The 72,089-nt window shown below is 43.6% G+C and overlaps 1 protein-coding gene and 1 long non-coding RNA gene across 2 annotated transcripts; one reads left to right on the top strand and one right to left on the bottom strand.

Annotated features, from left to right (window-relative positions):
- Nucleotides 1–38,325: 38,325 nt before the first annotated feature.
- Nucleotides 38,326–60,638, bottom strand: LOC308256092. Its single transcript, XR_013961407.1, has 3 exons — nt 60,483–60,638; nt 55,737–55,814; nt 38,326–40,481 (listed from the first exon to the last, which is right to left on the bottom strand). It is a non-coding gene; the product is annotated as an uncharacterized lncRNA (long non-coding RNA).
- On the top strand, nt 60,345–67,681 carry LGALSL (galectin like). Its single transcript, XM_080684092.1, has 5 exons — nt 60,345–60,848; nt 61,633–61,704; nt 61,855–61,943; nt 62,597–62,774; nt 64,650–67,681. Exons 1-5 carry the CDS (start codon nt 60,813–60,815, stop codon nt 64,791–64,793), a joined length of 519 nt encoding a protein of 172 aa, XP_080540218.1. The 5' UTR covers nt 60,345–60,812; the 3' UTR covers nt 64,794–67,681.
- The last annotated feature ends 4,408 nt before the right edge of the window (nt 67,682–72,089 follow it).

The raw sequence follows: 72,089 nt of genomic DNA, 5'->3' as shown, positions 1-72,089 counted from the left end.
CCTGGAAAATGATGTGTCAGGGTTTTTTAGCTCCAGAAGTGGACACTTCTATTGACCTTGGGGAAGGGTACTCCTTGGTTGGGGACTATCACCACCAGAATGGGCTTTTCAAATATTGAGAACCAGTTGCAGGAGATGAGGGGAATGGCTTCATGGGAGACTTGGGGACCTGGCTATGGGCAGCTGTTTCTTGAACCCAAAGGAACAACCTTGGCACTGGTAAGAGGAGATACTAGGGCTTCCCTGAGGGTGTGCAGAGTCCCAGGCAATTATTTTTGGGGGGCCTATGTCAATAGAAACTGTACGATTTTAAGACGCATTACTAAATGTGTGGGTCTGCGTCGGATTTAGCCTTAAAGATTTAGAATAGTGGGTAGAAAACAGGGACTTGTGTACATGTTTCTTGTCGATCAATAAACCTGTGCACTTGAAGATCCCTTATAAAGTCCAACCACCGTAAGGGTAGCAATGCTGCTGCTCCTCACAGTTCCGTGGTGCTTTGGAACCCTTAGTAATTAAACAGTAGCATTGTTGCACCCACTGGCTTTTTACTATCGCACTGAAGGTTTTTTAAATAAAGTTTAAAAAAAATAAACAGCCCTAACCGGTTTGGCTCAGTGGATAGAGCATTGGCCTGTGGACTGAAAGGTCTCAGGTTCAATTCCGGTCAAGGGCATGTACCTTGGTTGTGGGCACATCCCCAGTAGGGGGTGTGCAGAAGGCAGCTGATCGATGTTTCTCTCTCATCGATGTTTCTAACTCTCTATCCCTCTCCCTTCCTCTCTGTAAAAAAATCAATAAAATATATTTTTTAAAAATAAATAAAATAAATAGACAGTATAGATCTTACCACTATTCTCTACTACTGTTACTTAACACTGGCTATACCATTACTCATGCCCCTGCATCACCCATCATGCCACCTGCTGCCAATCCCTCTCTCAAAGGTTGTTCTTGGCATCCTTGATGATGACCACAAATGGGTGTCTTTGTCGGTGTGTGCAGGAAAATGTAAACAGTAATTTCTTCTCTAGTCATGTTAAATTTATTGGTAGGGATTTTATAGCTGAAGCATAGAAAAAACATCTTCTGATCTTGTCTCCTCTTAAACTCATTAGGCTGTAATCACTGTGTTTCTAGAATGTGATTTTCTTCAGGAGAAGGCCCTCCTGATTGCAGACACCACCAACCAGCAGGGAGGATGAGTGAGGGACCCAGAGGCAAATCCAGATCGGTCTCATTCATGCAAAGTCAGTCCCTTATCCCACAAGGCTTAAGACCCACCTCCGGAGAGAAATGGGTCTAGAAAGGCCATTAGCATTGCAGAGCAACCTAGAAAGGCCACCCAGGGGTTCTGATTGTGGCCTGGAGCCTGCCATAGAGGTGTGGTAACAGTGATGAGGAGGGTTAGGATACAGGACGTCTATGCCACTCCTGCAGCACTTGGGTGCTATGCCCTGGGAGTGGCACCTTGGTTTGTGCACCCTTGATGCAGTATCCACATTGAGGGAGATGCAACTAAGGTAACTCAGAAAGCAGTAAACTAGGCGCAGTCACAGTTGCCTCACAAATGACTGCCAAATAAACCTGTCCAGATCCGTCATGTCAGCTCATCCTGAGGAGTAACTCTGTTCCTGGAACAATGGCCCTTCTGTAATTAACCAAGTTCACAAAATGAACTGGACTCCAACCATCTGCCACGTTCCAATACAATGAACCAACCAAAGGCTTAGCTCAAAGTTTAGGTTAGACCTGTAAATACAAGGGGATAATGCAAAATGTAACTGCCTTGAATGTCTCCAACTTACTCATCCACAGAGTGGATATGGGTGATGTATCCCTCACAGGAAGAAGAGGGGAGATGACAAGGCTGGGGTTCTCAATGTGGGCCCATCGACTGGTTTACTGAGGCCCCGCTTGCAGAGTTGGACAAAACGGAGGTGTGGCTATTCACAGAGTTGGAATTTCAAAGTGAATCCTCCCTCCCAGCCATCCCTTTCTCTCCACTTCCAAAACTAAGGCTAGGTCCACCTATCCAGCTCCTCTAAAGAGATCCACAGAGCGTCACCTACAGTTTCCCATCAGCCGCAGTCCCACTTTCCTTTTTGAATCCTCACTTAGTTTCATAGGAAGTTCTGTGCCTTTTGCTTTTGGCCACTGAACTCAGAGATACACTTGCCACCCAAATACCCTGGATGTATAAGACTTTGTTGTCTGGATGATCTATTCTGGTTGGTCCTTTGCCTCCTCCCAACGCACTGTATATTTCCTGTAAGCCACATCTAATCCTTTGTGGAATGAGGTGGGGTATGAATAAATTAAAAAGTCATAAAGCCTGACCTTGAAGCTAAATTAAAACAACCCACATCTCTTCTGTAACCCCACCCAGCAGGGGTGGCTGATACAATGGCTCTTTCTTCCTGTAGAAAGAGTGGGCAAACAGGAGCCTCTGGAGGTGCTGCTATCTAACCTTCTCACCAGTCCTCTGAATCGTCATTCATTCATTCATTCATTCAATAAGTATCTATTGAGCACCTAATATATGTCAGGTGCTGGGGGAAATAAGCAAGGTACCTGCTTTTATGGAATCCACATGTAGTAGGGGAGGCAGAGAGAAGCAAGTAAGCAAAAAAACAACCACCACCACAAAACACAACCAAAACCAGGAAATCACATAATTTTATATAGCTTTCTATAGAGCAAAATAAATGAGGGTAGGGTGATTTTTTTTGTTTTAGCTAGGATGGTCAGGGAAGGTCTCAGGGAAGGGGGATATTCAAACAAAACATTAGTCAAGGGAAGGAAGTGAGCCAGAGGATGTTCTGGTGGAAGGGTTTTTCAAAGGGAACAAGCATGCAAAGGCCCTCTAAGGAGAATGAGCTCGATCCATTCTGGGAATTGTAAGAAAGTTCAGGGAATGGCTGGAGCATCGAAAGAAAGGGGGGCAGTGGTCTGAGAAGAGAAGCCAGGTCATGTAGGGCCTCGTGCTGCAGTAAAGCATGGCAGGGATTTATTCTGAGTATAATGGGAAGCTGATGAAACCTTTTAAGCAATAGAGTGGGGTGAACTGATTTACAATGTAAAAGATCTCTCTGGCTGCTGCACCCTGAATAGACTGAAGTGGAGCCAGATAAAAACAGGGTGATAAGTCAGGAAGCCCCTGCAATGCTGTGGGGTGGGTTGGACCACACTGTTAGTAGAGGCAGTCAGACTTTACTAAGGAAGAAAAATACCGTTAATTAAACTACGGCATGCGATGGATTGCATGATGCATTCTGAATTCATAGATATTATCATATATCTTAGAATCGACGAAGTATGGTATTTGATAAGTAGAACCCAAAAGCCTTGCTAATGGATCGGGTGTAGAGGAGTGAGGGGGGGAAAAGGAACCAACGATGATTCCTAGATGTTTGGCCTGAGCAAACAAGTGAATGATAGTGCTATTAACTCAGGAGGGGAAGGTATGGGAGGGAGAGCACTGGGGCAGTGGGAACGTGTTGGGGGGAGATAAGGGTTTTTTGTTGTTGTTGTTTGTTTTTGGCTGTGTTATGTTTGAGCTTACTATTAGACAGCCAGGAAAGTGGGAGGCAGGCTTAATCTGGAGTTTGGGAGAGTTAAGGGCTGGGTTTATAAATTTGGGAATCCTCAGCATTGAAATGATGTTTGTAGCCATGAAATAATACAATTGCTCTTTCCCCCTTTTCTGGCACCCCACCCAGAGACCCTCTTACCCCACCGTGTTGCAGGAAGCAAAGGGCAAGAACAGGAACATCTTATGTCATATTGCACCCTAAAGAGAGTTGGTGACATCTTCCTTGAATTAGGAGTGGTTTCATTTGGCCCACAGTGAGGTCATTTTGCTCAGGAACTGGCAACATCAGCCCTGGCTTGGCTCTGTACCAGGATCTGCTGTAGTCCAGGTGGTGCTCATTACCAGTAGGCACCTCCAGGGTGCACTGGGAGCTCCAAATGAGCTCAACACTGGAGTATAAGGCCATGTGTCAGGGAGATAGATTCCTCAATTCACTGTAATCTGGTCTTCATAAGCTCTTATAGTAGTCACACCACCAGCATCACTATCACCACCTTCACCAACACTACCACCATCACCACTACCATAATCATCACCATCACCAATACCACCATCACTACCACTATCACCACCACTTCATGTTGCACCAAAAGCTTCCATAATAATTATACTAGTATATATTTATATGTATATATATATATATATATATATATATATATATATATATATGTGTGTGTGTGTGTGTGTGTGTATGGTACCCATTGTATGGCAGACACTGCTCTTAGCACTTTCCACATAATAGCTTATTTATGTTTTACATATAATATATAAATTTATTGTAGAGGGCCCCCTGGGAAGGCACATGGGCATTCTTTAATTATTGTCAGCTGAACCCAGTGGTGGTGGCAAAGCCACGCCCTGTGAACACGCCTTGCCAAAAGGGCAAGGGTGTTGTCAGCTTGACCTTCATTTCAGCCCATGGTGTGGGGAAGTGGGTTTTGGTATCTAAATCCAGCCTAGCACCAAGAATGCTCAGGGCCTACTCAAGAATGCAAATAATCTCCTTTGTCTTGACTTTTGGTGAAACTTCCTGGTATTTGGGGGTATAAAATAAACATGCTGCATTGGCTCTGGGTCACTGTCTCTCCATCAGAAGAGGGCAGCGGTCCACCCAGCCCCAGCTTTTCTTTCTATCTCTGTGTCTTATCTCTTTCTTTTATTTCTCAATCCCCAGCCGCCTCTACTCAGGAATTGGACCCGCTCTCTAGCCGCGCTGGATGCGGAAAAGAGAGAAAATAGTTACAATTTATATGTAACATATAAATTTAATTTATATGTAAATGTAAAGTCTCCCATTTTTACGTAATAGCCCATTTAAGCCTCAGCAATGATTACGAGATAGTACTATCATCATCATCCCCATTTTATAAGTAAAGAAATGGAGACATGGAATGGATGAATAATTTATCCAAGGTTAATTAGCTAGTAAGTGGTAGAACCAGAATTTAAACCCAGGTGGTCTGGCCCAAAGTCCACATGCTTAACTACTACTTTCTGTGGCCATGTTCCTGCAATGCGTCCTACCCCTTATGCCAGGGTTGATGGGGGCAATGCCTGGTCAGATGTTAAAGGGTGGGTCATGCCCTCCCTACTCCTTTCCCCCATACTTTTGGCTAGGACATAGGTATGGTGGTGAGCCATTTTGGAGAAAACAGATGAAGGCAATATCTGAAATTCAGCAAAGCAACAAAATAGAAGGAACCTGGGTCCCTGACAGGAGGGAGCCCCTCTATCAGTCCTGGACTGCTTAGAGGAGAAAGACATCAACTTCTGCTTGGTGTAAGCCTTTATTATCTGGGGTCTTAATGAAAAAGCTGAATCAATACCTGTAATGATACAGTGGGCAAAGTCAATCTGGAGAGCAGAGGCTTGCCAGCAGCACAGCCACCTGCCCCCACCTCAGACGCTGCTGCCTGTAGCTTGGACATGCCAAGGAGCCAATCTCTGTGAGGTTGGAGCTTTCTGAAGACTAGTGCACAGGCTGAACAAACCAGACTCACAGGCTGGAGGTGAGGAGGGACCCATCTCCAAGACAACTAGGTAGCAATGTTTTTATTTATGTAGAACCATAAATGCCCCAGTCGTTTTTATGAGCACATAGCAGAAAATTATCAAACCAGAGCAAGGCTTCCTAAGCAAAGAGCTGACACTCCACAAAGAGACCTCATCTCACAAAACAGGGCGTGTGTATATTTGGAGAAAGTAAGATTATGGGAGAAACTAGTTAGGCAATCTAATCTGATCTGAACTCTGGGAAAGAGAAAGAGTGAGGAAGCCAAACTGAGTTGAAAGTTTTGATCATGGTGGTTTGGGAGTTACAAAGAAGGATTCAAAGTGCTTTTTTCAAATCACTTTTTTATTGAAAAATCAATATAATAGTGGAAGACTTTTTTAAGCCCCTATAACTTCACTAATCTTTAACAACTTAAAAAAAAAAATTTAGATAGCCATCCCTTCTAGTCTTTGTATTCATAATCAGTTTATCTACACATTTATTCAATTTTTTTTCACTTCTAATTATACTTCCCCATATTTCTACATACCCATTGCAGTTGCTGGGAAAGTTATTTGCCTCACAAAGCCTCAGTTTTCTCATCTTTAAAATGGGCCATTAATACCAAGAGGAGTCGTTATGAAGATTCATTGTAGTAAAGAGTTTTGAATGCTTAACAGAGTGCCTGCCACATAGTTACTGTACCCCAGAGGCATCCCTTCTCCTCAGAGAGTTAGTTGAAGTTTCCCCAAAAGTTCAATTCAAGGACCCTGAGAGTTCAAAACATCTCCTACAATCCTGTGAGTTCCTAACAATGATTTCCTTAAGCTTCTCTCTGCCTCCACACTCATTAGGTACTTCTCATCTGTTCACATCAAACCAGTAAAGGATTAACTTAAATGAAGTCTTGGCTACATAAATAATCATTTGGTGGAATACTAGACAACAATAAAAAAGAACAAACCATTGCTCACACAACAACATGGATGGAGCTCACGGTCCTAATGTTGAGTGGAAGACATTAGACACAAAATGGTACAAACTCTATGATCTCCTTACATGAAGTTCTCAAACAGGCAAAACTAATCTGTGGTGATAGGTGTCAGAATAGTAGTTACCTTAGGGGGAGATGACTGGGAAGGGGAACAAGAGCAGCTTTGGGGTTCAGGCAATGTCCTATATCTTGATCTGTGAGATGGTTACACAGGTGTGCTTACTTTGAAAAAATATACCATATAGTTTATCTCTGGTTTGTGAAGTTTATTATGCATTCTACTTTAATTTGAAAGTCTATTTATAAAGTGAGGATTTGAGCTGTCATAGAAGAAAATTCCAACACAGGATGCTTGGCTTGCCCTGACCACTCCAGCCCCACTCCACTCTCTGCCATCTCCTCTGCAGTGTCCAAACACGGTCTTCCCCTTTCTCAGGCTGAACATCACAGAGGGTCCAAGGAGAACTCAGAGTCCACTCTTCTGTGTTATGTTAAGGAATCTCTCATCCCCACCCAAATTCTTTTCTCATTCCCATCATTGTAATTATCTCCTTTATGTGAGTATATATTTTTTATTTTGGATGAATTTTCAGGAGTGAGAGTACATTTTCATGACTTTTCATTCACATGACCACTTAGCTTTCTTAAGGTGGCTATACCCAGTCATAACACTCAAGACTTTTTATACACACCCAACAATTAGTTCTTTCTGGTATGTGGACCAGGAGAAAAGACCACTCCTGAGGGCATTGGCCTGCCTACGCTTAAAGTGTGAACCTGCAGGGAAAAATCTCCCCAAAGTGCTAATACTTCTCAAGAACATGAGATGGCATGTCATTTATGCATTCCACAAACCCTAAGTGTCTCCCCAGGCCTGGCACTGTGCTGTGTGCTAGGATGAGTGTTGTGATGGTGTGGAACCTACATGAGGATCTCCACTTTCTGGTAGTGTGATCCACGGTTGAAGGGTCCACTTGTGGTCGTGTTGGCTTACACAGACATGAGAAAACCCTTAGTTTCCCTGTGTACCATTGTTAGAGGAGACCAACCAGACTCAAGAAGAAGTCTAGAATCAGAAACATCCATGAAGGAGACTTTTCAAGCACAGCTAGAGCTTAATCCCACTAGACAACTCTGAAGTCTAGTAGGACAGTCATCTCAAAGTTGTCCCACCTGAGTAGCTGTGGTGGAGGGGTGTTCTGTGGCCTGGGAAATGGGGGGTATTAATTCTATGGAGAGGAGAAACCAAGATGGCGGCATAGGTAAGCACCTAAACTGCTGCCTCGCACAACAATTTCAAAACTACAACTAAAAGACAGAACGGACACCATCCAGAACCACAGGAAAGCTGGCTGAGTGGAAATTCTACAACTAGAAGGAAAGAGAAAAGCTCACAGAGAATTGGAGGTACGGCAAAGGGTCTTTGTGCACTCAGAGAGGAAGGGCGGCTGAGAGCCTGGCTGACTTTCTCTGGCGGGAGGGGGAAGAAAGCCCCGACTGCACTGAACCCCAGTTCCGACTGCACTGAACCCCAGTTCCGGGTGAAACCCTGTGGACTCAGGCTCATACAGGGGGAGTCTGGACTGTCAGGTAGAGAGAAAGGCACCCGGAGACTCTGAGACCCTGGGGAGACCCGGGGGAGACCCGGGGAAGCCCTGGCAGGCAGGGGTCTGGAGGCACGCGCCAGTGTGCACAAGGACTGCGAAGGTTGCCACAGGCTTTCCCTAGCAGAAGAGAGTCAGAAGCTCCTGACTGCACTGAACCCCAGTTCTGACTGCACTGAACCCCAGTTCCAGGCGAGCCCCTGGGGACCCATGCTCTTGCAGGGGGAATCTGGACTCTCGGGTGGAGACTCGGGAGCCGGGGAAGGCAGAGGTCTGGAGGCGCGGGCAAGGCTGACGGGAAGCCAAGACTGTCTGCTCCGCCCTGAGACTTCACCCCATCCAAGCTGAGCACAGAGGCTTTTGCAATTTGGCAAGTCTAATCCTATAAGGCTGTCTCCAGCACCAAACCTCTCCCAGCGTAGACACAGCTGACTGGCCTGGAGGTCAATTCTTCCCAGTGATACCAACAATAATCAAGACTTAACTACAACAAGGCTGTACACACAGTCCACAAAGGGGTGCACCAAGAGTATCCACCTCAGGTTAACTGGGGAGGCCGACCCACTGGGCCATATAGGAAACCTAGCACACAAAGCGACCCTACCAACTCAGGGAAGCAGTGAAAATGTGGCATCAAAGAAACAGATCACAAATGAAAGAAATGGAGGAAAACAAACAACTGGATATAGAATTCAAAACCACGGTTATAAGGCTTTTCAAGAATATCCTAGAAAAGGCCGATAAATATAATGAGACCCTCGAAGATATGAAAAAGGACCAACTAGAAATTAAACATACACTGACTGAAATAAAAAATATTATACAGAGACCCAACAACAGACTAGAGGAACACAAGAATCAAGTCAAAGAATTGAAATACAAAGAAGCAAAAAACACTCAACCGAAAAAGCAAAAAGAAAAAAAAAATCCAAAAAGTTGAAGATAGTGTAAGAAGCCTCTGGGACAACTTCAAGTGTACCAACATCAGAATTATGGGGGTGCCAGAAGAAGAGAGAGAACAAGATACTGAAAACCTATTTGAAGAAATAATGACTGAAAACTTCCCCCACCTGGTGAAAGAAATAGACTTACAAGTCCAGGAAGCGCACAGAACCCCAAACAAAAGGAATCCAAAGAGGACCACACCAAGACACATCATAATTAAAATGCCAAGAGCAAAAGACAAAGAGAGAATATTAAAAGCAGCAAGAGAAAAACAGTTAATTACCTACAACGGAGCACCCATACGAGTGTTAGTTGATTTCTCAACAGAAACTATGCAGGCCAGATAGGGGTGGCAAGAAATTTTCAAAGTGATGAATAGCAAGAACCTACAACCAAGATTACTCTACCCAGCAAAGCTATCATTCAGAATTGAAGGGCAGATAAAGAGCTTCACAGATAAGAAAAAGCTAAAGGAGTTCATCACCACCAAACCAGTATTATATGAAATGCTGCAAGGTATTCTTAAAGAAGAGGAAGAAGAAAAAAGTAAAGATAAAAATTATGAACAACAAATACATATCTATCAACAAGTGAACCTAAACATCAAGTGAATTAAAAACCTGAGGAACAGAATAAACTGGTGAATATAATAGAATCAGGGGCATAGAAAGGGAGTGGATTGATAATTCTCAGGGGGAAAGGGGTATGGTGGGGGGGTTCAGGAAGAGACTTGACAAAAATCATACACCTATGGATGAGAACAGTGGGGGGAAGTAGGGCAGAAGATGGGGTGGGGAATCAGGTGGAGGAGAGCTATGGGGGGAAAAAGGAGAAACAATTGTAATAATCTGAATAAAGATTTATTTTAAAAAAAATTCTATGGAACTTCTGGCTTGTAATAGGTTAAGCATCTCAGTCCATTCTAGCTGCTATAATAGAATACACAGACTGAGCAGCTTATAAACAACAGAAACTTATTTCTCACAGTTCTGGAAGCTGGGAAATCCACAATCAAGTCACCAGCAGATTTAGTGTCTGGTAAGGACATGATTCCTGTTTTACAGATGGCTATCTTCTCACTGTGGAAGGGGTGTGGAAGTTCTCTGGGATCTCTTTTATAAGGGCACTAATCGCATTCATGAGGACTCCCCCCTTATGACCTAATCACCTCCCCAGAGCGCCACCTCCCTATACCAACACACTAGGGATTTTCAAAATATGAATTTTGGGGGACACAGATATTCAATCAATAGCAGTAGGTTTCTGTTTAATTTTATGAAAGACTGGAGGCCCGGTGCACGAATTCATGCACGGGTGGGGTCCTTCGGCCTGGCCAGCGATTGAGGCCTATCAGGGGGCCGGCCAGCGGGGGGGAGGGACTGGGAGAGGTTGGCCTGCCCTCCCCTCATCGGGACCTGGGGGGAGGGACTGCAGGAGGTTGGCTGGCCAGCCCCCTGATGATCAGGGCTGATGGTGGTGCAGCAGGCAGGAGGAGGAGGAGGGGCCACGGGAGGTTGGCTGTGGAAGCACACTGCCCCCTCGTGGTCAGTGTGCATGATAGTGACTGGTCAACTGGTCATTCCGGTTGCTTAGGCTTTTATATATAGAAATTATTAAATGGTTTTTCAATGTACAATTTTTACAACCAGTGATGTAAGAAAAATCACATTGCTCCACATCCTCACCAACATTGGGGACTTTTAATTTTAGCCATTTGAGTGGGTTTGATATGGTATCACATTGTGATTTTAATGTGTCTTTCCCTGATGACTAGTATTATTGAGCACCTTTTCATGTACTCATTTGCCATTCATATATCTTCTTTGATAAATTGTCTGTTTAAATATTTTGCCCATCTTTTAAAAATTGGGTTGTTTATCTTTGTTATTGATCTGTGAGAATTCTCCATATATTCTGAATATAAATCTTCTGTCAGATACATGCATTGTGAATATTTTTCCTAGTCTGTAGCTTGCCTATTTATTTTCTTAATGGTTCCCTTTAATAAGCAGAAGATTTAAATTTTATGAAGTCTAATTTATCTTTCTTTTTTCTTTTATAACTATTGTTTTCCATGTCCCATCTAAGAAAATTTTGCTTAAACTCAGGAAGATATTCTTTTAAGTTTTCTTTTGAAGCTCAATTAGAATTTTGGCTTCTACATAAACATCTAGGTTCCATCTTAAATTAAAATGTATGAGTGGTATGAAGTAGTGATTGAGATTCATTTTATCCAGTTTAGTTTATCCAGTTATTTCCAGAACCATTTGTTGAAAAGATTTTTCTTCCCCCATTGAAAATCCATAATGCCTTTGTTAAAAATCAATAAAATGTATATGCATGGCTGTATCCCTGTACTCTCTGTTCTGTTCAATTGATCTACTTGTGTAACCTTACCTAAATAACACTTTATCATGATTACAGTAGCTTCATAATAAGTATTGATATCAGGTGGTGTGAGTCCTCCAGCTTTGTTTTTTTTTATCTCCACCATTCAGCTCCGCAGGCCTTCTGGGGGCTTACAGCCACCATCCCAGAGCTCAGGGCAGGGATGGCGCTTTCTTTCCCCCTTTGCACACCCTGGTTTCCAGAGTGGTGTTTATAGAAGTCCATCAAGAGAATGAGCTGGGCCCAGCTGAGCCGTCCTCTGATGTACCAGAGCTCATAGCAGGTGCTGACCTTTACCCTGTACTTCCCTCTCAGAGGTGAGACTATTGTTCTTGATTGTTTCTTAAGGGTTGAGTGCCCAGGGTGTAAGGATTGGTTTGGAATGGCTTCTCAGATTTATTCTAATGTGCTAATACCCACATTCCCATCTCATTTTAATACTCCTGCCAGCCCTGCCCGATGTCATGGGCTTACCTGTGTCACAGATGCCCTGGGAGGAAGGGGCTGAAAGGCTGACCTGGACAAACATGAGCTTCACAGTTAACCTTCAAAAGCTAGACCTTCAGTTCCAGAAAGACTCATTTAATAGAATTCCTGGCCAAAAAAAAAAAAAAAGAAGCAGTAGAAGAAAAGTTATAGAAGATCAAGCTTAAGGTTAGTCCTCTGTGGATCTAATGAAGCCTATTTGAAGAAAACCAGCCTGCTGTTTCATTTGGCCTTGATGAAGTCAGTGACCTTTGTCCAGAGGCTGTGTTCAGGGCACACTAGTATGCCTGCCCACCTGTGACACATTTCAGCCACGTGTTTACAATGAAACTTATCCCAAGGATCTCACCTCCAGTTAGCTGCCCCTCCCTGACTTTCGAAATTCTGAGTTTGCAAGGCTTCCCTACACAGGATGGTGATGAAGATGAAACTCTTCCCTAGAATGTCCCTTTTCAGAGGTGCCTAATGATCTCATGTCAGAGACATAGACAAAGTGTGAGAACAGAAAGTGCTTTCTCTGGGATCATGCCATCTCCAGCAATGCCATCTGGTTATTTTTCAGGCTGGGATATCTCTACAAAGCCTGCCAGGTCCGTTCTCAACACAGAGACTGGGCATTTGGTCTGTCACCTTCCAAGCAGCGAGGGCAGAATATACAGGGAGCCTGCAGGCTAGAGGCCCCCCTGAAGCCAGGCAGCCTGCATGGGTCTTAGAGAGTTTAGGGACAAACATCAATCCTGAGTCTGGTGCCTTGTTTCTGATGCGTTATGTTGCTAGTCCCCATATCAACTCCTCAATGACTTCTCCACTGCCTCCCGCCTGCTTTCCTCTCTTTGTAGTGCAAGAATTGAGGCATTGGAGCTAAGACTGGAAACTAGAAAGAGGTCCAAGTGAAGAATTAAATGCCTACTCATGGCCTGTGGCATATGTTTGTCAAGGGAAAGGAGGAGGGAATCATGATAACTAGAAAAGTCAAGGGAGCCCTCCTTGCAAATGCCTCCTACAGATTCTGATAATGCATTTATAAACCAAGCCAAATGCTACAAAGAGACATGTTCCAAATGTAATGGGTTCAATGAGCTGGGGTAACATCGATGTCATACTTGCTTGAGTTGTTTCCATCATCTTCCCAGAATGTGCCCAGAGCAATAACCATTACAACAACTTCATCGAAACAGGAGTGCCCTGGAGTGCTCCACCCTCCACTTTAAAGGTTAGGCTTTGTGTATTAGCATACTAGTACATTCCAAACACTAAAACTCCCTCCTTGTGTATAAGATGTTTAGGCTCCAACATAATTGGTTTTCATTTAAATGCCCAAATATGATTATATAATCTTGATTCAATTAACAGGTCTGACTTGATTCAAGCTTTGCTCAAGAATGAGCCAAATAGTCATCTAAATAATAATTAGAACAAGACAAACCAGTCTTGCTGGTCTCCAGTATTGGGGATTGAAGGAACTTCTAAGTCATCAGATAGACTTGATGGATCTAGAGGCCCAACTCCCAAGACTGTGCTCACTCATCTTTGAGCTACAAGGCTGTGGGTCTGGGGTTCACTCACAGTGGCCAAAGGGGGCTCTGATAATTGCTTCCTCTTTCCAACTTAGCAATGATAATATGGAGTCCAGGTGAGGTGGTGTTGCTGGCTCAGGTTTGGTTTGTTCCATGAGCTGAAAGCAGAGCCAGGACTTAGGTTCAGCACAAAGAACTGTGAGTTCATCTGATTTAACCTTCTACCCAGTTGACGAACCCATGACTGTCATCACACCACTGCTTGGCCTCTGTCCACACCAGAAGCCCACTACCTCCACAAGTATTAGATGGATCCAACTGTAATAAACTCTTCATTGTTTTTATTCTAAAACCCTTTTCTGTAACTTTCATCCAAAGACCCTTTTGTCCTTAGGCCTCCCAATGTCATTTTTTAATTTCCTCATCTCCACTCCTTCAAAATAAATTCTAGTTCTCAAAACGTTTGCTGTGCTGAGGTATGTTAACCATCAGCTTAGACTCATGGATTCTTATGAAACCAAATCACGGGCTTTGCCTTGACTTTTGAATGCTTCAGCTGCCCCCGCCCCCATTGAACACCACCACAACCCCAGACCTGGCAGGATCAGAGGAATTAAGGAAGCCAGCACATTGTTGTGCGAAGTCATTCTGAAGACAAGAACAAAATTGGAGAGAAAAATGAAATACTTAGAGCTTTTGTCAATATAGTGACACAGGTTGGTGAGAGAATCTGAATTTTTTTACCTGACTAGATTTTTGTATCAAACTGACAGTGTCATTTATGGTTCAGAATGATATTGTGTGATTTTCATAATAGACCTGGATCCCACTGAGGACCAGTTTGCAGAAGGGGAAGCCAGATAGCCCAGTATCTTGATTAGACATGAACAGGTTAGAATTAATCACATTTTACACAATGCATGGTACTGGGATGCTATGCTATAGGGAGCTATGTACCTGCCTGTCTGCCCCTAGACTGTGAGGTCCTTGGAGGCAGGAAGCATGTCCCCTTCTTCACTGTGTCTTCAGAGTTGGCACAGGTGGATTCTCAGCAAATGTTTGTTAGATAAATTGATTCACAAAAAGGTTTTCACTTACTGATTTTTTATCAATTTAGAAAAATTAATTAGGGGTGTATTCTGACTTTAACCACAAACTGTGCATCTCAGCACACCTGTATTCATTCATAAGTGAACACATCCTCTACTGAAAATCTCAATGTCTAGATCAGGAAAAAATTTACAATACAAGAGAATTACTTTTAAAAAGGATTGGGCCCTAGCCGGTTTGGCTCAGTGGATAGAGCGTCAGCCTGCAGACTAAAGGGTCCCAGGTTTGATTCTGGCAAAGGGCACATGCCCAGGTTGTAGGCTCTACACCCCCCATCCACCTAGTAGGGGGCATGCAGAAGGCAGCCAATCAATGATTCTCTCTCATCATTGATGTTTCTATCTCTCTCTCCCTTCCTCTCTGAAATCAATAATATATATATATGATTGGCCACATAGCTCTTCTAAACAATAAACTCCCCTTCATTTAAAATAATCCAACTTATAAAGCTGTCATCAGCAATTCTTGGGAGTATGTACCACAAGTGACATCCCATGTAGAGGGATCAACTGTGACACAATTTTGACCTTTGCCACACTTCTGCTGGCTTAAGTGCCATTAAATCAAAGGGCCTGGAGGAAAAGTACCAAAGAAGGACTTTCAGCAGCTTGAGGTAAGCTCCTTTGCATGTTCCTGAGCTCCGGGCAGGCAAAGCCTGAAGAGTGTGCCGCATGAAGGCCCAGGGTACCTGACCTTGAGAATATATCAACCACAATATTGTAAATTCAGCAGTCTCTAGAGTCAAGGGAAGGAGATCTACATTTAAATGCTGTTACTTAATCAGAACAGCCACCCTGTGAGGTGTTTTTCAGATAATAAAGCTGATAGAGAGGTTAATGTCTCCTGAAGTCACACAGAGATGAGGAGTTAGCTTCAAATACAGGCCCGCCCATGTCCATGTGGGGAGGACCCAAGTTTCCAGGGAAGAGGGCCGTGGTCCTGACACACACACACACACACACACACACACACACACACACACACACACACACCGCACCAATTCTGTCTTTGAAGGTGTCAGATAGAGACCCTGGCTTCCAGATATCCAACTTGGGATTCAGCTTAGTCTGACCCTATATGCTAAAAAGAGGAAAGTCTATCACAAGTCCCTCAACACCTACAAAGAGGAAAGTGTCATTGCAGGAATACGGATGTCCTCAGGTGGTATCTTTTATGAACTTTGCCTAGAGTTATGTGGAATCAGTGTTGACCCACAGATGGCTGGGATGGTTCTGCCCTGTAGGAATGAGTGGAGTTAAAATAAAGTAGGCTAATCAGTTTAGTTTCCCTATGTCTACCTCAGCCAGAGGAAGCTTTGTGTTAGATGGTTCTGGTTGTATTAGCCCCCAATTAATAATCACCTTGTCTCTTTATAAGATACTAGAGCCTGGTGCATGAAATTCGTGCACGGGGGGGTGTGTCCCTCAGCCCAGCCTGCACCCTCTCCAATCTGGGAGCCCTCGAGGGATGTCCAACTGCCTATTTGGGCCTGATCCAGGTAGGGTGTGATGGTCAATTAGCATATTCCCTCTTTATTAGATAGGATTAATTACATCCTACCTGGATCGGGCCTAAACAAGCAGTCGGACATCCCTCTCACAATCCAGGACTGCTGGCTCCGAACTGCTCACCTGCCTGCCTTCCTGATTGCCCCTAACCGCTTCTGCCTGCCAGCCTGATCACCCACTAACCACTCCCCTGCCAGCCTGATTGATGCCTAACTGCTCCCCTGCCAGCCTGTTTGCCCCTAACTGCCCTCCCCTGCAGGCCTGGTCACCCCTAACTGCCCTCCCCTGCAGGCCTGGTCACCCCCAACTGCTCTCCCCTGCAGGCCTGGGTTCCACCCAACTGCCCTTTTCTGCAGGCCTGGGTTGCCCCCAACTGCCCTTCCCTGCAGACCTGGTCCCTCCCAACTGCCCTCCCCTGCTGGCCATCTTGTGGCAGCCATCTTGTGTCCCCATGGGGGCAGTCATCTTTGACCACATGGGGGCAGCCATCTTGTGTGTTGGAGTGACAGTCAATTTGCATATTATTCTTTGATTAGATAGGATAGAGGCCTGGTGCATGGGTGGGGGCCGGCTGGTTTGCCCTGAAGGGTGTCCCAGATCAGGGTGGGGGTTCCCTTGGGGCATGGGGCAGCCTGGGTGAGGGGCCTGAGGTGGTTTGCAGGCTGGCCACGCCCCCCGGTGACCCAAGTGGAGGAGGCCCTGGTATCTGGGATTTATTTATCTTCTATAATTGAAACTTTGTAGCCTTGAGCGGAGCTAAGCCTCCTGCTCACTCCATGGCCACAGCCATTTTTGTTGGGATTTATTTATCTTCTATAATTGAAACTTTATAGCCTTGAGTAGAGACCAAGGCAGGCCAGGGCTGGGGAAGCTTGGCTTCCTCCATCGCCGGGGGCAACTCAAGCCTCCTGCTCTCTCCAGCTCCATGGCTGCCGCCATTTTTGTTGGGATTTATTTATCTTCTATAATTGAAACTTTGTAGCCTTAAGCGGAGGCCAAGGCAGGCCAGGGCAGGCGGAAAGCCAAGCCTCCTGCTCTCTCCGTGGCCGCAGCCATCTTGGTTGGGTTAATTTGCATATTTGCTCCTGATTGGCTGGTGGGCATGGCTTGTTGGTGTAGTGGAGGTATGGTCAATTTGCATATTGCTCTGTTATTAGATAGGATATAAATATCTAATCACTATTATATATAACTAGAGGCCTGGTGCATGAAAATTCATGCACTGGAGGGGGCGTCCCTCAGCCTGGCCTGCCCCCTCTCACAGTCCGGGAGCCCTCAGGGGTAGGAGGCGACCCGGCAATCAGGGGAAGGCGATGCTTCCATCACACCTCTGCTGCTGCCACTGTGGGCAGCGCAAGCCTAGGCCGAGCCTGGTTACCTGAGCCTCAAGCGGCCCTGGGCAGCTGGGCAGCTGCCATCTGAGGCTTGCTGGCACCTCGGGCTGGCCCTGGGTAGCTTTGGGGCTGAGAGGACTGGGAGACTCCAGAGGCAGGTGCCCGCCTACCACCCCGGCAGTGCTGAGGGGACTGGGCACCGCCATCTTGTGGCTGTGGGCACCGCCATCTTTGTGAGGGTGTGACAGTCAATTAGCATATTCCCTCTTTATTAGATAGGATTAATTACATATATGTCTAATTCACCTTCTAACATATATAAATGTCTAATCATTATGCTGTATACCAGGAAGTAATATAATATTGTCTGTCAATTATAATTTTAAAAATAATTTTTCTTAAAAAACAGGGGGGGCGGGGAATCTCATCTGCAGAATCATGACCCTTTACCTCTGGCCCCACCCCATCTCTTCCCCACCCTATATCCACCCACACATTGCCCTCACTGTACCTACTCTTTATCCTCAAACAACCATACTCTTTGATACCTTTGAAACTTTGTTGTTTCTCCTATCTAAAATAGCTCTCTCCCAGTCCTCTCTTAGCTGTCTACACCCAGCTCAGATGTCACCTTCTTGTTGCAGCTTGCCAAAACATGTTAGGCAAAATTAATTACTCCTTCATTCAGATTCCCGTAGCACTTTGTACATCACTCTATATTGCTTGTCACATTATATGAGAGTATTTATTCACGTATCTCACTGGTTGGACGATGCACTCTATGGAGGGGAGGGTTTGTTTTTTATTCTTACTTACATCCCCAGGGCCTGGAACAAAGGAGGGCTTCGTGAACATTGTTGGACAGTGGCAGCAGCAGCAAAGGTTTTTTTTGTTTGTTTGTTTTGCTTTGCTTTGCTTTGCCACGGGTCCTGGGAAGTTCCTTGTGGCCAGGAGCACAGGACAAGCTCCTGAATGACAGGACCTCTTCTCCCTCCCTTACCACATTCTCTGGTGGGACTCAGCTCGGACCCTGGAGAGGACAGTCCCCCAGCTCTCGTACAAGGAGGGCATTCAGGGGCCAGAGTTTGGTTGGGGGCTCAAAGTGTCTTTTGAAGGACATCAAAGTTACTTTTCAAAACCATGATGATAGCTCCCTAGGAGAGGGGCGTAGACACAGAGATGGAGTCACCATTTATGATCAGGGTAACTTTGAACAAGTTAATTCATCTTTCTGAGGTTGAATACCCTCATCTATACAAATGAGAAAATATGCAGACCTTGTTGCTGTGAAGATTAATAATTACTATTTACCGAATTTATTGGAGCTCTAAGGGCTCTACAAACACCACCCAGTGAGAAAGCCACAGAGACAGAATCAGAACTTGAACCACTACTCTATATGGAAAAGACATGGAAAACTGCAAAAGAGTACACAAATGTTAGGTATAGTCATTTACTCTTAGTTCATTTAGAACTGAAAACCTTTGTCCTGTTAGGAACTAAAACTGGTGGGCAAAGACATTTTTCCTGGGCCATGCACGGTAAATAACTATTACAGGAAATTCACAGGTGGGTGGTGGCAGGGAGAGCTAGTTGTCCACCAACAAATTGTGCTTCACTTTCCATAGGCTGGAGTGGCTGTCCAGACAGGATTCCATCTCCTGGCTCCTCTTGCATGTGGGTGGGGCCATGCAGGAGCTTATCCTACAGAGTGTGATCAGAAATGACGTGTCATTTGCAGGTCAAGATGATTAGAGAAGGGTGTGGATAGCGAAAAGGTAGATACAACCCAAGCATTTACTGACAGATAAATGGATAAACAAAATACTGTCTACACATACAATGAAATATTATTCAGCCTTAAAAATAAATTAAATTCTCACAAATACTACAACATGGATGAACCTTGAAGACATTATACAAAGTGAAATGAGTCAATTGCAAAAAACAAATATTCCACCTATATGAGGTAGCTGGAGTAGCCAAATTCATAGAGACAGAAAGCAGAATGGTGGTTGCCAGGGGCTGGGTAGGGGGTAGTGGGGAGTTAGTGTTTAATGGGTACAGAGTTTCAGTTTGGGAAAATGAAAGTTCTGGAGATGGATGGTGGTGAGGGTTGCACAATGTAAATGTGCTTGGTGTCACTGAACTGTACACTTAAAAGCTATTAAAATGGTCAATTTTATGTATATTTTACCACAATAAAGAAGAAGAAGAAAGGAGGAGGAGGAGGATGAGGAGGACGAGAAGGAGGAGGAAGAGGAGGAGGAGGAGGAGGAGTGACTTCTCTACATCTGCCAGTTAGATGCAGAGAATTTCCAGGTCCAGAGACTGAAACAGCCACACAGTGGAAGTAGCCACATGACAAAAAGCCACTTGCTGACTAGGAATCTGGCATTGGGCTCTTCTGTGAGTGATAAGTAAACTTCTAATGTGTAAAACCATTTAAATCGGAGTTTAATTTGTTACAGCAGTTAGTGGAACTCTAACACAACCTGCAGCCAATGCTGATGGTTGATGTCACAGGATGTTAACCCTGCAACATGGTCCCCTGAGAATGGCATGAGGGACAGTTCCAGAGCTTGGCTTGGTTTGGGGCTGAGGAGACGTTGGCACTAAGGGCCCACCTTCAAGTTCAGCAGTTCTCAAAGACTGAGTTCGAATCCTTGGCTGTGAGATGGATCCCAAGGACTCTGTTACTGAGGAAACCCAAAGGAGTTTATCTCCTTGAAGACACCTCACCCATTCAGTGATAAGAATTGGATATATATATATATATATATATATATATATATATATATGAACTGGATATAGAAATGCAGAGAGAGAAGGGAACTGTGGCCCTCAGACACCCAAGGGCAGACATGGGAACCTGTCCCCACATGCTCTTCTCAGCACCCCTGGGCCCAGGGGAAGCGACTTCCTGTGGCTCCAGTTGGGCAGCAGCCTTAGCTGAGCATAGCATTGAAGGGGGCAGGGATTGTCCTGTCTTGTGCTCAAGGGACAATTGCCAGTGGGACCTGCACCAGGGCTAATGGCTCTGCCACTAACCCCAGGATTAGCAACAAGAGGAGTTCCAGCCTGAGGGGAGCAACCAGGACAGGCTCTGGGGCTCAAATGGAGTCATGGAATTACAAACTGGCAGCAACTACAATAGTGGGAGCTGGTTGTTCAGACTCTGGCCCCTCTGACTTTAGCAGCAACCCAAGACCCCTGCATTTGGCAGTGACTGAGGAGCTCCCTAACCTCAAGGCATGCCTCTGAGGTGGCTCCAGGTTTCAGATAAGCATCCAGATAAGAACACCTCTGGATTTCTTTGGTTCATCACAGGACAGTGACCTTGGGAAAGAGAGAAGGCCTTCCTTGTCCTTGCAATAGAGGGGCTGAAGCTGGAGCCAAACTAATGGAACTGATAAAAGAGGTACAACCTCATCTCATTCTTAATTTTGCAGAGAATTTATTGTTTTAATGAATTAGAGCAGTGGTCGATAACCGGTGGTCCACCGACCACTGGTGATCCGTGAGGTCAGAAAGGTTGGCGACCGCTGAATTAGAGCAATTCCAGGTTACTTTATAATGACAATACTCTTATGTGCATTTCTCCTGTGCTCCTAAGCTGGAGAGGAAGCAATGGAGTTAGACCTAGGGAGCCAGGAATTGCACACAAATTTGACAATTGTGTCAAAATGTGGGAAGACCCATAGGAGTGAGTCATGCAGGTGATGGTAATGTGAGTTGCATTGCAATAAAGATTGAGAATGATTGATCTTTATAGATTCCCACCCCCTATCCTACTCCTGGATTCAATGTCAATGTTTATTAAATGCACGATTGCCTCTCTCTTCCTCATTAAAATCTCCAGGACTCTCCGGCAGTGGTCATCACACTGCTGTTCGCTCTTACCTCCCCTTAGCTTGCCCTGGGCATTCACTGTGTGATGTGACACCAGGCTCTGGGGCATTCAGAGATAACAGCACAACATTCAAAGAAAAGAAAACGTGCAGATCCTGACTTTCTTTGCATTCCCTGTGTCTTGGCGTCTCTTGGAGTCAGTTCTCCATCTTCCTCTAAGGTGCCTGTCTCCTTCTCCAACTCTGGGCTAATGTTTGCATTTTCCTTCACAAGGCCAAGGTGGAGTGTAAGCACCCTCCCTATTGCCTGAACCCTATTTAAAGAAAGTTGTTTTGGCTTCCCTGGCATTTTTCACACCTCTGCTGCAATCTCAGCCTAGGCCTTGTGCAAGAGCCAGCTGATAAGCATCTGAAGCCAGCCTTGGAAATAGTGCCAAGGCCCCAGGGCCAGTGCTGAGCTCTAGCCCCTCCAGCTGCCTGACCTGAGCAGGGCCCAGTGGGGAGTGGAAAACCTTAGGAAAGGGGGACCTGTCCCTCACCAATCAGAAGCTGACTCAGAGCTGCCAATCTGGAATCCCAGTTTCCACAATATCTCAATGCTCTCTTAGCCACTTACTGTCAGGATGACCCGCCTCCTGCCTGGCTGTCAGTGCTCACCTTTATTGGAAGCGCTCACTGGGTCATAGGAGTATTTTCCCATTCCCTTCAGCACCTGAGTGGGTTGGTGGTTGTGGTGACTTGAGGTCATTTAGAGACCTGCCTGCTCAATCTCCTCTGTCCCTCCTGCCCTCTTGCTGCCACTGGGAATGGGCAGAGCTATTCCTAACACACGAGTTGAGCAACACTACAGGGAAGCTATGCTAGAATGTGTATACCCAAGCTGAGATCACCGTGCCTTGCAAAACACAAGTCCACTTCCATGGAAGGGCTAATGTGCCCAGGTGTCTGCATATTCCTGGCGGGGCAGGTGAGAGTGGACTCGTGTTCTTGGGATCACCTCTGGCTCCTAGTTCCCGCTTCCATTGGATTCTTTCAGTTTGAGTTACTTTGCCATCTGTGTGTGCTGTCCCAGGTCTGCACTCAGATGTGGAACTCAGGGCCTTGTCTTGAATTCCATCAAAACCAAACTCCCATGTAAGACCTTTGTGTATGCCGCAGACTGCCCAGGCTGCACAGGCCGAGGGGATTTACACTGTGGCAATGCAAATAACTTCATATGGAATTTTTTATCTTTAACGATCTTCTTTGAGGCTACCCTGATGTCCAGAGATTTCTCACTGGCCAGACCACTGGACATTACTAACAAAGCTTATGTTTCTCAAAAAAGTGGTTTATGGACCACCTTTACTAGAATCACCAGTGTAGAATGGGACAGAGGGTCTGTTGGAGGGCTGTGTGTGTGTGTGTGTGTGTGTGTGAGAGAGAGAGAGAGAGAGAGAGACAGAGAGACAGAGAGAGAGAGACAGAGAGAGAGAGAGAGGTGTAGTTTGTTTGTTTGGATTTTGTTTTTGTTAAAATTTTGTTTGTAAGTGAACCTTTATTTTTGAGCGTGCTCCCCCATGATATTTAGTGTCCACTCACTAGAGTAACCTCTTAGACCACATCCACAAAATCCAAAGAGTTGAAAGGAACAGTGAATGCCATAAAATTCAGGGGTTTTCAAGCATTTTGCTTGTATTACCCTCAAAAAATGTTTGAAATATTATGCACTCCCCTCAAACATTTTTGTGTTGATGTCTAAAAATTTTCATCTTAAGTTTATATTTTCCATCTTAAGTCTAAACAGCTGCAAGAGACTAAATTTCATTGTAACTTTAAAATATTTTAACAGTTTAAACATAGAATTCAAGTATTATAGCAATTGATATCCTCCATCTATCTTTTTAAAATACCATGAATGTGCTGTTCTTTAACCATTGCAAATATCACATTACTCCTTTTTCTCTGTGACTTTGAATTTTCATTTTCCTCCTCTATATGTTTATCTTAAAACTAGAGGCCTGGTGCATGAAATTCGTGCACGGGGGTGTGTCCCTCAGCCCAGCCTGCACCCTCTCCAATCTGGGACCCCGAGAGGGATGTCCAATCGCCCATTTAGGCCCAATCCTGGTATGATCGGGCCTAAACGGGCAGTCAGACATCCCTCTCACAATCCAGGACTGCTGGCTCCCAACTGCTTGCCTGCCTGCCTTCCTGATTGCCCCTAAATGCTTCTGCCTGCCAGCCTGATCACCCCCTAACCACTCCCCTGCCAACCTGATTGATGCCTAACTGCTCCCCTGCCAGCCTGTTTGCCCCTAACTGCCCTCCCCTGCAGGCCTGGTCACCCCTAACTGCCCTCCCCTGCAGGCCTGGTCACCCCCAACTGCTCTCCCCTGCAGACCTGGGTCCCCCCCAACTGCCCTTCCCTGCAGGCTTGATCGCCCCCAACTTCCCTCCCTTGCAGTCCTGGTCCCTCCCAACTGCCCTCCCCTGCTGGCCATCTTGTGGTGACCATCTTGTGTTCACATGGGGGCAGGATCTTTGACCACATAGGGGCAGCCATCTTGTGTGTTGGAGTGATAGTCAATTTGCATATTACTCTTTTATTAGATAGGATAGAGGCCTGGTGCATGGGTGGGGGCCGGCTGGTTTGCCCTGAAGGGTGTCCCGGATCAGGGTGGGGGTTCCCTTGGGGCATGGGGTGGCCTAGGCAAGGGGCCTGTGGTGGTTTGCAGGCCAGCCACACCCCCCCGACGAGCCAAGCAGAGGCCCTGGTATCTGGGATTTATTTATCTTCTATAATTGAAACTTTGCAGCCTTGAGTGGAGGCCTGGGGCGGCCAGGGTGTGTGGAAAGCTTGGCTTCCTCCATTAGCAGGGAAACCCAAGCCTCCTGCTCTCTCCATGGCCACAGCCATCTTGGTTGGGTTAATTTGCATACTCGCTCCTGATTGGCTGGTGGGTGTGGCTTGTGGGTGTAGCAGAGTGCTGGTTAATTTGCATATTACTCTTTTATTAGATAGGATAATATAATTTATGATGAAAATGTTTTATTGTTTTATTATAGTTCTTTAAAAAGTGTATATGCATCAGCCTGGCCAATGTGGCTCAGTGGTTGAGCATCAACCTGTGAACCAGGAGGTCATGGTTAGCTTCCCCATCAGGGCACATGCCCGGATTGCAGGCTTGATTTCCAATCAATGATTCTCTCTCATGCTGAAATCAATAAAAATGTAGTTTTTAAAAAGTGCATACACATTCAATTTTCCTTCCATTTCTGTGGCCATAAAGCTCTAAAGCTGTGCTGTCTAATACTATAGACACATGTGAGTATTTAAAATTTTTAATTAAATAAACTTTAAAATTCAGTTTCTCATTCATGCTAGCCACATTTCAAGTTCTTAATGGCCACATGTGGCTTACAGACCATATTGACAGACAAATAGAAAACATGTCCAACATTGTATAAAGTCCTATTTTACAGCATGAGTTTATAGTATGAAAAGACTTTCATCTGTAACTAGTTGTTATTATAATTAGTAGTAACACACAATTCATCAAAATAACATAGATATATCAGCACATTTATTGAACCATTTGATAAGATTATAATCCAAAAAGTAACATTTTCTTGGAAATGCCTTTCCGCATTATATAATTGGTTCCTTTTTTTTTTTTTTGTATGTATGGCTATTACTTTCTCTAGGTTCAGCACCAATTCTACCTTTAATTTTCATTTTAAAAAGTATGTGCTAAGAAAACTTGCTCAAAATGAAGGGGGTTTATTGTAGTGATATTATTTGACTCTTTGAACAAAAGTCACACATGATGACAAGGTTATTAGTGATTTATCATCAGATATTAAAAGTTCATTAGTTTCTCCTGCACTTTTGCTAAAATGATAAGATACTATCTGACTTGCAAAAGGATTTGCAGTCCAATCTTTAGAGTAATTTACTTTCTTGACTAGAACCAAGAACTTTGAACTCTCTCTATGGAGTCTGGAGATTTTTACAAAAAAACAAGATGACAGAATGGGCCACATCTTTCTTCTGAAAAACACAGGAAAGGGGCATTTATTAAAGAGGAAAGGAGAACAGCCCACTCAGGTGAGTGTTCCAGGGAGACCGGTTTTCGTAAAGAGGACATCTGGCTGTGAGCATCTAGAAATTGATTTCTTTAGAATTTCTGCATTACAACCCTTTAGAGCATCTTCATGGATCCTGGGAATATGCTTATCTCCGTTTAAAGACCGCTGCTCAAAGAATTCCAAATGTTTCTCAATTCAGCTCTCACCTTTTTCTCTCTTGGCCACTCCATATTTTTAATACAAATACATGCATTTGTTCAGCATATTTAAGGGCCTATTCTTTTCCCCCCTTTCTTTTCTTTCTTTCCTTCCAATAATTTATACCTAATGTATATATTTAAATAAGGTACACACATAGATAATATATAATAAACATACATTTATTTATCTATAAATATATAGTATATAATAAGTAAGCAAATACCTGAGAACCCACCACTCAACTTGGGAAGTAGAACAATATCAAATGACCCTAGTTAGTTTCCCTCCTTCTATCCTTCTAGGGACATGATCAGGTTGTACTCCCTCACTCCCTTGAAGTTACACACGGCCATGTGACTTGCTCTGGCCAATAGAATGGGGTAAGCAGAAGCAAAAAAGTGCCGCTTCTGGGCGGCCTTTAAGAACCAGTGTATGATTTGCCATGTTCCCTCCCCTCTCACACCTACTAGAGACATACCAACTGACGGAGGCCCTGTTAGCTTGCCCACAGCACACCTTTGCTGTATTTGAGCCATTGTGACTTCAGGTGTTGTTTGTTCCTGGAGCATAATTAGCCCATCATAACTGAAACAAATATCTCTGCCTCTTCATTATAGCCCTCAGCAATGTTCTCCTTCCCCTCTCCCCTAGAGACAACCACTATCCTTGCTCTTCTTTAAGGTTTTACCACATATTTCTACCCCTAAATAATATATTTAATGTGTTTTTGAACGCTATAAATATGAAATCACATTTTATTATTTTTATAAAATATTGTTTGTGAGATTCATTGATAACTGTGAGTACACCACAATTTATCCGTTCTACTATTTATAAACATTTAAGTTGGGGTTTTCTTGATTATAAATAATACCACTGTGAACATGTTTGTACACATCTGTTGGGAAAGAAGCATGAGGTCTTCTTCGGAGTAGCAGTTCCCGAAGTGTGGTCTGAGGACATCTGGGCGCCTCTGACACCCTCTCAGGGGAATCTGTTAAGCCAAAACTATTTTTGTAATAATTCTAAGATGCTATTTGCCTTTTTCTCTCGAGAGTGAACAGTGGAGTTTTCCAGCAGGTACATAACATGCGATATCACAAGACACTGGTACAGAAGCAGGTATGAGAATCCTGTTGTCTCCTATGAAGCCAGATTTGCAAAACTATAACATGATGCCACCCTTCCCACTAAGCAGTTTTGCTTTGGAACATATAGCTATTTTTTCGTAAACATATTATTTATGTTAGTATGTATTGTTGCTTTTAAATGAATTAATAATTTTTTGAATTCTTTGTTTTAAGTTCTACTATGGTAAATATAACTCACCTAAGCAAAAGTTATTTGAAGTCCTCAATAATGTTTCAGAGTAGAAAGGGGTCCTCCAGCTCTACTGGACTGAAAAGGAGCTTCCACGGAGAAAAAAAATGTTTCCCACTTTTTTTTCTTCCCTGTCTTGGAAGAAAGAATCTAGAAGGCCTGTTCTCGCCTCAGAAACACAAAGAGGTAGAGCTTATTTTTACTTTCCATTATTCAAAGCATTCTCAGGCAGAGACCACAAGTAGCTTCTAATATTCCTTCTCTGAAAACAGACACACGCACCTGGGAATAATTGCACTCACAGGAAGTAGACCATGTGCACAACAGCCTGGGGGAATAAAAACCGTCCTGATTTTCAGAAACATGTTTACTTCAGAGCAGGGTTTTTAACCAAGAAAAATGCTTCTGGGTTGTGTCCACTCCCTTGATGCCCTTGTCCCTCCTCCTTTCCCACAAATCTCCCACTTCCGTCACAAGTTGGCAGGAACTTGACGTGCCTCAGCCCTGGGAGGCCTGCCAGAGTCCTCCCACTTTCCTGAGAGGTTCTCTTCTATTTCTAAGCAGAGCTGTTTAAAAACGGATGCCACATGGAGCCCTGGCTCCTTGACCTCCGATCCCCCCTCTCTAAATCCCTGGCCCCATGGAGTAGCCCTCCCCCCCTCACTGTTCCTGACTACGGAGCCAGACAGTGTAACCACAGCCAACTTCCTCTGTGGGGTGGGTAGGCGCAGGCTTTGGGCCAATGCGGGGGAAGCTTCCAGAGGAAATTTCACTGGGCCATCAATGAGACTTCCAAAAGACCATTCAGCCACCTCTGACCTCAGCTCCTTCCATTACCTTCACCCCCTGCCTCAATGTCCTGGAATCCTTAGGCCAGAATAGACCAGCTCCTCTAGTCATAGGCCCTCACTGAAACCAAGGCCAGATTTAAACCATCCCAGATTACAGGGAGATATCCTTGTTGATCAAGCAACCAAAGGAGTGTCTACAGCTTCCATTCATTCAGTTCTAACACACTGCTCCTGGAGCAGAAGGTGTTCATTCATTCATACCTCCATCGTTCATTCATGTTCTATTCAACAAGGTAACTACGACGTACCAGCTACTGTTCACAGTACTGTGCCCTCGTGAATCCTATGTACCGATGGATGTTAGGAATTTAATACAAGGAAAGAAGGACTAGAAAGTCATTCAAAATATGATAATAAAGAGAGTAATTAAAAGGCTTCTCAGTTCCAGAAAATGACAATAGCTTCCGGCCCAGGTGCATCACCAGGCCTGAAGCCCGGATCTGGCAATCAGGAAGGCCAGGAAAACAGACAAGAATTCGATGGCTAATGGGAGTGAGACTTTGGAAATGTGGCTTTGGATTTTCCCCCAACACCTGTGTGGAAGCGGGTGAGCCATCTGAAGCTTCAGAGGGGTGGGCCCGGGGCCCAGCAGCATAGACCTCTCTGCTGATGTCTTTAGAGCAGCTGGCGGTCAGAGGGCCTCCCTCAGGCTCAGGGAGGGGCCCTTGGCCTACTTGCCTGGTGCTGCTATTCTGGTTTTTGTAGGATCTGTGACACTATTATACCCTCAGGCCACCGATAATGACAGTGAGGGAGACCCAAAAAAAACAACCACTGCCTTCCTGAAGAGCTGAATTGATGTCCATGTCTCTGCAAATCAAATTCCGTTTCCCACAGTGAACTAGTGGGCGGGCAGCTTGTTCCCTACTCCTGACTATTGTTCTTGGGCAATGTCTCCAACATTTTGCTTTCAATTTCTCTGCTTCCAGCTTATCTGTCACATGGATAGTGATCTATAAATACACAGTTATTCATTCATTCAAAAACATACACTGGGTAGCAACCAGGTGTCAGACCCTGTTCAGGGCACTGGGAATAAACTTTTAGGGAGAGGTATAGGTCCTGCCCTGAGGGTTATAATGGAAGAGACAGGCATCACCTGGAACAGCACACACTGAGAACTGCTCTCAGGAGGGACCGTTGTGCTGAGTGGTCTGGGAGCAGATGGGAGGGCACTTCTGACTTCACTGTGGGGCGCCCTTGAAAGTTCATTGAGTGCTGGTTGCGCTGTGCTAGGTGCTGGGATCACAAAGGGTTTAGCTCAGAAGGGACATTGAGCTCATTCAAGATGAATGAATAGATGTTTTCAAGGCACGCACCTGGTAGAAGGGGGATGGGGGAGTTCTGTAGTCATAGTGAACAGCCTGAGAGGAGGGAAAGAGCAAGGTTCATGGCAGGGCCAGCGAGTGGTTCCCATGGTCTGAGCCTGAGGGAGGGGTGGAGGTGGCCTGATTGGAGGCAGCAGGGACAAAGGGTGGAGAGGCCAGAGGGTGTGGAGGCCGTGCCAAGGAGAGTTTGGCCTTTATCCTATAGTAGGCAAGGAGCTATGGAAGATTTTCATAGCTGGGTATGACATAATTGGATCTGAGACATAAACTCACACACAAATATATATTTATATATTAACACATTATATATACATATAAATATCAATCACTTAAAATATCTAAATATTCTAAATATATACCACTTTTAACACACACATATATACATTTCACCCATATAAACCTAGGTAAGTCAGTCACTATGCTTTTCTTCCTCTGTTCCCTCCCCCCTAGCCAACAGAAGCCTGCACATTGCCCAGGAGAATTATGATTCTCTTCACAGAAATATAACGAGAAAAACACAATTAACATTCAGTAGGTTTTTTTCTTTCTTCTAAATGGTGCTCTAGCAAATCAATAAGCAAGATTCTTGAAAAGTGAATTTGGAAGCAAACAGAAGAGAGGGAAAGACTACAGATGAACCCCACACCTGGACCACTGCCATGGTCATAGCACTTCACCATAAAGGGATGTTCCCAAACCTTTCAAAACACTCAGCACCCTCAGGGGAATAATCTCAGGCTCATGATTCCCACAATCGACCCAGGACTCTGTCCCAGCATCAGAGCAGAGGTGATCCACTGTAAAGCCAATGAAGCTTTAAGATCCAGGGACTCTCTTTGCACTGGCAGCTATATGGCTCTCAAAGGGCCCTAGCAATGGGTTCACATGGCCATATAGCTTTGTAAAATTGACAATATGTGTGTATACAGTATATCTATGTAGTATGATATATGATATTATATAATATCTACACTAATAAAAGAGAAACATGCAAATTAACCATCACTCTGCTACACCCACAAGCCATGCCCACCAGCCAATCAGGAGCAAGTATGCAAATTAACCCAACCAAGATGGCAGCCAGCCACAGAGCTGGAGCAAGCAGGAGGCTTGGGTTGCCCCCAGCAATGGAGGAAGCCAAGCTTCCTGCCCGCCCTGGCCGGCCTTGGCCTCCTCTCAAGGCTACAAAGTTTTAATTATAGAAGATAAATAAATCCTAGATACTTGCTTCCAGCCAACCCTAGCCTCCGCTCAAGGAGGCGCTGAAAAAAAAAAAGAAAAAGGAAAAAAGGAGGGGCTGGGACCTTGGGTTGCCCGGGGGGAGGGGGGTGATCAGGCCAGGATGGGGTGGCAGGGGCCGTTGGGGGTAAGCAGACCAGCAGGGGGGCCAGTTGGGGGTGAGCAGGCTGGCAGGGGGGGGGGCAGGTGTGGGTGAGCAGGCCGGCATGCAGAGTGGTTAGGGGCAATCAGGCAGGTAGTCAGGCAGGTCAGTGGCTGGAGCCAGTAGTCCCAGATTGTGAGAGGGATGTCCGACTGCCATCCTTCAAGGGGCCCCAGATTGGAGAGGGTGCAGGCTGAGCTGAAGAACACCCCCATCCCCCATGCACAAATTTCATGTACTGGGCCACTAGTATAATATATAATATGAGTGGATGTATATATTATGTACAAGTCACTAAGTCTACCTGTAACATATATTATACAACATATATTATATATAATAAAATATATATAATAATAAAAATGTAATATGCTAATTAGACCGAACGATCTTCTGGATGACCACGTCATGACACCCCCTGGTGCCAGGCCAGCCAAGGCAGGTGAGATTTGATTGGTCGGGGGCCCGGCCATTGCCCCATGATCACCCAGCAGTGGGAGGCCCAGGCCACCAGCCCGTGGGGCAGTCAATCGGCGGGCTCCATGATCATCCCAAAGAGGGAGGCCCAGGCCACCAACTGGCGTGCTATAGCAGGTGGACAGGGCCTCCCTCTGCAAGGGAAGCCTGGGTCCCAGGTGCCAGAGGGAAGCCAGTGCTGGCAGCTGGGGAAGGAAGGCCTACTCTTGCACAAATTTCATGCATCGGGCCTCTAGTACATATATAAATATAATGTATATACAGTTTATCCTTCAACAACATGGATTTGAACTGTGTGGATCCACTTATACATGGAATGTTTTTTCCTTTTTATTGAATTTATGGGATTGACATTGGTTAACAAAATTATACAGGTTTCAGGTGCACAATTCCACAACAATTCATCTGTACACTGTATTGTGTGTTCACCTCTGCAAGTCAAGTCTCCTTCCATCACCATTTATCCCCCAATACCCTCCTCCACTGCCCCTCACCACCCCTCTCTACATAAATTATTTTCAATCAACAATTTGGAAAAACTCACAGGCAAACCATATAGCCAAGAAATACTGAAAATTTAAGAAAAAGTTAGGTATATCATGAATGCATAAAATATATGTAGATATTAGTCTATTTTATCATTTTCTCCTGTAAAATAGTCACAAATCTATTATAAAAAAGTTAAAATTTATCAAAACTTACAGACAAAACCACTTACAGGTCATACATGGCTCCATTTTCAGTCAAGAGAAATATAAACCAAAGTAAAGATGCAGTATTAAATCAAAACTGCATAAAATTAACTGTAGCACATACTCTACTACTGTAATACTTTCATCGCCACCCCCTGTTGCTATTGCTATGAGCTCAAGTGTTGCGAGTATCCACTTAAAATGTCATGTGAAGCTCATCATCTCCACGTGAGCAGTTTGTCTCTCCAGTAAGTTGCCTGTCATGGTAAAAAGCGATCTCTTGTGGTTCTCATGTATTTCTCATTGTGCTTAGTTTAATACCATAAACCTTGAATCGCACCATGAGACCCATACAAAGTGCCACTGGTTATGCTGGAAGGGCTCCCAAGAAGCAGAGAAAAGTCATGACATGACAAGGAAAAGTTGAATTGCTTGCTATGTACCAAAGATTGAGGCCTGCGGGTGCGGTTGCCAGCCATTCCCAGGTAAATGAATCCATGATAAGGACCACTGTAAAAAAGAAAAGGAAATTTGTGAAGCCATCGCTGCAGCTACGCCTGCAGGCATGACAATCTTGCACGTTTTGCTAAATACCTTTTTTTCACATACTGAAAATGCAGCTTTTATGTTGGGGCAGGATTCCCATAAGAAAGGTGTGTCTATAGATCCCAATATGATTTGAGAAAAAGCAAAGTCATTATATGACAAAGTAGCAGGAAGGTAAGGGATCAAAAGCTGGAGAATTTAATGCCAGCAAAGATGGTTGAATACTTTTAGAAAGAGGTTTTGCTCTAAAAAAATATCAAGATAAGCAGCTTCTGCTGACCAAGAGACAGCAGACGAGTTCCCAGACGCCATTAAAAAAAATCACTGTAGTCCTAGCTGGTTTGGCTCAGTAGATAGAGCATCAGCCTGCAGACTGAAGGGTCCCTGGTTCGATTCCAGTCAAGGGCATATGCCCAGGTTGTGGGCTCATCCCCAGTGGGGGTGTGCAGGAGGCAGCCGATCAATGATTCTCTCTCTGCCTCTCCTTTCCTCTCTGAAATCAATAAAAATATATTTTAAAAAAGGAAAAAGAAAATCATAGAAAAGAATGGATATCTTCCTGAACAAGTTTTTAATGCAGACAAAAGTTCCCCATTCTGAGGGGAAAATGCCACAAAGAATATTAATTAGTACAGAAGAGAAGCAAACACCAGGATTTAAGGCAGGAAGGGATAGGCTAACTCTACTTTTTGCTCAAATGCAGTGGGGTTTATGATCAGAATGGCTCTCATCTCTATAAAGCTGCTAACTAACCTCTGAGCATAGAGGAGAAGAGATAAATACTAGCTGCCAGTCTTTTGGTTGTACAACAAGAAAGCCTGGACAGTGAGAACCCTTTTTCTGGGTTGGTTCCACTGATGATTTATCCCAGAACTCAGGAAGTACCTTGCCAGTAAGAGACTGCCTTTAAAGTTCTTTTTGATACTAGACAATGCCCTGGCAACCCAGAACCCCTTGAGTTCAACACCAAAGACAGCGAAGTGGTCTACTTGCTCCCAAACACAACGTCTCTAATTCAGGGGGTCATGAGGACCCTCAAGGCTAGTACTCTATGGGAAAAAATGTCAAGACTACGAAAGAGAACCCCAATAGAGAGAACATCATGAAAGTTTGAAAGGATTACATCATTATAGATGCCATCATTGTTATAGAAAAAACTATAAAAGCCATCAAGCCTGAAACAATAAATTCCTGCTGGAGGAAACTATATGCAGATGTTGTGTATGACTTCACAGGATTAATGACAGAGACAATCAAGGAAGTCATGAAAGGGATTGTGAATACGGGGGGAAAAAATAAAAGTAGGAAGATGAATGGTTTCAAGATCTGGATCTTGGAGAAATTCAAGAGCTAATAGACACCATGCCAAAGGAATTTACAGAAGACAACTTGATGGTGATGAGTGCTTCCAAACCAGTGCCAAACAATGAGGAGGAAGATCTAGAAGAAGCAGTGCCAGAAAACAAGTTGATGTTGAACGATCTGGCAGAAGGGTTTCAGTTATTCAAGACTGCTTTTAACTTCTTTTGTGACATGGACCCTTCTATGATATCAGCACTGAAACTAAACCAATGGTGGAAGAATTGGTACCATTTAGAACCACTTTTAGAGAGGTGAAAAGCAAAAAAAAAAAAAAAAAAAAAATCAGACAGAAATTATGATGCATTTTTTTTTATGGGTAAACGTGTAGTTACTTTTTATTATAGTAATTCTCCTATCATATATAATGTGGGTTTTTTAGCAATTTAACTTGGTATCTGTCTACATTTCTTTTTTTTTTCTTTTAATTTTTTTTAATTGTTTGAAGTATTACAAATAGTAGTACATATGTCTCATTTTTTTTCCCATTGACCTCCCCCCAGCCTCCCCTTCCCCCCAGTAAATGCCTTTACCTGCCCCCCACCCCCAGTGTCTTTTATCCATTGGTTATGCTTATATGCATGCCCACAAGTCCTTCAGTTGATCTCTTACAGCCCCCCCCCCCATGATGCATTTTTTTAAATTACACCAAGTGTGCCTGGCTCTCCTGCCTCCCTGTTCCCCTCCTCCACCTCTTTCACCTCTGCTACCCCTGAGAGAGCAAGACCAGCCCTCTCTTCCTCACCTTACTCAATGTGAAGATGATGAGGATGGAGACCTTTACGATGATCCACTTCCACTTAATGAACAGTAATTGTCATGCTGTACAATTAATGTCTGTTGTGTATCTGTGTGTCTTTGTGTGAAAATCTAATAACTATTGGCAAGAAATGTATGAGATGTGTTTATGTCATCATCAACATCATCGACTAAGAATTCATCATGTATCATCATTTCATCATCGTGTGTAAAGCTTGTATAAAAGTGGATAGCCTATCCCTATATAGGTATAAGGTGAGAGATATCTATATATATATATAAAAGCCTAATATGCAAAGTGTCCCTTCGGGAGTTCAACCAACCAGGGGGTAATGCAGAATGAAGGAAGGCCCCGGCCCGCAGCCAGCAGCCAGGGAAGGGAGACCCCGGCCAGCAGTCACTAGGGACCCTACCTGTGCATGAATTTCATGACTGGGCCTCTAGTCCTATATAATAAAACCATACTATGCAAATCGACTCAATGGTGGAAGAACCAGTCGTTATGATGTGCACTGGCCACCAGGGGGCAGACGCTCAACGCAGGAGCCGCCCCTGGTTGGGGGCAGCTCCTGTGTTGAGCGTCTGTCCCGTACTCCCCGCCCCCCCTCGCCCCGCTCCAAGAGGGAGGCAACTAGTGGCAGCGATTGAGGGGTGGGGCCGGCCAGCAGGTGACACCAGGCCACCTGCCAAAGTGGGTGCCAGCGGGGGCTACCGGATCGCCCTGCCCACAGGTTGCCCCACACATGGCCCTGATTGCTGGCCAGACCTAGGGACCCTACCCTATATACTGGGAACAGTCTCTTACATTTAAAAATTAAAACCTGGCAAGGCTACTCTGACACTGAAAAACCAGGATGATGCAGCGATGACATGCATGGACTCTGGCTTGCACATTTTGTGGTCAGCCCTGATTCTGACACTTATAACTGTGTGACAAAGCCAATTATTAACTTCTCTCTGCTTCAGTTTTTCCACCCATAAGATGGGGAAAATGGTACTACTGCCTCAGAAGGATCATGTTATGTACTACTTTTTATAATCAGGGCAAAAAATGTAGCTGCCCATACAACAGCAAGATGCCTTTCACCTGTGTGAAAAGTATGGTCACTGGTGCATGCAGCATCCCAGATTGCGAGAGGGATATCTGACTGCCTGTTTAAGCCAGACATCCCCCAAGGGGTCCCAGATTGTGAGAGGATGCAGGCCAGGCTGAGGGACCCTGCCACCCCATGCATGAATTTTGTGCACTAGGCCTCTAGTTTAATATAAAACGTGTTAGTTTTCTAACTTTGTTTTATAACTTTGCTTTTAAAGAATTACATTACTATAAAGTATGCCTCTCTCTTGTTATTGAAGTAATTGAATATTAGCCTACCATCACAGGCATGTGATTAAAAAAAAACACATTTCCAATATTGTATTACGAATATAACTGTAATATTGTATGCCATAGAAATTTTATAACGGTTCATTTATTAGTGTATAAGCTAGGCTACCATGAAGCAATTCCACCAACTACAGTGGGCTACCAGACAACTATCATATTGCTGCTCCTTTATTACCAATGCATGGATCAGTATACCTGTAAAAATAAATACAAAATTTTTTATATATTATCTTTTCACTTTTCATGTTTAGTATTAGTAATACACATAGCATCTACAGTGTTTCATATCATATAAGACAATACTGATGTAAGTATTGACAAATGAGTCATCTTGTAACCAAGATGACGTAAACTTACAGTATCAATAAACAATGCAATACTGTAAAAGTATTTTCTTTTTTATGATTTTCTTAATAACATTTTCTTTTCTCTAGCTTACTTTATTGTAAGAATACAGTATATAATATGTGTAACTTACAAATTATGTGTTAATCAATTGTTTATATTATTGGAAGGCTTCCGGTCAACAATAGGCTATTAGTAGTTAAGTTTTGGAGGAGTCAAAAGTTATATGCAGATTTTCGACTGTGCTGGTTGATACCCCTAACCCCCATGTTGTTTGAGGGCCAACTGTATTTCTAACAGTTACAGTTTAAGATTACAGCCTCTTTCCACTTTCCCTCCTCCTCTATCATGCATCTCCCAGGTCAGGTAGCCCTGGAGTGGTCGTGGGCATTGGGGAATCTAGCTAAGGAGAATTCAAGTTGGGGATACATTTGATATGGGCTTCAGGGAATATTTGTGGCCATTTCCATGTGCAGTTCAGTGATAGTTAGCCACCCCAATGTAGGAATGCCTTCAACAGCCCATTCTGCCAGCTCACCCAGTGTCCTGATTGAAGGCACAGAGGGGTTGTTGTGCTATGAATGTGATCTGAGCTCCCAGCATCAGAACTAGTCAGGTGATGGAGAAAAATACACACACACCAGGAATAGAATTTTAAATCCAAAAGCTAATGTGGGGAAAAGTTCTTCCAACTTTCACAGCTTTGGTATTAAAGAAACTCAATTACAGTATCCCCAGACTTGACTACAATTTAAAAAATACATACATTACTAATAATGAGTTGTGACATAGAAAGAAACTTTGCTGAACTATCAACAGCTTAGAAAAACAAATTTCAAACACATTAGAGGAATTATTGAATTATTGGCTTTCTGTTCTCTCCAAAGAAAGTGATAGTACAAAATTATTATCACAGGAAGAGAAAATCGGTGTATGCAGAGCAAAGCTAGAGAGGGAAAAAAGTAGTATAAAGGTGTGTCAGGAAACAAATTAATAAAAACATTGTTATTTTTCTGGATTCTGTATTTATGATATTTTTCATAAAATAGGTAGTTTGTGATTTCTTTTATCACTCTAAATAAATATTCACTTTTATATTTAATTTTAATGGCAAATTTACATCCTTTTTCTTAAAGAAGACCCCTCAAAAGTGTCAGGCTCCACAAAACCAGGATCCACCTTGAAGGAGAGGCTACTTGCTTGGGATTCTTTTCCCCACCTGCCTCTCACACTCATGCCTCTCTTTCCCACCACCTCTCCTCCCTGCACCTCCAAAGAGATCTTCACAGAATCCCTAAGTGGCAACAGAAATTTGTGTCATAGACAGCCTTTGAATTATAATGTGGGTGCTGGTGCATTTCTTGGGTCCACCATTCACTTTATAGATGAGGAAACTGAGATCCAGAGAGGAAAAGCTATTTTCACAAGATCATAAAGCAAGCTAGTGGCAGAACTTAATATAGAGCTCCAACCCCTAGACCAGGACTCTTTACACAGATGCTTTTAGTTTGTTGTTATTCTAGCGGTTTGCAAACCAATAAGTGCATCAAAATTACCTGGTGGTTTGAAATGCAGATTACAGGGCCCAATCCCCAGAGATTGTTTCATTACAGCTGGGTCTAGAAATCGGTGTTTTTAAAAACCTCTCCAAGTGAAGCTAAGGCAGAGATGAATCAGCCTAATTTACCCCAGCCTTCTTACTCCTCAAATCCTACAATCCCTCCTTCCACTTAGTCCCCCCGCCACCTCCCAATAAAACAGGGGGAGGGAGTGCCAGATACCAGCGCACTTCTTAGCCTCTTACCTTAGTCCCACCTCCCTCCAGATTATGAAGATAAATACTCAGTGAACCCCAAGAATTGTCTAGAGTCTAAACAGCAAATAGACTGCAGGTCACATACCAGAATTTTTTAAAAATAATTCCTGGTAGATTTCACAAATGTTTATTTGTCCTCCATATGAAATGTAAAATTCGGACCTGTCACATCCAGTTTCATCATTGGCCATGGGGATAATCACAGGGCGAGCCAGAAAATAGCTAGTGTGATTAATTTCTGACTCAGGCCTTTAATACCATCTTGACACTAACTACCAGTGATCTGATCTGTTGGCTCCAGAAGTCTGGGGCCTCGTGAGATTGACAACCAGAACAGGACACACAGACAAAATGGGTGCCATTTGAGGCCTTAACAGTAATGGCCCCTGAACTTCACCAGCCTCTAGTAGCCCAAATTAGGAGAGGACAGTCTTTTTTTTTTTTTTAATATATTTTATTGATTTTTTACAGAGAGGAAGGGAGAGGGATAGAGAGCTAGAAACATCAATGAGAGAGAAACATCGATCAGCTGCCTCCTGCACACCTCCCACTGGGGATGTGCCCGCAACCAAGGTACATGCCCTTGACCAGAATCGAACCTGGGACCCTTCAGTCCGCAGGCCGACGCTCTATCCACTGAGCCAAACCGGTTAGGGCAGGAGAGGACAGTCTTTACCTATCCCCCAGGTAAAGTGAGATAATGTATATGAAACTCTGAAAATTTTCAGAAATAACATAAGTGTTCCTACTCACTATTTATATGAGGTCCAGACCAGGAAGTCCTCAAAAGATGTTCTTGAGCCTGGAGTAATCAGTTGGTGCTCCCCTAAAGCACATAATCAGGGACCTGACTAATAACCTGGTTCCCAAAGAACTCCTCACGGCCCTCCAATTTATTTTAAATTTATTTTATTTTTGTAAGATCTATGAGGAAGATTATTAATGGCAATGCTCTTTGTTAGTAATAATTGAGCTTGCAAAAACGGTTTCCTATGGTGTGCAGGTCCTCAGGCACAATTCTGTGTGGGGTTCCCTGAGACATGAGGGGCCTCCTGGGGCTCAAACCAACCAGCCTCCAGGAGTTGCTGGCTTCTTTTGTTACAAAAGTATTACCATCCTAAAAGCATGTCTATGTTCTGTTCTGTGGCCTTTCTGCTTCTTCCATGTTCAGTGTTCCAAAACTAAATTCAAAAGAGGAGCTAAAAGCTACTTGTCTCTCTAAGTAGACTTGGATTTAGTATTCCAAGAAGAAATGTCACCCCTACCTTTGTAAACCTAACGGTCCTGCTTCTAGAGGAAATAGCTACATGGCAGCTTGTCCAAATGGTTTAAAAAATGCTTTTCTTCATTTTAAAGGTAAGAATAAAGATCACTCAGATCTGTGATTCTGTCTTGGCAGAGAGTTTCAGAGTCTGGGAACCAGAATCTATTGGATAAACATTCATAGGCTTAATTTCAGAATCTCAAATGACAGAGATTTTCTCGCTGACTGCAAATGAGGACACAAATGCTTAGCTAGGTTTGATATTTTAAACTAGCACCCTTAAAATAATAATGAAGATCATCTCTTGATCTGCCTTATATCAAAATGTATTCTCAAACTGCCTCAACAAATAAAAGTTGAATTTCTATCATTGAGAAAATGACCTAGTAAATTATCGGTAAACATTAGTTGATATGCGAAGAATTGTGCTAAGTACTTCGGTGCCAGAAAAATAAATGGGACATTTTCATCCAGAGGACCTTGCAATCCAGTCATGGAGTCAAAACAAGTACACTGACAAATACAAGTAGAATATGAGAAGTACCGCAAAAGAAGTACAAACAAAACTATAGGGTTTCAGACGCAGGAGATTACTTCTAGCTGAAGGGAGTCCACGGAGATCTTAAAGGAGGTGACATTTGAGCTGGGTCTTAAAGCATGTGCACAGTCTTGCTACTGGATCTGCCTTGTATTTCTCCAATTACTCAATGTAGTTTTCTTGCCAGTGTAGCTCATGGTTCTGACTTGTGTTCGTTTTCTATGGCTGCATAACACATCACCGCTAACGTGGTGGCTTGAAACAATACATATTTAGTGTCATCTCGCAGTTCCTATTGGTCTGGAGTAGCTGGGGTCTCAGCTCAGGGTTTCACAGATAAAATCAAGATATCAGCCAGCTTGTGTTCTCATCTGGAGTTCTTCCAAGTTCAAGTTCAGATTGCCAGAGAATTTTCTTGCAGTTGAAGAACTGAGGTTCCCATTCTCTTGCTGGCTGTTGTTTGGGGGGTTGCTCTTGGCTCCTAGAAGCCACCCTCATATTGCAGCCTCTTGGTCTTCTCTCAACATGGCAGTTTTCTTCGTCAAAGCAGCAAGAGAATCTCTCTCCAGAGGGCAGACCTGAACCTTCCTTTAAAGACTCACCTGATTACTTCAGGCTCACCAAGGGTAATCTCCCTTTTGATTAACCCAAAGTAACTGATTAGGGACCTTAATTACATTTGCAAATCCCCTTATCCTTTGCTATCTCATGTCATCCAAACACCCATCATGTTCACAGGCCCCAAACACATAATGGAGGAGAACTATCCAGGTGTGTACATCAGCGGGGGCAGAAATCTTGGGGTCCATCTTGAGGCCATTCTGCAAAATATTTTTAGAGTAAAATTGCAAGCTTTAGCACCATGTGATAACAATCCTTACTACAAATTATGTCTCTGTCTATAAATTTAAACCAGTAGGACTATAAGAGTGTATACATGTACTTTATATTACTACAGTATAGTGCATGTAGAACACTACATACACACACTACACATATTATTCCTGCAATGTGACATTGAACACTCCTCTCATTGAGTAGTGGAGTCCATGTCACCCTCCTTGGACTTGGACAGAACGATGTACCTGCCTCAGCCAATAGAGTATGGCAGAAGTGATGCTAAATGGTTCTGAGACTAAGTCATAAAAATAACATGCACTTTCACCTTGTCTCTTGTGACATTCACTTTTGGAACCCAGCCACCATGCAGTGAGAACACCTATCACATAGAAAAGCTACATGTAGGTGTTCAAGCTGACAGTCTCAGCTAAAGTCCCAGCCAAGAACCATAACAAACACCAGACATATGAGTAAATAAGCTTCCGATGACTCCAGCCCTCAACTGTGGAGTCACCTCTCATCTTCAAGCCACCCCAGCAAGATCCATGTGGGAGAAGAGCCCTGCCCAAATCACAGATTCAAGGGTGAAATAAATGAATGTTGTTTCAAGCCACTTAATTTGGGGGTGATTTGTTCAGCAGCAATACATGACCGGAACAGATGTGGAATGGCAAGCGGTGGACCTGGTAGCCCTGGAGTCCCCAGAATCAAGAGGAAACCTTCCCATAACCAGGAAGGTGGAAGTATTGAAAACGCTGAGGCCCAGCATCCTAGCAACTGTGCAGCCTCCTACTCTTCCCTGCTTTGATCTGGGGCTCCCTCCATGCAGCAGCTCAAAACCCTGAGCTACTGTCCATAGGAAAAATAGAGAGCAAGGGGGCTGGAGAGATAAATGAAGAGCAATAGAGCCAGAGAAAAAGATGCAGAGAAAAGAAGAGGTTGACTTTAAAATTGGAATCTGAGATGCAAATGCAGGTGTAAATAGTTAAACACGGAGATTTTAATGAAAGACACCCCTACACACACACACACACACACACACACACACACACACACACAAACATACCTTTAGCTGCCAGCAAGAGACAACACAGCCTCTACCCTCTCTTGCCCTCTCAGGTTTGGGAAAAGGAATTTGGCTTCCAAATGCAAACCGAATTTCCTGTTGCCATGCCACGTCCCTGGCTCTCTACAAAGCATATAATTCCAGCTGTTTGGCTGCATCTCAAGGGACACTGAAATAAGAAAGGCTTTCCACATGTGTTCTTGTTCATTTGGCTGGGTGTAGGAGAAAGGATTTCTGAAGGATCCAGAAATCCAGCATAGATGGGGCAATGTGGGAGGTTGCTCTGGATAGCAAGAGTAAATAGTGCATATACTATACACACCACCCACATACACAACACATACCCATTACAACACATATACACACTGCACATATACAACTATACCACACACTATACATACCCACATCTACATACATACTATACATATACACTACATATGCACACACATACACTGACACACATATACAGCCATCTAAACTTCAGGAGGAGGAACCTAGTGATAGGGTTGGATTTAAACACTTTAATAATCTAAGTAAAAGTGCAAATTCTACATTTATAATATTTTGCAATCATTTACTACAACCTCTCCACTTTATAGGCAAAGAAGCTGGGGATTAGCTGAAAGGAGGAACTGTGTTCTCACCCCCAGGCTGTAGCTTTTTCCTCAGATCTCAGTGCTAAGGAAACCCTCATGGTGCCTCTCCTTGAGTTTTAGAAATATCTATGTTGGTTAAGACTTTGGCTCCAGTATCTTTCTCTCCTCTCTCTCTCTCTCTCTCTCTCTCTCTCTCTCTCTCTCTCTCTCTCTCTCTCTCTCTCCATCCCTTCCTCACCTGTGCAACTGTTGTTTTGACTTAAGTAAAAATATGTAAAGAAAGGACAGAATCTGTTGCTTCCGCCCATCCCCATGCATAAAACCACGGGCTCCCTTTTGCTGTAGCATACACAATCTCATAGTATATTTTTCAATTTGAGCTCCAAATCCAAATCTAAAACCTCCAAGGTTAAAGTTGCTGTGGAAGCTGAGGCTCACAGCACAGTGAGAAAAGACAGGCCACCACAGAGCCTCTCTCTTCACCCAGATGTCTCACGTCCCCACACTCAGAGGTCACCCTTCGCTCTGATGCCTGCGAGCACTGCCTGGGAGCCCCTGAACCACATGACCCAGGAGGCCAGGCTTTCCCTGGATCCTCTACCCAGGGCTTCCTGGGACTCCTCAGGAAGGCAAACCCTTCGGTCTCACTGTGGTTGGCTGTTGCCAGGAGCCGTGCTGGTCACTTGTCATTTCATAACCTGCCCCTCCAGGCCACCTGAGTCTGGTTAGACAAGGCACGTCCCCACCACGTCAACTGACAGAACTTGTGAATCCTATGAGAGGAAACCAATTTCCCCTCGCCCTTGTCTCCCAGAGGCTCTGCCACGTCGCAGGCAGGTTAATCATAATCTAGAGATGCAGCTCTGTCCACCATGAGGAACTTCTGCACCTGTGACCAGGAAGGTTTTCACCATGGCCCAGCCCCACCCAAGTCCCTCTGCTGGGTCTTCCCTTCCACACCATCCCCACCCCTCATGGGGCCAAGGACCCTCTGTTGTGGAGGAGCTTACAAGGGACCTTGGCTGTTGTTGAAGGAGTCTGTCCTGGGTGGTAGATAGAGTGCCTCCAAGTTACTGGGCATAGGAAGGTGTCTTTTCCATTGTTGATGGGAGACCCTGCCAGATGGCAGGTGTATTCATCTGCTACGGTTATCATAAAATACCACAGACTGGGTGGCTTAAACAACAGAAATTTATTTTCTCACAGTGCTAGAAGCTAGAGGTCCAAGATCAACGTATTACCAGGTTTGGTTTTTCCTGGATCTTCACTCCTTGGTCTGTGGATGGCTGCATTCTTGCTGTCTCCCCACGCAGTCCTGTATCTTCTCTCTCTCTTTTTTTGTCAGTCTTGATAGAAGTTTGCCAATTTTATAAATCTCTTTGAATAAAAAAGTTCTTTGTTGTGTCGATTTTCTCTATTGTCTTTCTGTTTCCAATATCATCAATTTCTGCTGTTGCCTTTACTATTTATTCCTTGTGCTTGCTTTGCTCTTCTTTTTCTAATTTGGAGGGGTAGGGGGAGCTTAATTGATTTAAGCCATTTCCTCAGCAAGAGGGAAGTGGTGCTGCAGGAGGAGGTAGAAGTCCAAGGTCCCCACATGGTCTTTACACAAGATCACATGGTCAGTCAGCTGTGGAGTTGGAACTCAGGCCAAAACCCAGGGTCTTAATTACTCCATCATAATGCGATAAACTGTGATTATAACTTCATACAACTATTTATATAAATGGCCAAAGACTGGGGAGTTATGGAGGCATGAGAATAGTAACTCTGTTAGAGGGAAATATAATGACCCTTTTTGTTTAAAAACTATTATAAAGTACTTCTGCCTCCAGGAAGATGAAGTAGACATACGTGTCTCTGTCTCTCCCACTAGATACTACTAAAAACTCCAGATAAAACAGATATAAGAAACTCTGAAATATAGAGATAAGAAGACAGACAGACTAGGAACCTCCGAGCCCAAGGTTCATATGTTTAATCTTTATGAGCCTAAATGTGCTCTTCTATAAAATGTAGATACTAATCGTATCTCATGAGGTTGTTGAGAGGCTTCAGTGAGGTAATGCAGGTTAAATACTTGTCACGGGGCTTGGTCTGTAGGAGGTGCCCAGTGCTGGGATCATCATTGCTATTAGCTGTCACATACAGTTGTGGCTCCAAACACTGGCTCTCAAGGCAAGGGAACCAGAGAATCGTTTCATCATCTTCAAGTTTGTATTTCCATTTGGGTTGAGTTCATTAGTGTCTGTGAGACTGTAGATTGTGAAGCTTCTTTCTAAAGCCCATGTTGTCCAATTGTTCCAAATGACAGTCAGCTGGCTCCATCGGAATGCTTTGGAGTCCTTGTTACAAGTACAGATTTCCAAGACCCACCCAACCTACTGAATCAGAAAGTCTGGGGTAAACGTACTATAATCCCTGTCATTCTTAACATTCCTGGACTATTTCCCCTGTACGTATCCCTTTGACTTCTTACTGACTTCTGAGATTTGTAATGCTTCTTTCTTACTTGCTTTTGAAATTCTGATACAATAAAATTTCCTTCAAGCAAGGAATAAATTCTTACTATTGAGATTCCTTAAAAAAATAAAATAAAAAAATAAAAGATCAAGTAATGATATTAACATTCTGTTTTGTTTCTAGTTGAAGACTAAATTATGTAAATCAAATAGCTTTCTAATAATACTCAAAAGGTGAATTAAGGGAGACCTTCGATCCACACACTTGAATCAATTTGTGAAGGCTCAGATAACCCAGCTACTCTAAAATATCGTAATGCCAGAATATCTGTGCTGAATATTTTCCATTTGTTCTTTCAAATACATTCACCTCTCTTTTTATCCTGCTCTGGGCTTCAGGAGACTGACCTTTATGGATTACATTGATTGCCCTCTGACAGTTGGGATCGGCCAATGGGAGGCACCCCAGGAAATCAGAGAAATCATCCAAGTCAGGCTATTCATATCCTGTTCCTCCCTCCCAGGTAACTATAGGTTGAGTGTGTCTCTCTTTCAAAGGCTGAAGCTCCTCTCAGGGAGCCCTTTCCTATAACTATTGTTCTGGGTTTTATTAACCTGGGCCCTCTCTCTAGCACTTCAGTTCTAGAAATGGTACCATTATTGCTAGCCCTGGGTACTGTGTCACCCCTTGTTAGCTTCTCTTAACATTACCATACCTTTGTAAATAGTCCCTTTATTAAATGCTCCTCACCATGTTCAAGACTAAGACCTTGACTGACAGAATATCCTACCCATTTCTTCATTTTCTTTCAACATTTCAAGGGCAACCTCCATAAGCTTTAACATTTTTTAATGTATTTATTTTTATATTTTTCAATTGCAGTTTACTTTTAGTATTACATACTTTGTATTGGTTTCAGGTATACAGCATAGTGATTAGATAATCATATACTTTACAAAGTGTTTCCTCCTGGTATTTCCACCTGGCACCATACATAGTTATCACAATATTGTTGACTATATTCCCTATGCTATACTTTACATCCCCGTGACTATTCTGTAAGTACTAATTTGTACTTTCTTAATCCCTTTACCTTTTTCACCCAGTCCCCCACCCTCTTCCACTCTGGCAATCACCAGTTTGGTCTCTGTGTCTATGAGTCTGTTTCAATTTTGTTTATTTTGTTCTTTAGATTCCACATTTAAGTGAAATCACATGGTATTTGTCTTTCTCTGACTGACTTAATTCACTGAGAATAATACCCACTAGGTTCATCCATGCTGTTGCAAATGGTAAGATTTCATTCTTTTTATGGCCAAGTAATATTCCATTGTATATATGCACCACAGCTTTTTAATCCATTTGTCCATTCTGAGGCACTTGGGTTGCTTCTATATCTTGGCTATTGTAAATAATGTAATAAACATAGGAGTGCATATATTCTTTTTAATTCCTGTTTTGGATTTCTTCAGATAAATGCCCAGAAGTGGAATTACTGGGTCATAAGACAGTTACATTTTTAACTTTTTGAGGACCCACCATACCATTTGCCATAGTTAAGCCTTCAATTTTTAAAAGTAAACAACTGTGTCATCAACAAGTTTACCTTTGTACTAATATCAACAGGACTTTTTTTCCAGGAAGAGATTCAATCAATAAAGCAAACACCTGGGAAACTATTCAATATTTAGTTCCATTTTTGATCAAAAGACAAATTAGCCCAGCCAGTGTAGCTCAGTGGTTGAGCATCAACCTCTGAACCAGAAGTTCATGGTTTGATTCCCTATCAGGGCACATGCTCGAGTTGTGGGCTCAATCCCCAGTGTGGGGGATATGCAGGAGGCAGCCAACAATCATTCTCTCTCATCATTGATGTTTCTATCTCTCTCTCCCTCTTCTTTCTTCTCTGAAATCAATAAAAATATATTTTAAAAAAAGACAAATTATGCAACAATAAACTTTTTTTCTGTGAGTCAGTTCCCACTCTACTGGCAAAAATAAAAAAAAATAATGAGATTACTAGTTCGTGTGAGGACACAGAGAGTCTGGTACAATTGTACTTTGTTAACAGGTATATTTTTTAAATCATTCACTATTCATACCCTTTGACTCAATAATTCTGCTTATCATTCAAGAGGAAACAATTTATAAAAACTAAAGGACAATATTAGTGTTTAAGTTAATTAGATCAGTGGTCGGCAAACTGCGGCTCGCGAGCCACATGCGGCTCTTTGGCCCTCTGAGTGTGGCTCTTCCACAAAATACCACAGCCGAGGCGAGTCTATTTTGAAGAAGTGGCGTTAGAAGAAGTTTAAGTTTAAAAAATTTGGCTCTCAAAAGAAATTTCAATCGTTGTACTGTTGATATTTGCCTCTGTTGACTAATGAGTTTGCCGACCACTGAATTAGATCATCATTTTAGATAAACAAAAAACAATATTAGAAATAACTTAAATGTCCACTAATTAGAAAATTGTTGAGTAAATAAAAAGATAAATAAGCAAATTAAGTAACAATGAGAGAAGATTCTTAGAGTACAATGCTAAGTTCAAAGGCTTTTGAAACTGTAGTGATGCTGAAATGGAACAATTAAAAGAATTGATTTTTAATATAGAATTATGGTTATTTATATTTTTCACTTATTTTGCCTATACAACTAATTTTTAATGGAGTCAAAGGACACCTCACTAAGATAATAATCCTATATAATAAAAGGCTAATATGCAAATTGTCCCCTTGACTGGGAGTTTGACCTGGAGTTTGACTAGGGGTGGGGCTGGCTAGGGGTGGGGCTAGCCCACCAGCAGCCCCTCCCCAGGGCCAGCCCCACCTCCGATGGCCCCCAACCCTGATCGGGGTGGGACTGGCCTGCCAACTGCCCGAAGCCCCTCCCCTCAGCTGGCCCGGCCCTATTGGCCCCAATTGGGGCGGGCCAGCTGGACCCCACCTGTGCATGAATTCGTGCACCAGGCCTCTAGTAATATATAATGTAGTATAATATATATACCATTTTACATGGTATTACATTAGGCACTTACCTATAGCATGGAGACAAGGTAATCCTCATTTTATACATGAAGTGTCAGACATCATGGAAACACCAACCTACGGACGCTGGCAGCCATAGCTTCTATATGGATGTGATCCCAAAATCAGCTAAACAAATGTCGGTGCTCTATGTACCTGCCTAAACTGCAATGTACATATATATCAGGTATAACTTTGGGAGTTCCTTCTATACATACAACATTTAACAAATTGCTTACCCAGGGATTGCCCAATATTCTTAAGATCTAGTTAGTAAGCATTTATGTCAACTTTAAGTATATGAGATATGATATAAATCATGTGTGCTGAAAACTGCAGTTGTCATAAAAACTGGTCTGATAGAATTGCTTTCGCCCAGGGACAAAAGCATTGACAGACAGAGTGACGAGTATTTTAGAGAATTACATTAATTCATGCCTTTACACACAGCCTGAAGAGGGAAGGATTGTCTTCCTCAGCTTGCTGTTGCTAAATGCACTACAGTTTTTTAGTAGAAATATTTCCAAAAGAGTGCAGTGTGAGTTTACTATGTATTTAACAACTTGGATTTAAGAACCTGTGCAGCTTCAGACTTGACCTTCCCAATAAGGCAGACAAAAGAAATGTTAACAACAAATAACAGTGGAAAAAATGACTTGCCCTAGCCAGTTTGGCTCAGTGGATAGAGCATCAGCTCTCAGACTGAAGGGTACTGGGTTCGATTCTGGTCAACAGCACGTACCTCCATCGAGGGCTTGATCCCCAGCACTGGTCAGGGTGTGTGCAGGAGGCAACCAACGGATGTGTTTCTCTCACATTGATCTCTCTCTCTCTCTGTCTCTCCCCGACCCTTCCACTCTCTAAAAGTCAATGGAGCCCAGCCAGTGTGGTCCAGCAGCTGGATGTCAACCCAGGAATCAAGAGGTCACCAGTTTGATTCTCAGTTAGGGCAGCTGGATTCCCAGAGGCGGGTGTGCAGGAGGCAGCTTATTGATGTGTCTCACTCATCAATGTTTCTATCTCTCTATCCCTCTCCCTTCTTCTCTCTCTAAAATCAATAAAAACGTATTTTTTAAAAAATCAATTTTGCCCAGCCGGCGTGGCTCAGTGGTTGAGCATCAATCTATGAACCAGGAGGTCACGGTTCATTCCCAGTCAGAGCATATGCCCGGGCTGCCGGCTAGATCCCCAGTGTGGGGTGTGCAGGCGGCAGCCAATCAATGATTCTCTCTCATCATTGATGTTTCTCTCTCTTTCTCTCTGTCTCCCGTTCCCTTCTCTGAAATCAATAAAAATCTGTATATATTTTAAAAGTCAATGGAAAAATATCCTTGAGTGAGGATTAACAACAACAAAAAGAATGACTCATTCCTTCCCGTTAAGGTGTAAGAGAAATAATCATTAAAGATACAATCATTTTCCAAAAAGCTTTATTGCAGTTTCATGCAAGGCTTTCTAGAGCTTTCCGCTCGTGTGGTGTGACAGCAAAGCCAAGAGAACTGAGCTGGCATCCTTTCCCTGTGACTCAGGCCGGGCCACTCTTTTCAACAGCTCTTGTTGATCTTGTTAAATCGTAAGTGCCTCTTGGTTTTATGAGCCAGGCTCGCTTTCCCTTCCAGCCCTCACCGACCTTGCTGTCTTTGTGTGGCTTGAATGTCATCTCGCGGAAGAAGCGTTCAGTTAATTCTAGGACACCAGCAGGCTGAAGAGTATGTGTGTGGCGCACATCACAGGGGAGAAGCACAGGAACCAGGGTTTATATCAAGTGCCCATCGAATTCATTTTAGATCTGTGACCAAACATCTTTTAGAGACTGAATTTTGGTGACTTGGCCTTGCCTTTTTGTCCTTGTTATTTAGAAGGGGGAAATGAGTTTGTCTTAGGGTTGGTTCCGCTATGTGGAGACGCAGCACACGTGGGAATAGGAAAAAGAGCCACGCTGGACAGAAACCTAGCAGTATCTATAAAACTATTTGATGTGCATATTCTATAATCCAGAAATTTCACCTCTAAGCACTCAAATGCTTTGATTTTCACAAGAATGTGTCCTGATATTTCTGTTGCTCATAGCATGCTATGAGTAATACACTTTTTGATGCTGAATCCAGCTCTAGAAGAGATAAATGTCCTAGAAGCTGAGATGAATTCCAAAGGCAGTGTCTAAGGATTGAATATAGGCACTCTAAAGTCCTGAAACAACCCACCTTTTTATTGAAATAAGGCTTATTTTCACTGGGTCCCATGCACTATGACCAGCTGGGAAAACGGCTGCAGAAAGACAGGTCAGAATTGGCAAAGGGTCAATAGGGTGCCTGAAGGATTCCAAGATATCTCCCCTCCCTTCTACCATTGCTCCAGCCCCTACCCCTAGGCAGTGCCCTCTGCACTTACTGCTGCCTCTGCCTTCATAAGCCTGTCACGTTTGGGAAAAGATCCTTCAATAGAGTCCTAGAGTTCAGAAAAAAATTCGTTTGTCTCCCCCCCAAATACAAAAACCATTTACTCCAGGAAACATCTATGTTTCATTGAACACGTGCTCATTTTCAAGAGGATGGCATTAGTAACATTCTGTGCTCCAGACACACGAATGTCTCTTCTCATTCTCCCCGTTTGGTTTAGTGTAATAAATCAGTTTGAGTGGCTTCTCTAAGCAAGATCTGATTGTGGCATCATGAGTCCCCTTGTAGTTGTAAATTAGATTTTAACATCTTCATATTTGCTTTGTGAATTAGAGAATTGTTATTCTGTGGGTTTATAGGGCAAGATCCTAAGATGGCTTTATGTGGTATGAATAGGGGCAAATCGTGTTGAAATATCCATAAGAGAATGTAATAGAATATGTGACAAGGGAAAGGACCTGTTAACATAAGGGTCAGTGATGGTGACATAATCAGTTCAGTAGCAAGAATGACCTTTATTCAGATCCCAAGTAGAATCCTTTAATCCCTCTGGCTCACAGGACACATTTGCTCTGCTGGGAAGTTTACATGTCATGTTGCTGAATTTTATCCCCGATGACTATTTTTGAAGAGAGCACTTCCTACCAAGATTTTGTACCAGCCTTTTGGACCATATTTTCATATACAAATAAGGGTAATGAGGGATTAAAACAGAATTTCTCAATTGGACTCAAAGAGGGGATTTCACCAAACTGCAGAAAAAGAATGTGAAACCAGTTCATCCCACTGGAGCTAAAGAGCTTAAAGATAATAACTTCTATTGCATGAACTCTAGACAACAACAGCATTGCTAAATAGGAGGAAATGTGTATTCTGAATCATCCAAAATAAAACTTGCCATCCTTGGATTTCCTCTTTACCTAAGCCTGATCTTTAGAAACAAGAAGTCTAATTCCATAATATAGGAAGTGGTTTTAAGATATCTTTAAAGATTTTTTAAATGCATAGTTCCAGAAATGGTGATGAAAAAATGTTCTGCTCTCACTGGATTTCCTCCTTCCTCCCCACTTCTGTCCAAGTCCACACATCCACCCGCCCCGCTCTAAGGAGAAGCCTGGGCCCCTACCTTTTACTCCTCTTGTGCCCTCTGGTTCCGCACACTGTTGTGCTATCTTAGAGACCCTCGAAAGAGTGCCCAGGGCCTGCCCTGCTCACACCTGCTGAACCCTCTTCTCCCTCCTTTACCTTCTTTCCATGGTGCCACCTGCTTTTCCCTTGGGCCCTTTCATCTAACATCTCCCTCCTGTGACAGGCAGAGCACAGGACTGGTTGGCCTTGTCCTACATTTTATAGCCTTTCTTCCACCTACTAGCTCCTTGCCCTGAACTCCGAAGGAGCCCTCCTTTCTTCATATGCAGGAAATCAAGCCTAGTCATTGCCCCTCAGCATCTACTCCTATTCCTGATTCTTACATTTTTACAGGCAGGATTAATATTTGAATGCAGTAGACAACCACAAATTATCATCTTTTGATGTTATTCTTAATAAAGGCACCAACACAAATGAAGCATGCACACACACACCACACACACACACACACGCATGTACCAAATAAAAAACTAAAACACTCGTGTGAAAGCACTTTACAATGTCAAAGTGCAACAATGCCAATATTGTTTTGTTATTATTACCAGGCTATCCTCAACCCTCTCTATGAAGTAATACCTAACACAGCATAGCTGCCTAGTGAAGAGCTCTCATCCTGGAGCCACACTGCCTGGGTCAAATCTCAGCTCTGCTATGACCTAGTATTAGCAAATTACCCAATTTCTCTATGCCACAGTTTCCTAATCTGTCAAATGGACTTATAAAGGACCTGTCTCACAAGGTTGCCATGAGGGTTGGATGAGTTAATATTTGAGGAGACACAGAGGTGCACTGCCCTGACTCCCCTTCAAGGGAGAACTTGCTGCCGAGGCCAAGCCCTTCCTGGGGAAGCCTAGGTTTGGTGACTGAGCAAGGTGGGTGTGTAAAGGTGAGCGATCGGGTCTGGTGCAGAACACCCTGACAGGCAGCGCTCCCCTCAAGCTTCCTGCCAGGCCAGCAGAGACTTTGTTGAGCCTGCATTGCCATTGGACTTCTCACTGCGTTCTCTCCCTTCTCTTCAAAGGTGGCAGTCCCTACTACATACCCCAAGCTCTGTACCAACTACTGCTTCCGGAGACCTTAACCTGCGAAGGCATTGGCAACTGTTCGGAGAAATACCAGGAGCATAGTGAACACTACGTCAATCTTGTTAAATAAGGATAAATAGGTACTCTAGAAAGACAGCACCTTCATTACTCATCCCACCTAGAGAAGATGTTATAGCTAATGTTCAATATTAGGTTACTGAGTCTACTACTCGGGATGGGGAAACAGCAATACCACCAATACAGCCTCTGTAATGCTATGCTTGTGCTTTGGGCTTTCCCCCTCACTTTTATCTTTTCTGTGCTTGATCTTACCAATTCCATTTCTCATCACTTACAAGGGCGTTTTCTAACATTTTAAACTTAGTTTCAACAACTTTGGCTAATGTCTAACGTGACCTTACACATAACCCCTTTGGCATCTAGAATCCAGACCTCTCAGTCTTCCCATGTCAACCCAAGCAGGACTGACTGGTCTCAGGCTGTCACAGGAGGAAAACGAGTGGACTCTGGCCTTGGGACCCTGGAGTCCTCAACAGCTCTTCCCCTGCAGATCTGTGGCTGAGCATTATGCATCAACTCATCCATTCAGTCAATAAATCTTCACTTCTCACAGCCACGAAGAAAGACAAGCTCCTGCTCCCGAGGCTCTGACCCTCTGGTGTGGAAAGGCCACACCAGGTAATAAACGAGACAATTAGAGATGAGGTAAATACCGTGGAGAAGAAGACTACACAGTAAAGAGCCCTGGCGAGGGCCTATATTAAGGAAGGCCTCTCGCAAGACATTTGATTTAAGAAATTAAGGGTGAGAAACCAGAAAAGTGCCTGGGGAAGCAAGTTTCAAGCATGTGGAACAGCATATGAAATGGGTGTGCTTGGCTGTTGGAAGAACACCAGGGAGGCCAGTCTGGGCTGAACAGTAGTAAGCCAGGGAGAATGTGGCACCAGGTGAAGTTGGAGAGATAGGGCCGGATCCTAGGGGGCCTTAAAAGCCATGCAATAAATTAGGATTTCATTCTAACTACCAGAAAACCATCAAATGATTTTAAGGAGGGTTGACATTACAAAATTCATGTCCTTAAAAAGATCACACTGACTAAACACAAGCTCAACACTGAAGAAGGGAACTGAATTACAATCTACTAAAAGATGTGGGTACTCTCCGATTCCTGGGTGATGCTCTATGTCAGCATTGTGTAAACATGTCTAAGGGCTTTTGGGCCAACCTGTGGCTGGTTTATGAGTTGCTCTCAAGGCACTAAGAATAAACAACACTGTACATTGATTAAAATCATCTCTAGACCCCCCAAAAAAAGCATTCTGCCCATACTCAGAAATTGTACCCATACTCTCATCTCACTAAGCTCATTCCTTCTTATTTCTATTTATAGCTTATCATCTGGCATTGGATAATCTGTATAAATCTTCTAAGCCAACCCTTAGTCGATAGCTTCTTTAGAATAATTGTTAGCTATATCACTTTGGCTTGAAATGGGATGGTACCCATTTTTTGGCCTCTCCTGGGTGTAGCATCAGTCTGTCAATGGTGGCCTCAACAAAGACAGGAACTCCTGCCAAAGAACCATATGTAAATGAGACATGTTTGTTTTTAATTTTCTCTTTCAGACTGAGAACTGACTTACCAAAGACAAGCTGTGGAGGAGAGTGCAGAGCTAATGGAAGGAGTAGGGAGGAGTCTGAAGGGCCAGGAATGAAGAGGGCCAGCCTGTCCAGGGGAAAAGCAGGGATTACTGGGGAAAATGAGCTATTTGGCATCATTAAGTGCCATTAGACTGATGTGTAAGTTGGGCAGAATGGGCCAGGAATCCAGGTACGTGTGGGAAGATTCCAAATTGGTGTCAAGGAGAGCAACTGTTAGCAGAGAAAGCTTTAAAGGACAGATAGTTAATACTTGTATCTCTGCCTCCGCCATCTCAAAAAAAAAAAAAAAAAAAAGGTAAGAGTTTCTTCTCTTCTCTTGGTGGAGTTTTCCCTGACATTAAATCGATGGGATCAAAAACAAGCACTGACAGCTAATTTGCTTCCTCTCCCCAAGTTACTTTTGTTTATTCCTGGTAATTAAAATGAGGATTGCTTTTCCCTCCCTCCCTACTCTACCCCACCTTCACACGCACATGCACACACGCGCACGCGCGCACACGTGTACACACACACACACACACACACACACACACACACACACATCAGGCAATCTGTAAAAGTCGTGCCCAGCCAAACCCTCCTGAATTTATAGAATTCCAACTAATTGGTGGGTTTGGAAGCAGGGCTGAGCCAAGCAAGGCCAAGTTGTGAATGAATGAAATGTAATGACCCTAATTAATATAGACTGCTAATTTGAACTTCTTCCGCAATTAAAACATTTCCTTAACTTAATCCTTCTCTATTAGATAATTTAATCATTTGAACAATTCAGGCCTAAAATAAATGCGTATCAGATAAACTAAAGTTAGATAAGAAAACAAGTAATCTGATTAGAGGTGGAATGGAACCAGCCTCTGAATTCAAAACATGTCATTTTTATTTTCTGGGCTAGGTTGCTATGTTGGTGGGGGAGCTCTTAAACCCATCCTGAATATTGTCAGATGGAAGAGGCAGTGTGGCAGTGTGCAGGGAGGAATACATAATACGAGAAGGGTAGAGATACCCCTAAAAAACTCCTATCTTAATGGAGGGCAAATACTTTTAAGTTCAAGTGTGTGTATGGCTGTTGCTGTTTTTTAAGAAAGTAAATAAATAAATGAACTCTGTCTTCTCTGAGTCACGTTGGTTAGTCACATTTGGATGCCAATTTAAATTCCCAGGTCTCTCCTGGCTGGTGGTTCGTGCAGAAACTGTGCGGTGCTAATCCCTGCTCTGTGTCATTCACCTTTTAAGTCACCCAAACACGGTACCTCTAAAAATCAAATTACCACCTGGCAGCATGCCTCCCGAGTTTTCCTCCACATTACTCAGGATTTCCAAATGACTGCTAGCTCTGAATCTTGGTCTCCTTCCACCCAGCAAGTCTCCATGAAACTAGAAAACTAAGAAATCCTTTATACCGCTTGACAACAAGAAAATAAAATCACAGAGACAATAAAAAGGAGGACTATAAAGCAGCAAATGAAAACAGAAACTGTTAAGGATAATGAGAAAAGTGAAATTAGGCCTGGGGCACCGCCACCCAGGCCAGTCCCAGCCTTACTGGTAAAGGGCTGGCGGAAGAACAGATCTGCCTGTTAGAATTGCCTACAGATGAGAGAAGGCACAGAAGTATGCCCTTGGCTCTCGTTAGATGAACAAAGCCCTTCTGAAAGAATCTTAAAGTATCTTTCACTCATGTCGCCAGTTCTGAAAGCTGGAAGCAGAGTCCTTTCTGCTTCCCCATCATCCAGGGCTCTTGTCACCTTTCACGGGAGGTGCACTGCGTGGCTGTCTCAGTCACGCTGAAGGGCCCACAGTGAGGTCCCTGGGGCAGGAAGCAGCGCATACCTTTGAAGCCTGGACTCCTCCTGGGAAGGGCTCACTACTCTTCAGTGAGGAGGTTTTGTGAAATCCATCTTGCCTGTGCTAAGTAATTAAAACACAAGCAGGAGGCTGGTATTAGTTTCCTTATAAATAAACTGAAAATAATGAAATGTTAGGAACTGGCATTGACTGCCAAGTTTTGTGGCTGCCCCCTAATTACTTTGCTACAACACAAATTTTTGTGTGTGTCCAACATAATTATTTGATAACCGTGACTATAGTTCCTAAAACAATTAAGGACTTTAATCATGAACTGAAAGACAGAAAAAAAAATCACTTGATAAATGTTTGCCCTCCTACCTAACCAGAGTGCTGAGTTTGTATATTCTGCTGCCTACATGAGTATTTATCATGAGCGGAGACGGGCCTGACAAAAACGATTATGGGAAGTGGAAAGCCTATAAAACTGCAGCGCCCTATTCCTCAACGTGTGCTGCAACCACCCTGTGGGGCCTGGGGTGGGGAGGGAATCAAACCACAGGATAAAGGAGGTAAATGTTTGGGATGCTTTAATTTCACTGCATTCATGGGTGTGGAGAGAACATTATGTTTATGCCAAAAATAAACATGGCAATATTGTGGAACAGAATGCAGTATTCACACAAATGTCTCGGTATTACAAAGACATGACATGCACAGGGGTCCTCCTTCATTTGGGGGGTTCTCTGTGGAAGGTTTGTGAAGTGCTCATGCAGTGTCAGGAAACAAGGAGGTGCCAAATAAAAAGGAAGGTGTTTCTGATGTGCAAGTTCCTACACTAGATTAGAATACTAGTAGATGAATTTCATATCTCATATAAATGTGAATAATGGGCATTTTAAAGCAACTTCTAGATAATTGGCTCTTTGCCCTCCCCCCGACATTTGTTAGTGTCTGAGGAGACTTTTTTTGTTGTCACACTGGGAAGGGGGATACTACTGGCATCTACTGCTCAACATCCTATAATGTACAGGGCAGCCGCCCACAACAAAGAATTCCCCAGCCTACAACGTCAATAGTGCTGAGGTTGAGAACCCCAGCTCTAGCCAATGTGTATATATACACAGAGATAGAAAGCAGGTGGTCTGAAGGTCAAAGTCAGGCCTAGGGGATCAGGGCCCAGTGGAAGCCTAAGAACACAGTGACAGGACAAGGGAAGGAAGCTCAAATCTGCCTGGACCAGGGCAGGAGACAAAAAGCAGTCTCTGGGGACGGGGTTCAGCTGGTTGCCAGGTCAAGAAAGGAGTAGGTTTAGAATTCAGACGATGAGCTACAATGAGATCTGCGAAGATTTGCTTCCCTGGGACTGTGGAAGATGCTGGTACACATGTGGTCACAGATACCTGTCTCCTCCAGAAAGCTGACTTCAGCCTTCATCCTCCAAATGGGAGTCATCCTCCCTACCTCCTCCACCCCCACCCCTCACTCCAGTGCTCAGGCTACAGGTCTGAAGCCTTTATTATCTTACCCACCACTACATCCTGCCTTGGTCCCAGAGTGAGTTGTAAGTTCCTCCAGGACAACGTTGTGTACCCCCAAATATCTTTTTGGTCCATGGTATCATAGCACATAGCAATACATAGAATGGCTGCTGAATTGATGTCAGTGCTGTATTCTCCTCCCAGTATAAGAAATTCTGTATGTATACATTTGAATAAAACACATTAAATAGGAAGGAAAAAGGAAGTGATCTCCTCTTTTCATCTGGGAAGGTCGTTTGGCAGTCTATCTTGAAAAACCTACTCATGCTTTCTTTTTAGTGCTAATCTCATCTATTTGACTGCCGCCCCCCCCCCCACTTCTTTAGCCTTTTTAGCAGTTTCCAGTAGTAATGCAGTCCATTTCATTAAAAAGCCACAATCTCAGTAAATGCTTTATAGAGATAAATGCCTATAATCGAAGCACAAAGTTTGTCTGGCCTTCACTATACAACTGAAAAAAAAAAGTTTTTAAGTTCTATAACTCATTAATCTGCTAATGACTTTACCCTATAAGGGGTAGTTTGATTCTGTTCAGCTTTAATTATAACAAAATATTCATGCAAGCTTCCTTTCTGCTCTCCATATTCAAGATGAACCACTCTATAGACTGAGAAGGAATGGAGCATTTTTGGAATAAAAGGCAATTTTCCATGTTAAAACTTTTCCATTCGGGGCAGGTTCAGCAATTTCCTATTCTTTACATTCCCAAAATATAAGAAACTTATCTGAAGCAATCCAAATATCTATTGGCAACTCTATTTTACCAAAGAAATAAAAGGGTTATTCATCACCTCCACAAAACCATTTATCAAAAGATTGAACCCAAGATTATTTTTACTCAGCAGCACCCACTCTCACCCATTTAAATGTAGATGCTACTTACACAACATTTCAGAAACCAGAATTTTGTAAGAGCCAAGAAGGAATAATGAATCAGCCAAACTCCTTAATTCTGTGGTGAGGAAACTGAGGCTTAGAAGTTGATATGAACTCTCAATGCTACCTAATGACAACAGCTAGGACTTACCAAGGACCCACGGCTTCTCACATCTTCACCACTTCTGCCGTGTCAAAGCCGGCATTGTATCTCACTTGGGCTGATGCAGGAGCCTTCTAAGGCCTGCTTCTTCCCTGCCTCCCACATACCACCCTCCCCACAAAAACCAGTTGGTCCACACAACAGCCAAGAGGGATGCATCTACAACAGATGGCAAACGATGTCTCTCCTTTGCTGAGAAACCTCCAATGCCTCCCCAGCTCTCCTGAGTAAAAGCCATCTTCACATGGTCTACATGGCCTAGTCCATTTCTAATTACTTATCTCTTTAGTCGTTGCACCCCAGCTGTACCCATATACATCACCCTGGGGACTTTGCCCTTGTATTTCCCTATGCCAGCAACTTCTTCTTCCAGACATCCAAACGACTCCCTCCCTACCATTAGGAATCTTCTCAAACTTTTCCATAGGTGGTCTCCCTGACCACCCTATGTCTCACCTCCTACCTCTCTCCCACCTTACTTGCTTTACTATTTTTTCTAAAATGCTTACCAGCTGATGTATTATATATTTATTTATTGACTGCCTTTCCCACTAGAATGTAAGTTCAACAAAAAAGTCCCTGCTGGATCCGCAGTGCCTGGCACATGGCAGGCACTCAATATTTTTGGAGCAAGTGCTTACTATGTGTCAGGTACTACTCTAAGGAAGATACAGGAACCAATTTACTTAATCTCCCCAATAAACCAGATAGGCACTGTCTTCATCACCATTGCTGTCATCTCTGATTCACAGATGAAGAAACAGAGTCATGGGGAAGTTGAGTAACTTGTCCAAAATCACCCAGCTAGTCACTGGCAGAGCCAGGATTTGAATCTGGGTACTCTTTACCCATCAAGATGTATTATATCACTCTTAGCTTAGCTAAGGACAGCTTCAATGATACCAGACTCTCAGAAATTGAGATTATACTGAATACACTTTCAAAATGTCAATAGTTTTCTATCACTGCCTAATATTTTAAAGGAATCAATAAAGTGTGATTTTGAAGCTAAGGTTGGTAAACAAACGCAAAAATGTAAGCCACGACTGTGCAGCACTTCAGCATCTAACTCAGAGAACACACACGTGACTGTGGCTTACGGGCGTGTGCAGGTAATTTTTCCTACTGGGCTGAGATTACCACAGTTAGCTCTGGTCCATAAAGGGAAAGCTAAGACACAAAAGCTGCAGTGATGTTCCAGGCCACACGGCCAGCAACAGTGAGGGCCCCTCTGGGATTGCAGTAGGTCACACATGCTCTCTACTTATTAGTGTAAACACCCTGATGATTCACACAATGGAATGTTTAAACCAAGATGTCACCTAATAGAGGTATGTTGATACAGCTTTATCTGAGAAGTTACATAATCATCCTCATGTGGAAATGCCATGAAGGAATTTGTGCCTTAGAATAAAGAGGGGTGCAGCCCCTGGAAATGACTCCTACAAAGATTTTCAGTGACAAATGTGTTACCCTAGACTGGGCAGGTGTCTCATAAAAAAAACAGGACCCAGTGGAGGCTCTTTGAGGACAGTCACTCCAGTTCACTTTGGTAAGACTTAGCCAGACCCCTGCCTGAAGGAGCCTCCAGGATCCCAGGCTTGCCCATGCTTCCACAGGACAGAGGCCTGCTCTGTAGCTAATCTCCTGGGATATAAAGTGCCTACTGAGAATCCTCCTGCCTCTGGCTTCGGGGCCAAATATTTACTTATGCAAGCCTGGAGACCTTTCATTATCTTTCTACCCCAGAGAGCCCAATGGCTCTTTCCTCTCACTTTTTTTGGAATTCTCTGAAAGAAATCTCGAGCTCTGGAATAATTTCCCCAAACCCAGTCTTCCCTTGACCTGGCCTCCACTGTCCACCTGCCTCAGGACGTGGCCGAGAAAGAAGGGGGTTGGCTGGAAGGGAGGGGCGGGGATGTCACAAGCACCTGTCACCTGGCAAGCCCCCTCACTTCCCCATCACCCCCAGCCCCACCCACCCTCACTCCCGAGAGGGCCGACCAGGTCCTGGCCCTCCAGCGAGCCCTAACCCGTACAGGCCCGTCCCTCCCGCCCCAGCCTCTTGCCACTGTCCAATGGCCGAGGGGCAGGGCAAGCTGAGCAAGCCGTGGCAGCCTAGCCGGGTCCCCGCCCTGTTCCCGGTTCCCGAGCCGGACCCCGGCGGCCTTTAAATGCCGCCCAAGGCCGGCGCGGTGCAGCTCTTGGCACCTTTCATCTTCGCGCAGCGACAGCAGCACCCTGAGGCAGAAAGCAGCTCGACTGGTCAGTCGCCGTCCGGGCAGCTGCGGCCACCTCCGACCTCGGGACCGGCGCCGCCTCTCCCTTCCCTCCCCCACCTCCCGGGCCTGCCTGCCAGGTCGGCGCGGGGGCCCCGGCGTACGCGCGCGCGCGTTCCCGCGTGGGTGTGCGCGCCCGAGCCATCCTCGGACCCGCGCCCCCGCCCGGCGCAGGATCGCCCCGGGATCCCCGCCCACGCGCCGCGTCCCACGGCCCCCGCCACCGGCCTCCAGCCGTGCACCCGCCGCACTCTGCAAGAAGATGGCGGGATCGGTGGCCGACAGTGATGCCGTAGTGGTGAGTGTGGCGGGGCGCACTCGAGGCGCCCCCTTCCCGCGGTCCCCGCGCCCGCCCCTGCTCCCGCCGAGCTGCGGCGGAGAGGAGCTGAGGCCCTGCCCGGCGCCCCACGCGTGGGAAGGTGCCCGGTACCTGTTAGCAGGAGCCGCTGTGCGCGGCCAGCGTGGGGGCGCCAGGGGTGCCCCGGGCTGGGGGCCGCTGGCCCCGGGAGGTTATTTGGGCGGACGGCGGGATGGGGGTAACCGACAGCCCCCTCCGTGCCGTGCAGCCCCCGGCCAGGTGTGTGCACGTTGCACATGTGAGGGTGCGCGTGCGTGAGTGTATCGGGGCGCGCGCACCCCGCGTCCGCCCCCGATCGGGGATTCCCCCTTGGAAATGGGTCGGCGCCAATGGCTCCCGGGAGAAGTTAAGCGCGGCTGCTGCACTCCAGCCACGTCCGGGAGGACAGGCCTGAGAGACCGCGCGTCCAGATGCGTTCGCGGTTAGAGAGGGGCCTACCCTCCTCCGGGGCTGGGCTCTGGCTTCTCGGTGTGCCTCGACCTTGATTTTGATCCAGATCTGAAGGGTCTGGGGATCTTTAGAGACTTAGCTACCAGGTGGAAAGAACGGTTTTGATCCGAGGATTTATGTGGTTATTCAGTGGACTGTGAGTCGGCAGCATCTGCTGACGCTGCCTGTATTCTGTAAGGGCTGCTGGATTCCACCAGATTTGTGTAGGTTCTTCCCGAACTCCCACCCCCCAAAACAGCCTTTAAAAAGCCAATCTGTGTGCTTCTATTTTTAGAAACTAGATGATGGACATTTAAACAACTCCTTGGGCTCTCCAGTTCAAGCCGACGTGTACTTCCCACGACTGGTAAATGATTTTTTTTTCTTTTTTCTGTGCTCTGTGCCTCTGCCTGTACCCGCTTCCTTTCTAATTGCATTTTCTAATGGGTCAGGTCCTCAGGATCTGAGGGTTTGGCTCTTCCCTTACAGGCTGTAAACTTCCTGTTTCCCCTTGCAGATAGTTCCATTTTGTGGGCATATTAAAGGTGGCATGAGACCAGGCAAGAAGGTGTTAGTGATGGGCATCGTTGACCTCAACCCTGAGAGGTAAGGCAGAGCTATCAGGCAGTTACAAGGCCCTGCCCACTCCTATGTACTGCTCCTCCTCTTCCTCTCCCTGTGGCCAGTGTTGCTAGTTGGAAGTGCCAAGAAAGTACCATGTTCCCATGAAAAGAATGTGTATGAATCCCAGCCATCATTTCTCCAGACAGCTATTTATATCAAGAGATTATAAATATAGGCCCACATCATTTTTTCTTTTGACCCTTAGGGAGGCCAAAGGACTTGGGGTTTTTTTATGGTTTTTAAACATGGTGCTTGGAGTGAGAACTATCAATATATAAATGAGAACCATCAATATAAATGAGAACCAAATTTACAAGATATTATTTCCCTGATCAGTTTTTGGGGCTGTTTTTGAGAATTCTGAAATGGATTAAGATAGAAGATGTGTGAATGGTTTGGGGTATCTAAAATCCCCAATGTTAGTCATTTTCAACTCCACCAGAGCCTCCTTTATGTAACAAAATAACTGGTTTGATTATAATCATACTTCTCCATACCTAGTCTAACCTGAGTAAAGAGTAGTGTCCCATGAAAAGTAGACAAATCCTGAGAGGAAGGAGAAAATATGGGAGCCTGGGTCATTGTTAAATGTTGTTATGTCCAATCTTGAATAAATGAGACGATTTTCTTACCAGTTTTGCCATCAGCTTGACCTGTGGTGACTCAGAAGATCCTCCAGCTGATGTGGCAATTGAACTCAAAGCTGTGTTCACAGACCGGCAGCTACTCAGAAATTCTTGTATATCTGGCGAAAGGGGTGAAGAACAATCAGCTATCCCTTACTTTCCATTCATCCCAGACCAGCCATTCAGGGTGAGTGCCTCGAGTGCGTCAGCTCCAACCACTGGCAGGGTGAGGATGTTTTCCTCCTCTAGTGTTGCCAAGAACCGTTTAAGCAGCCAGAATTTTTGCATGTCCAGGAAATTTGTCACCCGATGGTGAAAAAAGATCAAAAGAACTCTTTGCTGATTTGAATTAATACTCGCCATGGTAGCTCTTAGCTAATACATTTAATAAGTAAATCCATATTTATGTGTCCTGATTGTTAAGAATACTTTTCTATGTAGTGCTTAACATAGTATTAAGTATATAATAGATAACCTGTCTCAAAAATAGTTGATTGATTAATAAAGATGAGTTTTCCTCATTTTTTCTCAACCTCTAAGAAGCACTAAATCTTATTAGTTATAACTCTTTAAAGAATATAGTGATTGGCATTTCAAGGCCTGGCTATGTCTCTGTTTCCCCCTATGGGTTAAGTAGCCTCAGTCTATGTCTTTGTCACAGGCTGTGTGGCTGACACATCTTTCCCTTGGACCTGGATGAGTATAGATTTGCTCCTCACTATCTAGCAGGCCGGAAGCTCAGCCCAAACTTCCTATCCAATTAAGATGCCTTAGCAGCACCTTCCTCTATGAAGGACAACACCAAGTAAGAGATGCAAGTCAGTAATGTGTGTTAAGAAAGGACTTCCTAAAATGTGAGACCTGGTGATGAAGTTGTCCACATTATACCTTGTTAACAAAAGTCACAATAATGACAACTCATTTGAAAGCTCTATGCTGCATATACTCTAACAAAGCAGAACTCCCTACCTTTGCTCTTCATCTAGAAATTTATAAGGGCCTTATGAAGAAGTAATTATGTTCTGGGGGGAACATAAGAATCCATGACTTTTCATATCGGTGGTAGAATTGAGATTATTGCCCTTCTAATCATAGTCTGGGAAAGGAACCCCCACCCATTATCCCTGCCCTTCCCTTTCTCTAGAATGGTAATGACCCCTTCGGCTACTCTTGACTGTGACAGTTTCTTAATTATGAATATTAATGCATAGCTCAGGAGTGTGAGTAACCAGAGCTTCTGACTGCCAAGAGGAATATAATGCTTCCCAACAACAAAATTGAAATGAAGTTGGCCCTCCTTGGTGATATAATTTTGGTAATAATATGAATTAAATGTGACTAATATCACATATGAAGTCTCTTCTTGCATGGTGAATACCAATGCTTTTAATAAATACATAGCATAGAACCAATGATTAAACTCCATGGTGAATTACTTAAGGAAAAGAGGAAGAAAAACCTTTTACCATATGGAATCAGTATTTCTGTTTGTCTTAACAAAGCCTTGTTAATTATACATCCTTGGTCCAATGGTAATTACTCTGTAACCTCTTTGCTTTAGTGTTTACCAGGTTTGAGTGTCTAGACTAATATTACATGCTACTAATGCGTACCAGTTCTGCCTATGAGAGGCTCCTTTGAAGGTGGGATGGATTATTCAGGGGGATGACAGTGGAGGCATTAAGTGCCATATAAATAAAGCTGTGCTCTCTGGAGTGTTAAAGCCTGAGCAACTTTAAATCTTTAAAGGATATTAAATAGTGTATAGCAATGGTTGACAAAGTGTGTTCCTCCTTGCAGCAAAAGCAGCATCCCCTTGCAACTTGGTGAAAATGTAGATGCTTTAGATCTCACATTAGACCTACTAAAATGAAAATTTTGGAGGTGGGGCCCAGCAATCAGTGTTCTAACAAATGTTCTGTATTATTCCAATGCATTCCAACATGTGAGAACCACTAAAGATGTTGCCTTTCTTTCTCTAAAGTGAAAGGTTGTTTGTTTGTTTTCCTTAACAGGGTTCACTGAAATTGTGAACTGCGATTTATTATTTTGTTTCTTCCAGGTGGAAATTCTCTGCGAGCACCCACGTTTCAGAGTGTTTGTGGATGGACATCAACTTTTTGATTTTTACCACCGCGTTCAAACGTTATCTGCAATTGACACCATAAAGATAAACGGGGACCTCCAGATCACTAAGCTTGGCTGATGTTGTTTAAACCACCTCCATTTCAAATCGGATCAGGTGCCACAACGATCTGACTGTTGGTCTGGAAGAAGTGTCTTAACAACATCTGGAGACTTAAAAAGAAAACAAAAACAAAAGGCAAGCTTCACTGTCTCTTCTTTGCAGTTTAAACCCAAAATGACAACTTCAACCAAGGTTTGCCCTTAGGAAGCTGTCGGAACAAAGACACCGAGCCATTATTCCCAGAACAAAGTAATACATTTATGCTGGATTTTATTCAGACTAAACTGAACTGGATTTGTGATAATTTGTGATTTGGTAGCAAGTTATTCATCTTTTCAAAGCAAGGTGATGTTTAGAAACAAAAAGTGCTAAAGACTTAAAATAACAACAATAAAGACGGTACACCGAAATCAACTCATTTCTGCACTGAAGTGGAATTGCGTAGCACAACCAACATTTTAGTCAGGGTATTAACATAGAATGTAGGTTGTTCAAGGTTTGTGTGGTGTTTTTTTGTTTTGTTTTGTTTTGGGGGTTTTTGTTTTGTTTCTGTTTTGCACAGGATAATGTTAATTCAGATTTTTAAAGCTTTCTCATATTTATTTATGCTCAACATATGTATTAGAAAATGATTAATATCTCAAGAACAACAAGTTAGGAACTTTTGAATGTACAAATATCTTAGGTCCAAGGGGGGAAAGATACATATTACAATCATGTAACAGGTGAATTTCTACCTTAAACAATTGAGTCATATCCTCCAGACCCCTGTATTTAGGATCTCTTGATATAAATTGCTGTAAGTGCTTTTAGAAAGACTGCAACATTTTGGTAAAACTGGTTTTGGAGTTATTGACAATTAATGTAAAACTCTATTTACATTGCTTTTTCTCCTTACTGTGAATTAACACAGTATTGGCTTCCTTAAGACTGACTAGCTACTTTTTCCTAGATTTACATAATGGCTCCTTAAGTTGCTATTAAACTAATTGACAACATATAAGAGGTGATTGCATAGACAATTTTTAAATGACTATTATATAAACTTTTAAGAGTACAATATGAAAATGATTCTGGAATGCAATGTAAAGCAGGAGCCACTGGCCTCAAATAACTTACTTGCAAATAATTTATATCAACTTAAGCTATTAGCTCATTGTATCACTTTTATTAGGTGACCCTCACCAGTATCCCCAAGCAATGCCTTTGCAGCTGCAGAGTAGAGGATGCTTCCTACTTCGTTGGCTCTGCTGAGATACTAGGATAAGACAGGATCCAGATTAGGAAATGATCCAATTAGCTTATCTGAAAGGTTAACTCCCAGAACCCCGGGTCTTTGAGCCCAACCAATAGGGCAAATGCTCCCGTTAAGCTGTAGGAGTTTCCCTGCACTTGTGGAACTGATCAAAGAGCAGCAGTGCCTCTCCAGGAGGAGCCTGCACTACCATCAATGTCATCGAGAGGCAAGGGATGGTTGGCGTCCTGGGTGCTGAATTTCCCAAACCCCGTTGGCCCTAGAGAGAAGGACCTTTGGCATTGCTTGGTCAGGTAGAACGGGGTGGGGGGAGCGGGGTGCTGGGGTAGAGCTGTATTTATATATAATTTAGGTTTTGTTTGTACGGCATACCATGTCTTGTTATGACACGTCCTTGTCCTGCTTTGCTTTTGAGTTTTTTTTACACAACATGCAGAGGCACTGAAGTGGCCATGTCATTTTCACGTGTCGAGAATGTAGACAGTGTTTCAGTACCAAAGTCTAAGAAAAAGAAAACTAAAATTGTGACTTTTTTATAGGCGATGTATTTGGATTCTTCTAACCTTTGAAACTGTTTAGCACAGTTCCATTGTGTTATATAAGAAGATCCTTTACCCAGCAAGACTGGCTGAGCATTGAAAAGCCTTACGGACCAGCTGACTTAATCAGCCAAGAGGGCTGTCTGTGGCTCCAGGTATTTTCAAGCCTGTGGTTAATTTCTCATGGTTCTGAAGTATATGTGTTGGGTTTTTATTCTACTTATGATGGAAGAACCCACGGAAGGTTTCCTTTGAGTGGCCATCCATTCCCACCCACTGCATAATTCAGCAGAAACCAGAGGAGTTGGGAGTGTAACTGACTGGAATTGACACTGTACTCTCTACCTATCGGCTATCTGGTTAGCAGCCAAGCCCTTGGGCAGTTTAATGTAAAGACAGGCTGTTAACCTTCCGTTTCTCTATGAGGTTTTGGTTAAGCCTATTGGAATTAATCTAAAGGATGTGATTGTTTGGTTCAGCTGTAGGTAAATTAGCTGTAAACTGGAAACAATGTTCATGTCCTCTGATGGCCATGTGAGGCCCAAGGTGGGAATTCAGTATGGAAAGTGCAATTTAAAGCTTCACACGAAAGCACTGGGTATGTGAGGAGTTATTTCTGACCAGAGTCCTCATTTCGCAATGTGACCAAAACCAAGGAGTGGAATTAACAATCAGGCTCTGGGGGAATAAAGGCAGGCTTTAGACAATCTGTCCATTTCTGCATCAAAATTGGAGTGAATGTATATACTTAAAAGTTAATAGAAATGACTTGTACTTCCTGGGCTAACCCAAAATTGTCTTAAAATTCTTTTTACTTGAAACCCCATTTTAAATCTTGCCAGCCTCAATTCAGAAATCACTCTTAGAATTGATGGTGATTTGTTAAAGTGGCAAATCCTTTCATTTGTATTAAAAAGAAAATATCCAAAAAAAGAGGGAAACAGCCTTGGCGTTTTCTGGCATTAATGAAATAATGTTCCTCTGATGAAATATTTTCAAAGAAACACTTTCTTATTTACTGCGTGGTGTAAAATGTGCTAAATGTGTTCTTACATTATTATGTCACTGCTGAAAGTTATTTGCACTATAATAAAGGAATTTTCTACAAAGTGGCTTCCAGTTGATCACATGCTAAATTTGGCTCCAGTTGTGATATACTGACCATAGATGTGAATAACAGTGTTCCCTCAGTTTCACACTCATACTCCAAGACGATGTGTTTCTGTATGTCCCACATTGACAAACTGATTGATCAAGGAAGGAAATTGTCTCAGGGTCCTCAGAGACCTAATGAGTTTATGTTGTGTATGCAATGGATTCTTCTTTAAAAAAATACATTTTTTATTGATTTCAGAGAGGAAGGGAGAGGGAGAGAGAGACGGAAACATCAATGATGAGAGAGAATCATCAATTGGCCACCTCCTGCACATCCCCTACGAGGACTGAGCCCACAACCCAGGCATATGCCCTGACTGAGAATCGGACCATAACCTCCTGGCTGACAGATCGAAGCTCAACCACTGAGCCATGCCAGCGGGGCAGATTCTTTTTAAATAAAATTTACATTCAGTAAATTCACTGTTTGGGGTGGGGTACAGTTCTATGAGTTTTAACACATGCATAGGTTCATGCAGTTACCACCTCAACCAGGATACAGAATTGTTCCATCATCCCCAAAATTCCCTTGTGCTATACCTTTGTAGTAAAAATTGTCCCCCACTCCTAACCCTGATTAGACAACCACTGATTCATTCCCACTTCCTTTAGTTTTGCCTTTTCCTGGATGTCATAAGAGGATCCTACAGTATGTGGAATCTTTTGAGGTTACATACTTTCCCATCAGCATAATGCATTTGAGATCCATGTTTTGTGTATCGTTATTATTTCAGAGTAGCATTCCATTGTATAGATTTACCAGTTTTTTAAACCTCTTACCTGTAAAGGATACAGTGGGTTCTTAATAAGTTGTAAAATGCAGTCTTGCCCTAGCTGGTTTGGCTCAGTGGAGAGAGCATCGGCCTGTGGACCCAAGGGTCCTAGGTTCGATTCTGGTCAAGGGCCCATGCCTGGGTTGGGGGCTCAGTCCAACGTGCAGGAGGCAGCCAATCAATAATTCCCTCTCATCATTGATGTTTCTATCTCTCTCTTCCTCTCCCTTCCTCTCTGAAGTAAATAAAAATATATATTTTAAAAATGCAGTCTTAGCACGGTAATTTCAAAAGCAAAACTGCATTTCGCTTGTCCTCGCTTTCCTGTGGTTTGAATGATTATGAAGGAAACAATCCCTTGACTACTCTACCTACAAGTGAAATATGGCTTATAGAAGTTTGCCTAGCTTCAGTTTTGGGTGGTGAGCAGAGAGATATTTACATGCTGGATCTAGGGTCCTATTTTTTCCTTAATTAGTTTTATTAATCCCTTCATTTTTTAAAAGTTTTAAGGATGCGAAGCTGTGAGGCTAGTCTTACAGCTTTTGCAGTTAAGTGCAGGCAGGGAGAGGTCTGTTAAGGTGGGGGCAATTTGCTGAGGCTGTAGGGCAGAGATAAGAGAGCTTCCCCTGCCCCCGAGTCTAGGTAGGAAGGTCCCTTGGGGGATGTGACATTTGTGAAGAAAATAATTTTCCTCTCCCCTTCTAAATTCTGCAGGACTTATAACCAAATTAACTTGAAACTGATTAACATTAACAGGAGACAATGTCTACGAATGTACGTTGGGGGGTGGCCATAACAATGGGACCGGAAGATGCACTGAGCAGTTGAGGTTCATATGCCATTTTGGACAAAGGAGAAGGAGGCAGGGGTCTAGGATTTCAGATGGAAAGCAGGTAATTCACAGGTAGATGGGGAAAGAGCAAACATGTCAACAAATTTTTGCTAGACCACCCAGAAACAATGGGACACAGGTAAATACAGCTAACAGGCTTTGCGATATTTCTTTAGTTTATATTAGGATGCTAAGTGATGTTCCCTTCCTTTAAGCAGGTTTTTACAAGTAGTTAAGGGTCAAAGGTTCTGAGTCTTTTGTTCCTTAATAACCAGTTTAAAAATCAATATCCCAAAAAGCACATTTTGGAGTGCAAAACTTTGGTGTCTCCTTCACATTACACTTGTTTTATGACATCAATTGGATTAGATGGTGTGGAAGATATCCATAAATGTAGCCTCCACGGGCCTAAGACACTTGGGACCTTCATTCATTCAAAGCTATTGATTGAGCTGTGTCAATTGCTGTTCTAGGCACCTGGATACATCAGTAAGTAAAACAGACAACAATATTTGGTGGTTTAAACTTTATGTGCTTAAAAATCACCCAGAAAGTCTCCTTACAGAGCAGAAGCCCAGCCTCACCCTGGAAGATTCTGTTTCAGTAGGCCTACAGTAGGTCTTGGGAGTGTATATCTTTAAGAAATATGCCCTGGCTGGTTTGGCTCAATGGATAGAGTGTCCTGGGTTTGATTCCGGTCAAGGGCACATGCCTGAGTTGTAAGCTTGATCCCCAGTAGGGGGTGTGCAGGAGGCAGCCGATCAATGATTCTCTCTCATCACTGATGTTTCTATCTCTCCCTCCCTCTCCCTTCCTCTCTGAAATCAATAAAAATATATATTTTTTTAAAAGAAATATCCTGGATGCTGTGGGTTTTCCTGGATCTCAAATTAAGTAGCTCTGCCTTCTGAAATTCCATAAACATTTACTGAATCAAACTGTTGAATTGTGCAGGGCTGTAATATTCTGATTTGTGGATATTTTTATGTGAAAACTTTATTTCAACATTAGACAGCTTGCTTTGCCAAAAAAAAAAAAAAAAAAAAAAAAATCATGTCATTACAATGTTACAGCTATGTGTTATTATCCCTGATTTAACTTCCTCTTCTCCTGCTCCTGCCTCAAATAGAAAACATTGTAGTAAAAGAAAATTATTTTCAGCCAAGTTTTGTAAAAGTCCACCTTGTCTGGGTTGGTTTAGGACCTCAGCAGCACTCTAACACCTGTTTTAAACAGTGGATGCTCTGAGAAGTTCTGGGGCAAGCGTGCCTTCCTCATAGGAAACACTTCAATTAGTTATTTATCACCAGGGAGGCTCCCCAGGGTGGAGCCTAATTGTTCTATGAGGCAAATACACGAAGTGGCTTATAACTTGTGTAAAGAGGACAGAGGGCAAGTGGTAATGGCCCAAATGAGCTGTTCATGGCATTCTGGAAATGAATTTACAGTCTTCCTTTCACAGGAAAAGGCAGCTGAGCTTATACAAGATACTTTATGCTTGCCTTGCTTCCTAATACCATGTTAATTTTACAATAATTTTTCCCCAAAGTCTTCAAAAAGCAAAGAACTGCCTTGCAAGATAGATACTTCATAACTAAAATGGGTGTATACACAAGGTGCCGAAACAATACTCAACCGAGAGAGAAGGGGAAGAAATAGCCACTGATGATTTCTCTTGCTTTGATACACACTTCCATCTCCTAGGGAAGGATGGTGACTAGGTGAGCAAACACAGAGGTAAGGAAGTGTTATCACCATAATTGCCTAGTTATTAATATTAATAATGGGAAGAGAGGAAACGGGAGGCCGGACGTTGTAAGCATGGTCATCCGGGCAGCTTCACCAAGAAGCTACAGTTTCACCATCCCCAGGGAAGCACCAGTTCATTCCCTGCAGATCTGGGAAGGAATCAGGGATCAAACAGAGGGGGAGATGGGGCACGCGCAGTGAAGTCTGGGTAATGTAGAGAATTAGCTTGCCTGTCAGTTTAGCCTGGGGAAAGATCCCATTGGCTAGGAGGGTTAAGCCGCTGCAAGCACGTGAAATCTTGGAAAGGTAAAATCCCCAAAGAGTTCCCCCTCTCTTGCCTTCTGGTTCCCCCTTCCTTTCTCTTGCTCCATGACCTTCACTTGCCCGCCATGTGGCCTTAACCAGCCACACGGCTCTGACTATGCGGACCCCACACGCAATGGACTAAAGCTGGGAACACAAGCTAACCTGGCCAAATGCTGGACTGGACTGGACTTTAAGATGGAGCAGAAATTCTGGGCAGTGGCCTTAATTCTGGCTCTACTGAATACACGGTGGGACTTTTTCCATGGCGGAAAAGACAGAGATGGGACCTTGAAGTGGAACCCCCTTAATTTTACATCATTAATAACACTTTCCACGAAACCCAGTCCTCCCGTGGAGGTCTCGGGAGATTATTTTTCCCGTGGCACCTCAAGAACTCCACTTCCATTTTAACAGAAGGAGGCGTCATAGTTTGATAGGCCCTGAAAAGCGGCAAGCAGGCCACTGGCTGTGGGGATGATGTGGGGTTTGGGGGGCCTTCCAAGCTTGTATGAGTAAGAATGATAACAAATATGTGCTAATAACTCCAGCACGTCCCTTCTGTCACTAATCTGTCACTAATTCTAAAAAGACAGAAACAAAAAACTCAAGTCTTACCTAAGCAGTTGTTTTGGGAATTGGAGGAAGAGAAGCAGTGAGCTTTTCCATCTTTTATGAGAATGAAAAATTATGGGAATGGGATGC

This window comes from Plecotus auritus (assembly GCF_963455305.1).
Source record: "Plecotus auritus genome assembly, chromosome: 8".
Classification (NCBI taxonomy): Eukaryota; Metazoa; Chordata; class Mammalia; order Chiroptera; family Vespertilionidae; genus Plecotus; species Plecotus auritus.
This window is presented reverse-complemented; position numbering and strand designations above follow the sequence as displayed.

What these genes read in the sequence shown, in the direction of transcription:
- LGALSL (XM_080684092.1), top strand. Translation starts at nt 60,813, where the DNA reads ATGGCGGGATCGGTGGCCGACAGTGATGCCGTAGTG. An exon ending in CCGACAGTGATGCCGTAGTG is followed by an intron (nt 60,849 to 61,632) that starts GTGAGTGTGGCG and finishes TTCTATTTTTAG; the next exon opens with AAACTAGATGATGGACATTT. An exon ending in ACGTGTACTTCCCACGACTG is followed by an intron (nt 61,705 to 61,854) that starts GTAAATGATTTT and finishes TTCCCCTTGCAG; the next exon opens with ATAGTTCCATTTTGTGGGCA.